The sequence below is a fragment of the Lampetra planeri genome, chromosome 16, assembly GCF_965212315.1.
Source record: "Lampetra planeri chromosome 16, kcLamPlan1.2.h2, whole genome shotgun sequence".
Lineage (NCBI taxonomy): Eukaryota > Metazoa > Chordata > Hyperoartia > Petromyzontiformes > Petromyzontidae > Lampetra > Lampetra planeri.
This window is the reverse complement of record NC_136122.1, coordinates 1,999,599-2,071,687: the sequence shown is the minus strand read 5'-3', so window position 1 is coordinate 2,071,687 and position 72,089 is coordinate 1,999,599. Positions and strand designations below refer to the sequence as shown.

The following is a 72,089-nucleotide window of genomic DNA, read 5'->3' as shown; positions in this document are numbered from 1 at the left end:
TTCGGTCACAACGCAAGCAGCCGTCCTCAGGTGAAGAACAGGTCTGTCGGGAAGACAGCGTCTGAATGAAACACCCCAGGCTTGGAGCGTATATTTAAGCTGGGTTGGAGGGGGAAGAGCGCCTTGTCAAAAGAATGTGCATATCAAGAGGAATTTAGCATATTTATGGGAAATGCAGATATGGGATTAGTACTACTTGTAAAATGCGTAGGAGGTGGGCGGGGGGTTTCAAAGTCATATTATGCCCGTGCATTATGCAGGATTAGCAGCATCAAAGGGAGGGGATAGGGGTAGCATTAATAAAGGGAAGGAATGTTAATATGGCTTGCCAAAGATACATACCCTACATTGCTGGGGTCACAAAAAAGATCTCAAAAATCCTGATTAAACACAAGATCCAGGTCCGATTCAACACAGTACATAAAATCTGTGATCTGGTCCCGTCTGTAAAAGACGTGGTTCCAGACATACACTACCCTGGCGTCTACAAACTAAGTTGCCTCTGTGGTAGCAGTTACATTGGAGAAACCAAACGACATGTCTCGGACCGCATCCGTGAACATAAAGCAGACCTGAAACACGGTAGGACAAACACCTCAGCCGTGGCTGAGGACGGCTGCTTGCGTTGTGGCCGAAACGTCGTGAGAATTATTTTATTATGTTTTATTTTTATTATTTTATTATTTCCCTTCTACATGACTTTACCGAAAGAACCAAGAAGATAGGTTTGTTTTCTCATTCATTCGTACCTGATGACGATTGCTTGTGTTGCAATCGAAACGTCGTATTCTATTATTATTTAATTTAATTTCTACGTGACTTAACGAAAGAACCAAAGAGTGATATGTAGGGAGTAGGCCAAGTACTGCCTTATACACAAATATGTACAAGTGTTTCAGCCTTCTGGTGTGAAGGGAATACCACTTCACCATGGTATATAACTCGCAATGGTGAGTGAGTAACCTTGCATTAGTAATGAACCTAAGTGCTCCATGGTATACTGTGTCCAGTATGTTAAGGGTACTGGCATATAAATAATGTCACCAATAGAGATAAAATATACTTTTCACAAGATCCTTCCTAATTGACTTCGAGAAGCAAGATTTGTTCCTAAAATAAAAACCCACTATCAACTTCAATTTCTTTGTCAATATTTCAATATGCTGTTTAAAATTTAGCATTTCATCTAACCAGATGCCTAGGTACTTGTACATAAAGAACCTTTCGATCAGTTTACCATCTAAAGTAAAAATCTGCAAATAACTACACCTGTCTGCTTTAGCGTTAGAAAACAACATGTACTGAGTCTTTTTGGCATTCAGCACAAGCCTCAATTGTGAGAGTTGTTTCTGAATGTCATCAAAGCCAGCTCTAAATCCTGAAATGCCTTCTCAATTTTCGAGGCACAGGAGTAGATAATTGTGTCGTCAGCATATAGATGGAGTTTTTAAGAATCCACATTTCTACCAACATTTATTTACAGTGTAAAAATGACAGGCCCCAAAAAGGACCCTTGAGGGACTCCCTTTGTAAGCTGTTGAAACTGTGATTTCATGCCCTATCGTGCTACACATTGGGTTCTGTCAGAGAGGTAGTTTCGGAACTAACAATGCTCCAGCACTAAAACCTATATTTTCTTTAATCTAAGCAACCGCAGAGGATGATCAACAGTGTCGAAAGCTTTCGACAGATCAATAAAAAGAGAAACAATGCTGTTTTTCCTGAAAACCCTGATCACCTTGGTTGCAGCTGATATAGTGCTGTTTTGCTCTACATCCAGACTGGTTTTAATATATAATACAATTATTATGAATACAATCTGTCAGCTGGGAATTCACCAAGTTTTCAAGAACTTTAGCAAGCACATACAATTTGGATATAAGGCGGTAGTTATCCAACTGATATTGGTCTCCGCCTTTATACAGTGGCGTAACAGAGTCCTTTATTACACATATTCCGTTTATGAATTAGACCAGACAATTCCTCCGTAAACCAAGGATTTTCTCTGCCTTTAACCCGGTATTTTTTGAACGGTGCATATCGATCACAGGATAGTTGAAAACTATTTCTGAAAATAAGAGTATGCCATTTCAATGTCTGAACTAAGCACAATCTTTTTCCAATCACATGCATGAAGCTGATGGATAGCTTGTTCACAAAATTGCTTAAAATTCCGTTAAATTACTACTATTCGAGGAGTCAATTTCGGGATGTTTGTATCCCGTACGCATGCAATAGCGTAATGCTCACTTAAATCGTTTGAGAAGATACCAATGGTCGAATACTTATGCGGATTATTTGTAAGAATATCAATCAGTGTTGATTTAGAGTTTTTTTAAAATTATTATTAGACCTTGTAGCTGCATTTATCAATTGAAAAAAGTTAAATGCATTACATACCCATTTTATGGAGTCAGAGTTTGAAGATAACCAATCCCAGTTTAAATCACCCATAAGAACCATTTAGTTTTCCCCCCAGCTGAGCAAGAGCTCAGTTAGGGAATCAAGAAACTCAACATTTGCAGATGGGGGTATGCAACATCCTATTACATCTAGGCATACTGTAGCTGATAATTTCAACTTCATTGCTAAGAACTGCTTTGGTTTAGATAAAGATATAATCTCTGTTGCAACATACCCGTTTTCAATGTACATGGCATTACCTCCCCATTTGCTGGATATATTACTCATGCACACATTAAAACCAGCAAGGCCAATATCTTGATATGAGACAGATTTAGAAATCCATGTCTCAGACAGAATTAAAACATCAGGATTTGCGGTTTGGAGCCACACTTTTACCATGTCCATTTTAGGAACCAAACTTCTTCCATTTATATGTAAGAATTCCAAGACCTGATCTAATTTCAAATTCGTTCGGAGTCGGAAATTCATCCATAGCTACGGGACCTGGGTTTGGTTGAATGTTTCTCGACTCCAAGAGCAGCAGAACAATACATAGCCTTGATCTACATTTTGAAATTAATTTACATCTAAAATACTGTAAATACCTTAAACAAAAATAATCTAACACCACAAACACACATTTAAGCCATACTGAGCCTTGTAAACGAGCCAGTTTACTAAGCATATCGCAGTATTGATCAAAATAGTGTACTACAGAGACCACTGGAAAAATAAAACCTCTGCACTATTAGTTAAGTAATCCTTGATAGCGAGAGATGTGTTCCATGGTCTTGGTTCTCAGGCCTATTAGAGCTATTGGAGGATGAGCCGTGGCCGTTCTTCCCATGTTTAAGTTTATTTTATTTTCTACACGTATGGTGCCGTTTAGACATTACTCTGGCGATTGTACAAGGGAGAACCATTGTGCATGAGCACAGAAACAAAAAAAAGCATCAGTTTGGCAAATAAATAGTACCGGGTACTTACGGAATATTGCCTAACGAGGTATTTTAACACAGTGCCCCCCCCCCCCCCTACACAATACATTTCCAATCTGCATTTGAACCTTATGGGGATACCCCGGGGTACCGTAGTACCCCGGCTCTCACACAATGTCCGTGATGCAGTCATTTTCAGTCTGTTGATATTCGACGATGCGGCAATCGACTCATCTCGACGAGCTGTACACGATGCACCACTACGGCGCATAGGAGCGTTCAGGGTTTCAGCGCAATCGTCCTCGCTGCGTTTTGACATCGCGGAGTGGCACTGATGTCGGATTGGTACCCCAGTCGCGGAGTGAAGTACACCCCTGGAAAAAAGTGTCCCAGAAATAAAATATTTAATTGCCTCGGCCAGTTTGTATTGTTTGGTGCCACAGGGTACCGCCATGAGGATCACTTGTGGAGCGGATGAGCTGGGAAATGTCGGGGTTCAGTGGGAAGACAAGGAGCAGAGAGATGGGTGGGGGGGGTCGATTCACTAAGAGGAGTGGGAGGAGAATGAAATCAGTGAAATAAGCGGAACGAGGGAGAGGAGCAAGGGAATGAAAGAGCAACAGCTGTAGGGAACGCTGCTGAAGCAGCAGCAACACAGCAGTAGTGGCAGTAGTAGTTAAATGTAGTACTCCGTACTGGTTGGAGTAACTGCCACAATGGTAATTAAAATAGTTGTAACCAAAACTGTTGCCAAATTAAGAGATGGAGCAGGTGCTGTAGCAGCAGAAGTTGCTGCAGCAGTTGCAGGCGTCGATGTAGCTGTTGCTTCAGCAGACAATTGTGAAGGTTGCCAAATGGCTAAGTTAGATGAGCCTCCAGTAAAGAATTGAGCACCCTCCTCGCGGTGCCCCGCCGACCCAGGTGAACCCAGCCGGGCAACGCTGGCAAGCTTCACACCCCGCGAGGCCTCTTCAGTGTTCCTGACTGGATGTGCTCAACCAGACAGGAGTCTCGTGCCAGGGGATCAAGTTGCTGGGTTCAACGGCATGGCTGCTGACAGGTTCATCCATCGAGGTCCGGTGTGTAAACATCGCCACGAGGGAGACAAAGACGGCCGGGTGTGGTGCTGCCCACTCGCCCCCTCGTGTTCCGTGCCGGACTTTAAAGGGGTTGCTCGCTAAAAGCACTTGCCCCAACAGTCTGTTGAGGCTATGCGGGGGATCTTTGTCTTTGTGCACGCTTGTCCAGTGTGTGTGCAATTGTGGCGACTCAATGCGCACCTTCAGACAATCAAGCCGGAATCAGTTATTTTCTCTTCATGGTACTTTATTTTGTTTTATTGACTGTTACGTATTTATTACATGCAAATGTACACTATTTTTTGTTATTCATGAGTTTAATAATGCTTCCATTTTTGTTGAACGGTAACAAATTGTATGACACTGACCGTATCGGAATTTTAATGCAGTGCATTATTTTGTTCAGACTTACGAACGGGTTTCAGGAACGAATCGTGTTCGTAAGTCGAGTGCTGGCCGCATACATTTAGAAGGCGATCGAGGCTGGGTTGGTTTGGGCGAGCTGTTCACAGTGGATATGCCTTGCTGTTGATAGCTGCTGGTGATTATTGTTTGCGCTGCCTTGCATAGGGTTTGTAATTGGTTCATCAGTCTGTGAGAGGAGGAGCACATTGGCAGCTGCTGTAAGAATAGCAGGGCTTTAGCGACTTACAATATGCCGCTCCGCTCTTAGCCTCATGATCTGCTCGATCGATGATTGTAGGATACTTTACTGCATAAAAGAACGCGTGTTTTAGCTATACGCGATTTACTTATTGAGGTACTAGTTACATAACTAGTTACCACTGTTCAAGACGAATTAGAGAATCTAATGAAATTGAGAGAAATACAAATTATTTAACCGTTCTGATAGCTACAGGCTTTGTGCTGCTTGGAAGCGTATTATATTATCAAGTAATAGACTGTTAATTGCATGTCTTTACCATACGTCGTGGTGATTAACTGTGAGCAGCCAATAATAGGTACTGTACTGCATACCATCTGTTATTAGATTAACATAATTATATTTACATGTCTGTACAACATGTGTATATTGATTAACTGTGAATAACCCAACTAATAATATATATTAATTGTAATTTATATGACTGCATTAACCCCCCTCTGGTCTCCACACGTGATTGTCTCACAGGGACGACATCACACTTACCCCCTCTATTTACAACCTAAACAGGAGGATTTCTACACAACTCTGGCTCTCGCCTGATGAGGCTTGTTATAAATACCGGCGAAACGTTGTACTTGGATTGTAAATGTTGTGGGCTTATTCTCCAACACACCAGTATGCTGAACTAGTAACTAATTGGCACATTGTGTTTACGTGAAAGACCTTACTGTGTCGGGTGGTCGCGGTTTTAACAACACATTTATATATTTTTCACTATCCAGAACACGGGGGTGATGTTTTGGCCATACGCGGTTTGACATTGATAATATTCTCATCTCCACGTCGACAGTGCAGTACAGTAGATGCTGCGGATGCCTGTGTGTTGAACTTTCTACGCACCGTATGTAGCCAACCGCGCTAATCGGATGAATATCTCGTCGCTAACAGTCCACACGGTACCCTGGAGAGGGCCCCTCACCCCTGTGAGCCCCCTCCAACAATACCCCCACCCACATCACCATTGTCATCATTCGTCGTAAGTCAAATAAACATTGTCAGTTTCACTTGCTTTGATTCTATGTATCTCGGCCTCGCTGTGCGTTGCGTTGCACCGCTAGTCGAGTAGATAACCTTGCGTTCAATAAACCCTCGGAGCCAGGATGAACGTCCAACTCCAGTCGTCATTTATTGATTGTAACAAGGTAAAACTGGTGAGAAAACACAGATACAGCATCTGTTATAATCCGGAAACACCAACACAATGAACACCACAGCATCAGAACATTGTCTTAGATAACAATAGATCCTGGACGGACCAGGCCCCCACATTGCCACTGAACAACTAGACAAGAGCACAAGCCGGTGCGTTGCATACAGGCACATCGTGTATTCATCCCACTGCACCCCAAAAGTACAGCATTACACATAACACTAAACTGTGGATGAGATACTTCGTCATCTTTATTCTCAGGATCGCAACATAGGCACAAGTCTGACTCGACCTACTAAATCACAAGTAACATCCACAATAAGGAAAGTCGCAGGCTTCGTTACTAACTAGGCCTCGTATTTACTACAACAACTTAACGGCACCATAAAGGCATTTACATCACTATAATGATCATTCCAACATTACAACAGCATTGCCAATATTATAGGAATATAAACAAACTTACAGACAATGCTTCTTAAGCTCCCACAATGGACAAGTGCGGCTGTGGTCTCATTGAGATGTGATGCGTGCCGCCATCTTGAATTATGAGTAAGATGGCCCATGCCCGCGTGGTTCACTGAAAATCTAAAATCGTCACTTCCTGGTCACGTGACCAAAATTAGCATAAAAAAACGGGAACTTCCTGTGAACGTACGCTCCACATCTGCCGTGAGGCAAGACACTCCCCGTCTGGTATCTAGGAGATACCACCATTTATTTCCTATCTCATAAACAAGTGTATAACAACTTCAACGGGTCGACTTATTTGTCCATATCTTTGCGAGAGAGAAGTAGTACTATCTCGACTATGGGCCTGATGAAAGTTCTTGCGACACCTTGCTTCGCAATCATAACCTCGACCTTTCGAACTTTTCCATCGGCACTTGGAATCGACTTGAGGATGCGGCCCGTTGGCCACTCATTCCGTTTGACTTAGTTGTCCTTCAGTAGGACGAGGTCGCCTTCTTGGATGTCTGGTCTGTTAGACTGCCACTTGTTGCGCACTTGGAGTGTCGCAAGGTACTCGTTTTTCCAGCAATGCCAGAACGTGTTTGCAAAGCTCTGCACTTGTCTCCATTGGCGTCTGTAGAGGTCTGCAGTGCTGGCCTCCTCGGTAGGTGCTGTGAGCACGTCTGTCTTCTGGGTAAGAAGTGTAGCAGGAGTCAAGATGAATGGTGACTCCGGGTCGGTTGAGACGGGGATCAGGGGTCTTGAATTAATTATGGCTGAGACCTCGGCCATGAGAGTGGTCAAGACCTCGTGAGAGAGCCGTGTGGACCCGACATCACATAGCATGGAGTCGAGAATGCGTCGAGCAATCCCGATCATGCGTTCCCAGGCTCCACCCATATGCGAAGAGTGGGGAGGATTGAAGATCCATGTGCAGCCTTGGTCACTAAGGTATTTCCTGACAGAATCATCTTCGACATTCTCCGTATTGATCTTAAGCTCTTTACATGCTCCTATGAAATTGGTTTCACAATCAGAACGGAGTTGCTTGGCTGGCCCTCTGATGGCGAAGAATCTCCGGAGTGCATTTATAAAGCTCGAAGAGTCCATGGACTCGATGACTTCGATGTGCACTGCTCGTGTACTCATACAGGTGAACAGCACTGCCCAACGTTTGCTGTTCGCGAGCCCTCCTCTGGTGCGGCGGGAGATGACTGTCCATAGTCCGAACATGTCGATCCCGACAGAGGTGAAGGGAGGTTCCACACTGAGTCGATCGGCTGGGAGGTCTGCCATTTTCTGTTCTTCCTGTTTTCCACGTAGCTTACGACACCGAATACACTTGTGGATTGTGCTGGCGATGCACCTCTTTGCTCCAACGATCCACAGCCCTGCAGATCGGATTGCTCCTTCTGTGAACTGCCGACCTTGGTGCTTGACCTTCTCGTGGTAGTGGCGCACAAGTAAGATTGCGATGTGGCTCTGGCTTGGGATTATGAGGGGGTTTCGTTCATTCTCATCTAATTTTGCATTCCCTAGCCGACCACCGATCCTGAGCAAGTGGTCTTTGTCCTTCCTGGGGTTTAGCTTCCTGAGGGTGCGGACCATAGGAAGATCTTCTCCCTTGTTGATGGCCTTGATCTCACTTGCATAAGCTGCCTGTTGCACACAGTGGAAGATTGATTTCCTTGCTCTGGAAAGCTCGTCTTCAGTGCGTGGCACTGTGCAGTGATGCCATCCATTGCAGCTACCAGTGGTGCCTCTCATCGGGCGGTGGAAGCAGTCTGCGGTATGCGTTAAATGTGCTATCGCTCGCACGAGCGTCGTCCATTTCAAGAAATGTTCAAAATGGTGTGGACTCAGTGGACTTCTTGGTCGCACATTTGTTACGAAAGTTGTCACTTGAGGACGAATCTCCTTGTCGGACTCGGGCTCTATGAGTCCAAAGGTCTCCTTGGTAGTACATGGGCCACCGTCACGTCGTAACAGGAACGCTGGACCCGTCAGCCAGATGGTTTGATTCAGCAGAGATGCAGGGACGGACCTAGTTGCGAGATCTGCTGGATTCTGGTCGGTTGGAACGTAATTCCATTGTTTATGTAGCCTAGTACGACCTTACTGTCCGTGTAGAACTTGACCGCGTCCAGTTTGATGTCCAATTCGTCTAAGATCAGTTCTGCCACTTCTGTAGCAAGAACGGCTCCACTCAGCTCAAGGCTTGGGATGGTATGTTCCGGTTGTGGGGCCTTGCCGTGGAACTCCTTCCAGGATTCCCACTCGGATGACAGCTCCGGGTCTAGGAACGAAGAGGCCACGGCCGCAGCAACCACCGCCACGACCACCAGCAGAGCGACGAGCAGCGGCTTCGTCTTTGGCTTCCTCTTGTCAGTGAGGACTGGATTGGAGAAACGTGGAGGAACAAAATCCAGCGAAGATGGTGGATGTACGTGCGAAGTTGTGGTCAGCATGGTGGTTTCTTTGTAAGTTTGCACGGTACAGCCTTCACTTCTGTCTCCGAGCTTCTCTTTCAGCGTGAAGTGGTTGGGGCACGGTTTGAAGAGCGACGTGCGTCCATTCACGAGCACACTCGTTCTGAATGTGCTAATGTGGTCTGGTTTGTGTGTTCCATCGAGACAAACATCACCTACGATGACCCATCCTAGGTCGAGTCTCTGGGCGTAGGGAGCGTCGTGAGGTCCATTGCGTTGGTCGCGAACCTTGTGGACTCTCAGCATGTCCCTGCCGAGCAGAAGTAAAATCTGTGCCACGTGATCCAATGGCGGGATGAACTCTGCTATGGGTTTCAGGTGTGGGTGGTGACGTGCAACTTCGGGCGTGGGAATCTCACTCCTGTCGTCCGGTATCTCATTGCACTCTGTCACCGATGGAAGGGCTAGCTTCATGGTGCTATCTATGGGTTCCACCATGAGGCCGCTCGCTCTTCTTCCCACTGTCTCCATCAGTCCTGAGCATGTTCTGAGCGTGTATGGAAAGGAATTCCCACCTACACTTAGCTGATCAAAGAACTTGACCTTGCCAAAGACCTGTTGCTCTGGTCGTCCATTATGGCATACATCCTTACTGCCCTTTCAGGATGTCCTTTGGGATAGACTCAGACGAGGCATATCTTTGAGCAAGATCTTCCTTTGAAGCCTTCTCCACAGACTTCTGTGCATTTGGTTGTGATTGACGAAGTGAGTGCGGCGGTCTCGCATTGCTCCCCGCCGTGCTCTGCTTCGGGATCGGAAGCCTTAGTGCCACTGGGTTTGGAGTAAAATGTGTGCAGAGCAGTTGCGTGTTTGTCGCTGCCACATTCCTCGCACTTGATATCTGCCTTGCAATTCCTTGCAATCTGGTTTGTAGAAGCACAGCATTTGAAGCACACTCCAAATTCTTTCAGCATGTTCTTCCGCTCTTCCAATGGCTTCCTCCTGAACTCACAGCATTTCTGGAGGGAGTGAGGTTTATCATGCAATGGGCATTGCTTCTCTAGATCCTCTATCTTTTTCTTTGTGGTGGTTGCCTGGACGGAGTTTGCGAATGTCGCAGGAGAGACCTCAGTCTTGTGTACGGAAATTGGCACTCTCGCTGTTCCTCGTTTCGCCATCGTTCTTTCCATTTTTGGGAGATCTGGACTGGAAATCCCCGTGGTGCCAAACATGAAACTCGGGTCATTTCTAGTCTTAGCCAGGTTGCGGATAAACATTGAGAAAAAAGAGAATGGGGGGAATGCAACCTGATGCTCTGACTTGTATCTTGAACCCGCTGTTCTACATTTTTCCTGCACGTCAAATGGCAATTTCTCTACGATGGGGTTCACGCCATGGTAGGTATTCAAGAAAATGAGACCTGGTAAGTAGGGGTCAGCCTGGGCTGATTCAAGCTCCATCAAAAGATCTCCAAGCTCCCGTAACCTTTTATTGTCTCGACCAGAGATTTTTTGAAAGTTCTGCAACTTCTTGAAGAGAGCCTTCTCAATGGTTTCTGGGCTACCATAGCACTCCTCGAGCCTCTCCCACACCGCATGCAGGCTTGAGGTGGGGTCGTCAATGTTTTCTGACCGGATCCTCTATGCGTACTCTGCAGACTCATTTCCTAACCATTTCACCAACAGGTCGAATTCTTCACTTGCAGAGATGTCTGCATTTCGGATTGCATTTCTGAAGGTAGATCTCCAGGCTCGATAGTTCTCAGAGTGGTCATCAAACTTAACGAGTCCTGTGTTGATTAGTTCGCGGTGAGCCAGGTACCTAGCAAAGTCCCCTAGTCCTGCTGATCCAGGGTGTGTCCATACTGGCGCTTGTGAGGTGGCATTATTGGCTGTATTGCCTTGCATGCCGTCATTCGCGATGGCGTTGGACTGTGAGCCCAAAGGGTTTCGATCACGTTGGTTGGATCCCCTTATGTGACTATCTGGAATGTGGGTCTGACTTGGTGCATCCACGTCTGACCCCACGTGCGCGACGCTGAGTCGGCGACTAACTCTCAGGGCAGGATATGCATTTCCACCATTCCCATAGACAGCATTCATGTTCATTCGGTGTGGAGATGGCGATGCCTGAACGTCCACCCTTTGTTCAGTATCGTTTGGTGGAGGAGCATTGAGGCATTGTTCAGACCAGTCCAAAATATTTTTTCTGGTGAGTTGATCACGGTCCTTGACAGGTATCTGAGTGCCAAACTCACTCCAATTCTCTTCCTTATCCAGGTTGGCTGCTGCCTCGAGCACCTCTGCCTGGGCCATTGCAGCAGCTGCTTCCCTTTTGAGTTGTAGGGTGCTTAACTTAGCATCCAGCTCAATTTTCTTCCGCGTGGCGGTAGCCACTAATATACTCTCTTGCTCTTCAAGCTCTGCTTTCTTCCGTGCGGCAGCAGCCGCTAATGTACTCTCTTGCTCTTCAAGCTCTGCTTTCCTCCGTGCGGCAGCAATTGCTATGGTTGCTTCTTCTTGTATGCGAGCCTTTTCAATTAGCATGGCTTCCTCTTCAGCCATGTAGGCGATACGGGCGTTTGCTGCTTCTGCTGCGGCGCGTGCCTGAGCTGCTGTCATACTAGTAGATGATATATGTGAGTGTGCTGAGGCTTTAGATATTGTGGTGGACCTGGATGAGACAGAGTGCTGAGATCGTGTCTCTCTTAAGCCCTCTACACGGTCCATTGCATCTTGTATCACTGCCTGCACATTATCATCGAGCAGTTCGAGGAAGTGCTCTTGTCTGCGCACTCCCTCAATGCCCTCATCTGTTTTCACCTTCATCAGGAGGGAGATGTATTTATTTGCCAGGAGCTTGTAGCTTGAGCTGCTCACCTTCACTCGCTGGATGGCCCGCTGAATTGAGGCCACTGTGTCTGAGGCGTTTGAAGCTTCAGATAAATCTGCTTCAACCCGGTCCCATGCCCGTTGTATCCTGGCATCAAGGTCCTGTTTCTAAGCATCATAGCTTTCCAAGGCCCTTTGTGTCAATCTGACCTCCCTCTGGGCCTTGAACTTCCTTGGTCCTCTTGAGGCAGGATGGGAGGTCCTGGATTGCTTGGTTCACCTTCAGCATCTCTCCCTGCTGAACTGTGGCTTTCCATGCTGCGATGCTTGCAGCACGATTTTAATGTAGACTCTTTGCCGAGCTGGTTGCTTGCTGCAGGCTGACTGCTTGAGAGCACCTTTGCTTGCTGCAGGCTGACTGCTTGAGAGCGCCTTTGCTTGCTGCAGGCTGACTGCTTGAGAGCTCCTTGCTTACTGCAGGCTGACTGCGTGAGAGCTCCTTGCTTGCTGCAGGTTGGGAGCTTCAAGAAGACTGTCTTTTTACTATCTCGGCCTCGCTGTGCATTGCGTTGCACCGCTAGTCGAGTAGATAACCTTGCGTTCAATAAACCCTCGGAGCCAGGATAAACGTCCAACTCCAATCGTCATTTATTGATTGTAACAAGGTAAAACTGGTGAGAAAACACAGATACAGCATCTGTTATAATCCGGAAACACCAACACAATGAACACCACAGCATCAGAACATTGTCTTAGATAACAAGAGATCCTGGACGGACCAGGCCCCCACATTACCACTGAACAACTAGACATGAGCACAAGCCGGTGCGTTGCATACAGGCACATCGTGTATTCATCGCACTGCACCCCAAAAGTACAGCATTACACATAACACTAAACTGTGGATGAGATACTTCGTCATCTTTACTCTCAGGATCGCAACATAGGCACAAGTCTGACTCGACCTACTAAATCACAAGTAACATCCACAATAAGGAAAGTCGCAGGCTTCGTTACTAACTAGGCCTCGTATTTACTACAACAACTTAACGGCACCATAAAGGCATTTACATCACTATAACGGTCATTCCAACATTACAACAGCATTGCCAATATTATAGGAATATAAACAAACTTACAGACAATGCTTCTTAAGCTCCCACAATGGACAAGTGCGGCTGTGGTCTCACTGAGATGCGATGCGTGCCGCCATCTTGAATTATGAGTAAGATGGCCCATGCCCGCGTGGTTCACTGAAAATCTAAAATCGTCACTTCCTGGTCACGTGACCAAAATTAGCATAAAAAAACAGGAACTTCATGTGAACGTACGCTCCATATCTGCCGTGAGGCAAGACACTATGTCTGAATATATTTCATTCCATTGTCTGTTTTAATGGGTTTTTTTAATAACGAGTGGGGGAAAATAATGTAGAATCAGTTATACAAAGAGGGGGTGGCAAATTCTGACCCAGGAATGCAACCCTTTATTTCCCATATGGGCTATTATTTGTCTGTAATGTGAGGATATATCCGGGTCGCTGACGGATCACAACTTGTCACGATGATTGGCTCTGCCGGTCCTGGTCCATAGCCAATGGGGGGAAGCCTAGGGGCGTGGCCCTGACGTAATGGGAAGGTGATAGCTGTAAGTAGAGGATTGGTTCTGCTGGCTTTAGCCACAGCCAATGGGGAGACGAGTCAGGGGCGTGGTCCCAGGAGCCTACGATGGAGTCTGGAAGATTCCATAGAGGCTAACCAGGATTGGTGGAAAGGTACCACGTGACCCGGGTATTAAATAGGAGTGGAGACGAACAACACGTGGTCAGAACTGGAACGAACGGAGGGAGAGGCCACGCGAGAGCGGGGGTCCAGGCTGCCACGTTGATGCGCGCGTCTCTCTCTCTCTATCCCTCTCACGCTGTCTGTCAGCAGCGTGAAAGGAGTGTTGTAAAGAAAGAAAAATAAAGACCGGACTCCAGAAGTCGCTTCCACGACCTTTATTACATGTCTAACATGGTTTTTGCCCAAACAAGGCATTTTCTAGGAACGTAACCCCCGCGTTCGGCGAGGTATTTCTGTAACTAGAATTTTTGCTTCTTCTAAGGTCCCCAATCTATTCACTCTTGCCAATAATTAACATTTCATCTGTTATTGCTTGCCAATTCTGGCCTTAACAGGGGAAGTATGAATTAAGTGATGCAACAAAAACACTCGTGGCTATGTTGTCAATATCGGTGACTGGATGTGCCGTGACAGAAAACGCCACGGGTTCTCACGCAGAGCTTCTTACAGACGGCCTGTCAAGAGATCAGCTTTCATTTCACTTCGTTCATTCCATCTACAATGGAGGCACTGTCTCGTGGCAAACACGAAAGAACACAATACAAATAAGTCGTATGTAAAAAAAAACTTTATCACAGGTCAATCTCATTCTAAATCACATGTGATCCTTTTTTATTATGATACTCGTTAGAAAATCTTTCGTTATTCCATGTGGGAGCTCATTTAAGTGATTGTCCAATGCATAGAGCAGCAGTATTTGCAGGCACTGTGTTTACTTATTGCCCTGTTGCTGAAACTAAACTCATCCATCCATCGGCAAGTATATCTATATTCGCAATATGGTCTCAAATACTCAACTCCGCTGCTCGGGAAACTCGCCCCTAACCAAGCCTGTCTCTCTCGAGTCCCGCGCCTATCTTTAACTCGACTCTAACCCCCATGGGACAACGAACGGCTTGTGTGAAGTTTGACGAGGGAGGGAGAGGTGAGGGGGTGCAGGGTGGCACTGAGGGGAGGGGAGGGACAGGGGGAGGCGGTATGGTGCTGGGTTGAGGGGGAGCGAAGGGGTGGTGGGAGGATGGGAGGGGGTGGCGCTGCGTGGTTGAGCAGCAGCAGGGGGAGGAGGAGGAGACGCGCGTGGGGGCAGGGCTGTAGTTAGGGCTGGGCTCTGCCTCACACGGCGCTCACGGGATCGCGACGCGAGCGGAAAAGTCGCTCGAGGAGGCGGCAGGGACTGGAGCGAGAAGGCGAGACGGCAGAGGAGAGAGAGACGAAGATCGGGACCCACGTCCCGCGTCGCTCGGGCCGCACCTGCGTCACCAGTTAAACTCACTTCACCTGCGTCACCAGTTCAACTCACTTCACCTGCGTCACCAGTTCAACTCACTTCACCTGCGGCTGCTACCGCTGCTGTCGGGCCCCTGGATCGCCCAGGTGAGGCTGTGGGGATCGTGGGGCGATCGGCGCCGCTGCGAGTGTTGAGTTTGTGCGGAGCGGTGGGGCAGTGGTTAGCGCGCTGCGACCCGAGTTGGATTCCAGCTTACGGACAACAGCAGTGGCGACCATCTAAAGCAGGTCCAGCTGAGCCGCCCTGGTGTAGACTCGGTCTCAAGTGAGTACCTGGAGCGGTGTGTAAACATCGCCACTGCGGAGACATGATGTGCCGTGCCGGCCGGCCTTCATAGACGCTTGCAAACAACGATCGCCAGCCTGTGAAAGGTGCTGTAGTGATGTACTGTATTCGGGGTGGTGTTTGAGTTGTGAGTGTGTTGATGAGTGAGTGGGAGCGGGTCCTCCTGTTGTCGCGACTAACAGCAGTGGCTGGTGCTGTCTCACCTGGTCTCCTTGGGCTGCCCGAGATCGATTCGAATGTAAACAGCAGCGGGACCGCCACCTTGGCGAGGGGATGTGAACTCCCTCGCCTGCTCTATACGAGCTCGTGTGTTCGAGCTCGACCCTGGTGATGCCTGCTATATATATTTGGAGTTTGCGTGTCTCTATTTCCCCGTGATCGCGTGGATTTTTCTCCGGGTCCTCCGTTTAGAGTCAACATGACGCGTTTAGAGTATTCGGCTGCTCTACATACCCACACGATAGGGCCACTTCGGTGAGCTATCATCTGTGGCCAGGTCGCTTCCGAAAAAGTGCTATATAGCTCAGTGGGCCTTACCTGGTCAAATAAAAATAGCAACAGCAGCACTTATCCGCAAAGTGACGAGGTATGTGTGTGCGTGAGAGAGATAAGAGTTGGTCATTCGGTGTGTGCGAGATGTGAGTGTGAGTGGGTGTGCGATGTGAGATGAATGTGATGTGAGTGTGATTGGGTGTGAGATGTGAGCGAGTGTGGGACGTGAGTGAATGGGTGTGCGTGTGAGATGTGTGTGGGTGTGCGTTTGAGATGAGTATGAGATGAGTGGGTGTGAGATGTGTGAGTGGGTGTGAGATGAGTGTGAGACGTGAGTGCGTGGGTGTCTAACTTGTGCCGAGGGTCGCGTGGGGGCCACCGCACAGCGCTGATGTCGTGCACCCCCCCGCCCCAAACGGAGGGCGAGGGAGCTGTGCGTGGAGGCGACGATGCGACCCCATCACATCCATCGTCGCCATCCTCCCCGCGATCATCATCACCACCAACAGGAGCGCCGTCGTGCATCGTTCATAGACGGCGTGTGGCACGCTCTGACAAAAGCACGCCGCTCGTATAAATACAACGCAGCTCCAGTGTTGAGTTGCACAGTGGAGTTCGCGCTTACAGTGCCTGGTTGTTGGTGTGTGTGTGTGATGGGGGAGCGACATCCGGAGTGAACTCATTCGCGGTCACTCATTCACCCACCCACTCACCCACACATTCACTCACTGACTCACTATTTACCTACCCATTCACCCACCCACCCATCCAATCACCCACCCACCAAATCACCGACCCACCAAATCACCGACCCATATACCCATTCACTCACCCGATCAACCATTTATCCACGAATCATTCCCTCATCATAAGTGTGGCGTAGCTACACCAAGTCACATCCACTCTGTAGGGAGAGACGATCTGGTGTTTGTAAAAACTTTGTCCTGAAGGGGTTGCTAGAAGGGCGAGTAAGTGGCCTTTGTGTTCGATTGTTGCACAGCGCCCGCTAGGGCGGTGTCGGTTCACGTAATTTAATCAGGGGGCGGTTTTAATTGATATGCTAACGAGAGCCAGTTAAACGTACTGAGTCATCACCCTCATCACATCCCTCCCCCATCATCCATATCACGGCCTCCCCCATCACAGCCTACCCTATCACGACCATCACTGCCAAGGACGCTCGAGTGAGCTGTGTGCCTATGTTGAGTGATATTTTTGTAATGTATGGTACAGCCATTTGTAAATCTACTGCTGGATGAGAGCCTTCCCAAGCCACGCCGGTCATGGGTGTTATTTTATCGTAATTCATCACACTGTTCAGTGAAGGAGTGGCCCACTACTGGTTGAGATGTTAGCCAAGGTCAGGAGTTGAACTACAGGTCGCCGTATGTATGTATATTGAACTTCTTTTGCACCGTACGTAGTCAATCGTGCTAATCGAAGATGCGGGGCTCAGTTAAATGATCTATCCCACTGCCACCGCTCCACACACGTGTCATTGTGGATTGCGTGTGTGAGTGAGGACTGCGCGATGTAACCTTCTTATAGCTGCAGATGTGCAGCATCCCAACCCCCACAATCATCACCATCATTCCTTCAGGGTCGGTAAAATATACACCACCTGTTGATAGCATCACGGACTGCACGTCAGCAGTGCTGGTTGCATTTAATAAGGAATTAACTATGGCTTGTCATGGGAACGTGGAATTGCTAATAGTGAGAAGTTGGCGCCTCTGTGCGTCTGGTGGGGTCACGGAGTAAAGAGTTGGATGTGAACCCATGGGTGGGTTTTAATCGTGGATTAACAGGCTCCAGTCACAAAATCATGGTATGTTCCTTGCTTGGTGGAAAGTCAATAGTGAGTGTGTTTAACTAATTCCTGGCATGGTAATGTGGAATTTCGATCGGTAGAAATGTAACAGATGTTGCTGTATTTAATGGGACTGGTACCTGCCATAGCAGTGTGGAACGTACACTTGGTGTGAATCAGTATTGGAAGGGCGTGCTTAATGGAAGGATTATCACCGGACATGGGAACGTGACATTTCCACCAATCGGTGGAAAGCCATCAGGAAACGCTTTGTTAAATATTCAGAGTCCTGCCATCATCATGTAGAATTACTCGATTGGCCAAAGGCCACGTGTGGATGAGCACTGCCCTTGGGTCGCTGGAGCTGGGCAAGCAGAGGGGTGGTGCTGTGGCGTGGGCGCCCTCTGATGGCCACTGCGTCGTGCCGTCCACACGGGCTTGGCTTGCGGTTCACGTCCACTCGAGAGTGGGAACCTTGACAGCGAACGTCACAGAAGTGGCCTCCTTGCAGGGCCCTGGAAAGCAACGCCTCAAAGTGTCTTGAGCCAACACGTGGGACCTACGGCTCGTGGCTTGGCCCATATACCGTCTTTTCCCGCATATAACCCGCGGGGCATACCACTTTTTACAAACAAAACAATGTTGAGGTGCGGGCTATCCCAAAAATATTTTACACGTGTGACATGTCATAACTCGTTTAATTTTTTCATGGTAGGACTATCCACTATGCAACACTTACCTTTGACTAAAACCACTCACGCTAATATTGCACATGTTATCACGTTTTAAATTATTCGAATTGTTTGTACAATGAAACGACAATGTTTGAGGTGCACTTTGTTTACCGTAATACTTTCAGTGGCTGTAGGGGGGTGCGAAAGTTTCAGCTGAGGCCTTGGATTACACAATGGGAAGGGCCTTAACAAGCATCTACCAGGCGCGGAATCATAATTGCTGATTCCCTTAGGCCGCTGCTATTGGCTGAGCCCTATACAGTCGCGACCATGAGCTTTGTTTCAAACTTCCAATGGCTTTGTTGCCAGGAGGCAATGGCGTTACCGTAGTGCCGCTATTGTCTGCGCAGTGTGCAATCTACCAGTGCTAAAACTGTACAGGGGTAACTACCGGTCCAGTAGCTGTAATGTGATGAGGTCGAATACTGGTAAGCCTAACAGTACGCTTACTTACTTATCCAGTTATGTGTTACTTATTTATTGGATATTTACTTTTGTTACTTATTTACTATTTTAAGTTCACTCGTTTCTGGTTAGTTTGTTTTCTTTGTGCATGTTATGATTGTAATGTTAACAATTGATAGCGTAATGTCTTACAAATGTAAACTTTGTATGAATATGATGGAATTAAGCTGCGTTAATGACGTTAAAGATATGAATGCATGCGAGATATATGGAGGTGCGGGCTATCTGAAATTTGTTTTGCACAAAACGCTATTTTTGTGGGGTATATGCGTCTGCAGGTTATATGCGTATGCGGGCTATATGCGGGAAAATACGGTATATTTCATTTCTACATAAAGTGGACGCGTGTTTAGGAACCAAATACGAAATAAATCGATGTGCTCACAAATATACTGATGGACATACTCTTTGGTTCTTTCGGTAAAGTCACGTAGATAGAAAATTAATAGATCACGACGTTTCAATCGCAACACAAGCGACCGTCTTCAGGTGTGAGAGAGAAAGCTACTGAAACAAGGTCTTATATAGGCCTGAGATGGGTGCAGCCTCAGGGTAAGAGGGCGGGGCTAGAGATGGTCTCCCTGAGGCTGTGGAAGTGGCTGTTGTATTGTGAGAGATTAGCATGTCAATGCACGAGCTTAGTATGTCGCAGCATCGGTGACTGAGCGAGAAGGACATCCAGCCCTTCAATACAAAGACATCCAACCTAATAATGCAACTCATAGAGTCCGTTAAAATCCCAGGAAGGATGGAAACATCACAGCAGGTTAAGACTTGACTTGGTTAATCAGCTCCTTCCAATGATTGCTCAATTTGTACCCATCTTCTTAGTTGAAGTTGTGTCTGTGTTTATATATCTGGATGGCTTCATGAACAAATCTCTGATGATGGCCAGTGGGTTTTCAGAGTACCTTCGTCTTGGAAAAATAAATTTCGTGTGTGCCCACAGCCTTTAAACAATGATCAGCAACGGCAGAGGTATTGGTCCTACCATGCTTCAGATCTGCCTTGTGTTCGCGAACACGGTCTGAGACATGTCGTTTCGTTTCCCCAATGTAACTGCTCACGCTGCCACAACTTAGTTTGTAGACACCAGAATATTGCATTTCAGGAATCACATAATTTACAGAGGATTAAATCAGCAAGGATGAGCGTTTTGAACTCGCTAAATTAAAAAAGAGAGATGATATGACGGTCGCTTGTGTTGCGATCGAAACGTCGTGATCTATTAATTTTCTATCTACGTGACTTTACCGAGAGAACCAAAGAGTATGGATTCCTGCAGTCACGAAATCTTCAAATCAATACTGATGAACGTTTGGCCCAATGGCCTTAAAGTAAGGCATGAGTAAGTCAGCATGGAAGAGGCAGACTCATACTTCTCACACCCGTGGACTCATGAGCATAACCTACCAGCTGCAGATGGCTGCGGAGAGCTCACTATATTAAAGGTCCACGGACGTTCACGGCAGCGAAAGACTGTTGCTATATTTAACTCCGGTAATAAGGAAATGCTCACCCTGTGTTGCAGCTGGACAGGCAGTTTTCTGTAAATGTGCTTGTATCTGCTCTGAAATGGCCCAGTCACTGCTCATTTCCACCGCTCGGTTGAAACGTGAATAATTTTCTACAACGCTGGAATTGAGCCCGGTTGAAATGAGGGAAACAATCTGGGTCAGTGTGTCACAATTAAGTGAAGTTGTAGAGTTGTGTCAAATGTATCTGTGCATATGTGCAGGATACATTCAGAGCGAAGGTGAAACTCACGTGGGCAGCCATGAGGTGACTCGGGGGTCCCTGGAGCGATGCATGCGCGGTGGTTGGCACACTCCGTGGGAAATGGCTGCGCACACGAATAACCACGCGTGCTTAATCAAAGTAGTGTCACCCAGTGAGAACGGAGATCCCAATGCGACGCGGTGCCCAATCTGCAGCAGATGCCATGAAGCTGGCTTGGTCAACTCTGGATAATCCGGGGCAACGGGGGGTCAGGGGTCACCAGCATAAAAGCACAATGCCACGTGGCTGTTCAATTGCACTCATTACGAAAAGGCATCGATGGTTTACCCGGTTTAGACGATGGTGCAGACACAGCCCGTGGTGCCTGACTTGTAAAGTCACCGGTTGCTTGCCGACGTGTGTGCGCGGCGGTCACGTGCTTCACCGCGTCACCGACCCCCCCGACGAGCGAGGTGCTCTTAATAATGCAGGCAGCGCTTGTAAAGGGATTTTATTTATTTTTCTGCGAACACCGTTTATTCATGACCTGGATATAACACAGTAAATACCTTTAGCAATTCCTGTCTTATGGAATTGTTAACTTTTTGTGATTTCAGCTTTAATGTGGCCACACAGTGATATAACGTCAAAGTAAGAGCCATTCATATATATCATATTTTTGTCATTTGCGTTGTAGCCCGTGCATGAAACAAGCAATCTCCCTCCCTTTAAAAATCTGAAGTAGCCGAAACGTTGTTACGAGGCCAGAGCTTCTGGAACGTCCTGGCTGGTGGCTTCTGTGGTGCAGACCGTGCAGCCACCCTACCCCCGAACAAACACTCGGGCTGTTCAATTAACGCACAGTAAACACAATTCGGAGAAACCTTGCGTGTTCACAAACCCAAACCCCAGGCAGACTCCGGTCAATATTTGTTCACCCTCCTGGGGAGATCCTGTGCTCCACGTGTATATTCTACAGAAGTAAAATCTTCTGTTGTGTCCAACGGGGAGTGGATGGGGTAGCGGTTAGCACGTTAGCACGCTGCACTACGACCCCCGGCAACGCGAGTTCGATTGCTGCTCACGTCCATCAACACTGGTGACGATGATCTGAACCGGTCCTGGGCCTCCCCTAGGTCGACTCAGCCTCAAAAGAGTACTTGGTATGGTGTGTAAGCATCGCTACGAGAGAAACAAAGGCGGTCGTTCTTGGTGCTGGCCACCCATTCCCCCATGTGCCGTGCCGGCCTCCATAGATGCTCCTCGTTAACAGCACTTGCTCCTTCAGTCTGTTAAGGCGATACGGCGGGGGATTTTTATATTGGAATGCACGTCTTGTTATCTGCAGGGAAACGGTGATTTTGAGTTGAAGAAGAAGACGCTGCCTGTGTACCCATATCACAGCCCACAGCCACGTGCTCGCTGTTCTTGGCAGGATCTGGTTTAATTGAAGCCATCGTGGTAAGATGTTGAAGCTACGATAGCAGATGTTAACTACCTCACCTGGTATACAGGAGGTCATGGTTTTGATCCCTACCCTGACGCCTGTATATTGAGTTTCTGTTTCCCTGTGGTTGCATGGATTTTTCTCCGGGTCCTCCGCTTTTTCCCTTCACATTTAGAAACATGTTTTTAGAGTATTTGGCTGATATAAAATTTCCACGTGATAAACCACTTCGTTGAGCTATCGTTTGTGGCCAGGTCTCTTCTGAAAAAGAGCCATATAGCTCAGTGGGCCTTCCCTGTTTAAAAAAAAAATCTAGCTTAAGTTCCGCAGGGATGCCAGATCGATTTTGGAGGTTGAGGGAGCGGTGTTGGGGAGGGGGTCACGTGTTGTGTAGCCATGATGGTTGCAGATTGGGTGAGGGGGGGGGCACGACGAAGCCTGTCCCTCCACTGTTCAATTGCCTGAAGGCAGAACCCCCTGCTGCCCTCCGCTGCCCCCCTCCATACCCATTCCTATTCTGTCCCACGATTGGGATTGTCACTCGGCAGCATCACTTCGCAGGGCTGTCCGAGCGAGCTGGTCTGGATCACCTATGCAGGGGTGGTCCTAGCCTATATCAGTTGTTCAACAGATGCAGTGTGAATAACTGGCTAGGTTCACGTGCAGTCAAGTTGTCATACATATATCACTGATAACGGCGGTAATATTTCACATTAATGAGTAAAACATCACTGTTTTACAATAGTCTTCTATTGGAATATTTGGCCAAGTTCATCAATGAATGTTTGGTATATGTGAGAAAACCAGGGTACCTATAGAAACCCACATATGAGGGAATATGTTCAATACTCCACACAGATTCATAAAATCATTGCTGTTCTGCCATCTCTGGCCCACATGAAATTAGGCAACATTTGAATACTGAACAAAGCTGTGCATTGATAAAGATGGCCAGATTCTCCATTTAGTTTTAGCTCGAGTGAAGAATAACCATCCTAGTGCATAGGGTTTGCCTCAAGCCCCCTCCAGTTTTCAGCCAAGGAAAAAAGCCCACTGACGTTTAAAACGGTGAGCGAGAATTAGGAGACTTTAAAGGGAAGGCTCCTATATTTGCAAAACCCGAGAGGAATTTCACTGGGAGCATTGTTTCAAAAATATCTCCCCCGACTCCTGCACTGCAGGGGGTGTGAGGGCCTCTTAATGAAAAGGAAAATCGGGTTAGGGCAGTCGCTTCTAAAAACAGAACAAAAAGTCAAAACACAAAGGTGGTCGTGCCTCCCACTGCTTTGCACCCCCCACTGCCACATGATTGAGAATCCGCCTCGACTCTTCTCACACGCAGACAAAGTGCAGATGCACTGGGCTGTGTCCTGCCCGGGCGTGTCCCATTATCAACAAGCCGAGCTCCATTAAGATTATGGCTCCAACAGCTCGAGATAACGCAGGGTCTCAGTGCGCGTCGGTGGGTACGCCACAACGCTGTTTGTCCATCTGTGGGTCGCTTTGGATCGTAGCGCAGCGATGTGCCCGCGGCCTGTTGCAGGGACCGCTCTGGTGGTGCTGAAGAACCACATTGAAAATGCATTCACTAAACCCTGCCTCGCCGCTGACAGGGACCGCTCGTGTGCGTGCAATGAGTTTCCAACAGCCACTCTTCTCTTGACAAAATGAGCGCCACCTTTCATTGTTGACCATAAGACGCGGGTGGTTATTGATGATGGTGGCTGTCAACGCATGATGCTGGGTGTCCACCGGGCTGGCAAGGACGAGCAGTTCTAGATTTGAAGCTTTCGTGACTGCAATGATTCATATTCTTAGGTTTTTTCGGTAAAGTCACGTAGGTAAAACATTAAAATTAATGAAAGTAAAATAAAATAAAAATCACGACGTTTCGGAGGCAACACAAGTCTCCGTCATCAGGTGGGACTGTCACAGCCAGATTTGCTGCATCAAGTGAGGCAATGATTCAAGATGTAATCCCTTAAAAGCAAGTTGAGGGGGGAGGAGAGGGGGGCGGAGCTCATCAGAATGTGGTAGCCAATGAATGGAACGTATCGGGAGGGAGGGGGGCGGGGCCAAAAGAATGCACAACGTGGTACACGTCGACGGCGTGGACGTGGTTGTGCGCAAGCAACTGCTGCTGCACACGCCAACGCATTGGACAGAGAGGGGGAGGGGAGGCCAAACGAGAGTGTGGTGCAAGTGTACGTGGACATGTGTGTGTACAAGCACCTGTTGATACACATGATAGAAAAGAACGAAAATGCCCATGTTTATACCAGTGTTGATTTTCAACCGTGATGATGGGTACAAACTTAGTAATCATTGGAAAGATGTTATCAACCACGCAAAAAATACTTAATTACACATTTTTGGACCATCTTATCTGACAGGCACTATTTTACTTTACTTTACCGAGTGTTAACATCTCCAGTGTTTAACAGTACTCTCTTCATTGTTCAGCCAACACTGGTATAAACATGGGCATTTTCGTTCTTTTCTATCATGTGTATCAACAGGTCCTTGTACACACACATGTCCACGTACACTTGCACCACACTCTCGTTTGGCCTCCCCTCCCCCTCTCTGTCCAATGCGTTGGCGTGTGCAGCAGTAGTTGCTTGCGCACAACCACGTCCACGCCGTCGACGTGTACCACGTCGTTCATTCTTTTGGCCCCGCCCCCCCTCCCCCTCCTCCCCCCCTCCCCCTCCTCCCCCTCCTCCCCCTCCTCCCCCCTCCTCCCCCTCCCGAGGCGTTCTACGTGACACGTCGTGCCGTCTTTGAGCCCCGCCCCCCCTCCCTCCCGATACGTTCCATTCATTGGCTACCACATTCTGATGAGCTTCGCCCCCCTCTCCTCCCCCCTCAACTTGCTTTTAAGGGATTACATCTTGAATCATTGCCTCACTTGATGCAGCAAATCTGGCTGTGACGGTCCCACCTGATGACGGAGACTTGTGTTGCCTCCGAAACGTCGTGATTTTTATTTAATTTTACATTCATTAATTTTAATGTTTTACCTACGTGACTTTACCGAAAAAACCTAAGAATAAGGACGAGCAGGGCAAGAGGAAGGTCCTCAACAGACGAGGACTTCTGTCTGCAGAGGCGTTAGCACTGCGTGCAGGTCTTGGCTTTGTTGTGCGAAAATAGGGTTGCTTTCTAGAATTTAACCCACCCATTGCACATGTGAAACCGTTGCGTTTTACGCATCAACATTCAGTCAACTATATCCTGTACCATTCATCGCATGCTGAACCTGGCAGTTCTAGAGCACTTAGCACCCGTTTATCGAAAGTTGGTCATGTACTCACATTCGTCTCGCTGCGCTGTTCTATTGCCCCCTTATCAAAGTGTCCTCTGATGAAACCTGCGTGAAGGTTACACTGCCCACATAACATTTCCGTGGCTGCTTGTGAAACAGACAGGTGTGGCCAGGCGGTGGCAGCCATGATGAAGCGTGGGGGTTTGACGAGGGGCTTGTGCGTTGAACACCGCTGTACGGGCTGCACACGTCTGCTCGCTGTGGTTCCAGTCACTCGCAGTGTCGACATTCTCAGGGGCTTTCTACTTTGTCTTAAATAGATAATCACCTTGTGCATCGCCAGCGCCAATCACACGTTACAGTTCTCTTGTGTCGCTGGGAACTGTCAGGTGACGGATATTTACTGGCAGAGATGAGACGCTGCATTGGTGGCGCGCCCCCCTGTCTGCACAAAGGAGGCAACCTCTACCTGTGCATGAGACTTCTCCGGTTTGTCGCTCACTGCCCTTGCGTTCGCCGAGCGGCCAGGACAGACGGATGGAATGCTCATGGTGATCTTGGAATTAAGAGGCCTGCATTTTTGTACACTATTTGATGGGTTTAAGACAACAACACTCAGTGTACACAAGGAACCTTTTCCTTAACTCCAGGATACCAATTCCCATGTTGACTCTGACTCGGAGCTCATGAGGGAGTCAGCCCAGAGCTAGAGCACAGCAGCTCGAACTTGTGGGCCCAGTGCCACGCGTGTCTCACCCCCCTGGCCCCTCGGTGACTTGGGCTCTGATGCCCGAATCCATATTTCATTGATACCAGCGCAGCACCACGGTGCGGGCCTTCGGCCACAGAGCCAATCCTGGTGACACCAACGACCGCCTCCACCCAGCATCGATCGCGTTCGGTTATTGCCGAAGCAGACGGGAAGCAAAGTATCTGTGCCGCACGCTCTGCGACGCGCGCAGCGTTCGCCGCAGGACCCGGCACGCAAGCGCGAGGCGACCTCAGTGGGATCGGCCCAAGCTTGTCCTGACGCACGCACTGCTTGCTGCCACACATGTGTGACAGCACTGGGCTAATGGCTTTCAAGCTGAAAGCCATCCAGAACAGACCGTACAGCATATTACGATGCAATTCCAGATCCACAAATACGAAGGAGACATCACAGCGATACACTCCGCTGCTCCTAACGCAGTTATCAGGCTTGACCACCTGAATGTGAAATTTTGTAGATGTTGCTCAGCCATATGAAAGAAGTAGCATATTCTTTGGGTCTTTCGGTAAATTCACATAGATAGGTTCAAAGAAAATATTTTCTTAAAGTCACGTAGATAGGTTCAAAGTTTTGACACAAGTTTTGGCAGACCTAAGGTCATGTTTCTAGCACTGGCACTTTATGGGGATAGTAATGTAAACAGAAAGCTACTGCTTTGGCTGCATGGGGCTTGCAGGCCCAGTATTGCCAATATGGTAACTATCTCGCCAGGTATACAGGAGGTTGTGGGTTTGATCCCGACCCTGACGCCTGTATATTTGGAGTTTGCATATTCTGTCTCCCCGTGGTCACATGGATTTTTCTCCGGGTCCTCAGGTTTTCCCCTCCATTTTTGGAATCAACATCATGCGTTTTGAGTATTTGGCTGCTATACATTTCCACACGTGATAAGCAACTTCGTTTGAACTATCATTTGTGGCCAGGTCACTTCTGAAAAAGAGCAATATAGCTCAGTGGGCCTTATCTGGTAAAATAAATAAAAAAGAGTTTAGTTTGTTATGGTGCGTCGCCGAGCATCGTGCCACAGAATTTCGTGCCATGGAACGTCATCACAGCTCGTGCATTGCATCCTGACTGCGCGTCCACCGGTCCGCTTCTGCAAAACTATGTTTTTGACGTCATACACCGCCTATACTTTGCTTGAGGTTTTGATAATATTATTTTGTCCGAAGCGCCATTGTGGTGAGCGTGGAAGGTGACATCTTTCCAGAACTTGTATTGATGGTAATCCATTGTCCAGTATAGGCCTTTGTCAACCCATTGCTGGATGACGTCCACCCCCACCCTTTGTCGTACATGGGGGTTGTTTGACCGTGTAAAGCCACACGCACACATGGGACAGGTTCTGATAGCATTAACCACCTGACGTTGGCCCACGGTCAGGAATAGGTCCCTGGTTGCAAGGTTCAAAGTGAAGCACACTCACCATTGCACCACCGCTCCAATTATTTGCAATAAGGTGGTACTGTTAATGTGTTCACTGTGTAGACAAACCTCAGTCAGTCTGGACCAGAAACCAAAATAACAAAAAGAGCCATTTTATTCAAATACGAGACTTTCTTTGATAAATAATGCCATGAAGCAGTCCTTGATGAGCCGCATGCGGCTCCGGAGGCATGGGTTGCCTACCCCTGACCTAAGCTGATTGAGTAATGTCGTCCGGGGCTTGGTCGATGGTATTTGTGGTGGGGTCTCGGCACTTCAGGTGCTCGTGAGCAGATGCACGCTGTTGTCAACATCTCTGGTAAATGTGTATTTTCACAATCGCGCCTCTTTATTGCTGAAACCCATAGATGTATGAAGGTTGTTGGGTTCATTGGCAATGACAAATGCTATTTGTGGAACAGCAAGGTGTTGCAGGCTTGGGGCGCCAGCCCGGTCTAATTACGCACAGGTAAATGATTCACCGAGCTTCACACATCTCCTAAGAGACTGCAAGGACACACACAGCCTACTCGGAAATAACACCAGACTTGAGAACAGACACTCTGCTTTGGGACAGATACCAACCTTGCTGCCTCTAGACACGGCAGGGCCGGCTGTCGGCTGGGCTAGAGACGTAAGGAAATGTACCCTTGACACTGTAAGATTCCACGACATCACTATCTCAGCAGTGCTTATCTGCGGCCATGTTAGTTTTAACCACTCAGCCAAACTGCAAGTAAGCGACACAGGAGGTTCCAAGGCACCTACAGGCCAAGTATTTATAATGTTGAACGTGTTTAAACGATGGCCATCATTAAAGCGTGGTGTTCACGGTAATGATTAACATGGAGAGCTTGAACATTAGCTTTTCCCCACATGCTGGAATGCACACCCTTAACCCATCAACCGACCACCTCCGTCACGAGCGTGTGTCCTCTTCCCAGCCTGGACAGCCAGACTCACGGGGGGCAGGGTTAGAAGCGTCTGGGGCCCAGCCAGACCAGCGGCACCCACGGGAGGTTGTGCTGCGAGGAGAAGAGCAAGACACAACGAGACCAATGGAAACATGTGTGGAGTAGAAACGTAGAGATGCAGCAGGAGGGAGGAGGGCCGCGCAAGGCAAAAGGAGGTGGATAGTGAGAGGATCGTGCGATCGAGTGAGTGACAGCAGAGATGGGTGAGGTGCAGTGAGAGTCGGTGGGAGAGATCAGTGCGCCATGGTGGTGAGATTTTTAACTACCTCGCCTGGAATACAGGAGGTCGTGGGTTCAATCCCAACCCTGACACCTGTATATTAGGGGTTTGCATGTTCTCCCTATGGTCGCATGGATTTTTTTCCAGGTTCTCCGGTTTTACCCTCCACAGTTTTAAACATGCATTGACAGTATTCGGCTGTTATATATGTCCACGTGATAAGCCACACTGTCGAGCTATCATTTGTGATAGATGGTCACTTCTGAGAAAGGGCTACATAACTCAGTGGGCCTTGCCTTGTAAATATAAAAATAATAATTTGAATTAAATAAAGAGATGGGGGAATGCCGATATGCTTCCCTCCGACTGGAGGGCCCCACCCTCCCCACCCTCCCCACAGTCGGCCGCCACCACGGTGGCTCTGTGACGACCATTCCTGCGCTCGAGCGCTCGTCACGCCGTGTCCGTACAGCAGTGGCGAGCCAGCGCGGCCTGAATCGGAAAACTTGTCAATTGCCCGAGTTTAATGCGGCTTCTTCTCAGCCTTGTCGCCAATGAATGCATGAATGAACTAAAAAAGAAACGATCTTACAGGAACATCCTGTATATTATTTCCACCTGTTCCAGCTCCGAGGATGAACAGTGCAGTCAAACTATGATGCGGAGTGCGCGACCAACCGCTCATGGCAATTTCACTGCAAGCCGTGGTTCCCGATCACTTTCGCAGACCACCCTGTGGGCAGTAACGCATTGTTTATAAACAGAACGCTCCTGAAGGTAAACGGTAAACTATTGAAAGAAAAGCCTCGGCAACACCATTAACTTGCGTTGGTGTTTGCTCGCCTGAGTGAGGTGTCTGCTGCGAATTGTACAGTGGGCAGGAAAATAAATCTGGTATTTTGCGAAAGAAATCTGTTGCTAGAACAGCTCAGAGGACCCCTTCTCACAGCCTTATGGAGCGCCGGGGAGCGCCGGGGTGCGGAGCAACAAGAAGGCTCAAGACCCCGGACGCTGGGCTCCGTTCACGGGGATTCCGAGAGGACAGTTATTCCCCCGCGATGACTGACAGCTGTGAGTAGAGCTGTCAGATTTTTAGACTCCAAAATTTATAAGGGTGAACGTTTGATTATCACAGAGTTTCACCAAATTTGAAAACGATATGTAACTCTGAAAGCTGGTTGTGCGGTTAGCCATTGGTGAAGGTTCAATCCTCGGAAACATTAATACTAGGATGGGTAAACGTGGGTTTGAAGCTGTTGGATTGTGGATAAACCAGGTATCACGCAAGGGCTCTGAGCATTGGGTTATGGGTCCGGGTACGCGACTGGGAACTGCAAAACAAAGAATCCCCGTATAACCGTAACAGACTTTTGGGGCAAGTGCTGTTAGCGAGCACCTATGAAGGCCTGGAACGGTACATAAAGAGGTGGGTGGCCAGCACCACGCTCGGCCGCCTTTGTCTCCCTAGTGGCGATGTTTATTCACCACGCCAGGTATTCAGTTCACCTAGAGGAGGCCCAGGGCCGTTTCAGATAATCGTCATCGGCATTGGCAGTGAGCAGGGTTCGCAGCGCAGCGTGCCAACCTGCTGCACCACCACCACTGTACCCCACTGGGAACTGCACGAGGGTACAGACCGGTTGTACAAACAGATGTTTACATTCGTGGGAGCTGACATGGTGGGAAGCAGGGTGGAGGCAGGTTGAGGAATTTAATTAACTTTGTAGCTCATTTTGTTTGTGATGGAGGAGGCGGGCAGGGTGACGGAGGCAGCGTTAATGACGATGTCAGGGCTGGCACTCCCTCTGGGCACACACGTGCTTGCGTAAACACTCAACACACACGTCGGCTTGACAGACATGTACATACACACACACTCGCACTGCGTTTCTGAGCTTATCGTACCGAGCACACGGAGTATTATCACAGCCCACACTGCAATATGATTCGTAATCGATGTTTGGGTTGGACCGCTGCACGGTCTGACACTGTTGTTGAGATACGCCCCCGCCCGACACAGCAACCCACATGCAGTTGTCACGCGCTGTGCGAGCGTTTAACGCGCACCACGTGTTCATGTTGCAGCCCACGCCGGTGAGTCGAAGAGCGATGCTCACAACCAAAGGTAGCGGTCAGATGAGCGACGTGTCACTTGAAACTGCGTCAAACGCCGTCAGGACGCGATCCAGGAAGTCAAAATCACAACACTTGGTGGGGGAGCAGCAGGGAGTCACCCCCCCACCCACAGTGTCGCCATGGACACAGGGCGCATACACACACGAGGTCACACACACACGGTAACACTCACACGGGGTCACACACACACACACGGGGTCACACACACACGGTAACACTCACACGGGGCTCACACACACACGGCGTCACACACACACGACGTCACACACACACGGCGTCACACACACACACACGGTGTCACACGGCGTCACACGCACACGGGGCCACACACAGGGGACACGCACACGGCGTCCCACACACACACGGGGTCACACACACACACACGGGGTCTCACACACACGGCGTCACACACACACGGGGTCTCACACACACACACGGGGTCCCACACACACGGCGTCTCACACACACGGCGTCTCACACACACACACGGGGCGCACATGTACACACACGGATGGCACACACACGAGTGACACACACGGGGCTCACACACACACGGGGCGCACATACATATACGGTTGGCACACAGTCTCACATGCACCTCCTAAGTCACACACACGGTGCACATGTACACACACACGGGGGATATACACACAAACGGGAAGCACACAGGGCACACACACACGGGACACACACACGGGACACACACACACGGGACACACACACACGGGACACACACATGGGGGGGCACACACACACGGGTCACAAACACATGGGTCACACACGCACCCACTGCTGGTGTTGAGGAATGCTGTTAGTGAGCATCTATTTTGGCCGGCAGGATATGGGGCCGATGGCGGTTGAGCACCACACACACACGGCGTCACACACACACGACGTCACACACACACGACGTCACACACAATAACAACAATAACCGCCATTCGCCACTAAGTGGCGGTGACGTCACCACGACGCTTGTGCCAGGCCAAGTGCACCTTGAGGCCACATGAAGTGTCGAACGCCCGCTGGCAGGAGGTCACGGGGCAGACCCAGCAGGTGCCACGGGTCTTGACCGAGATGACCGAGATGACTGGCTGATGCACCACCTGTGCCCCCTACTGTACCAACTTGCTGTGCTTTAGCCACCCGGCGCTCCGCTCGTTGTTGTGAGCGTCGCTCCTCCGCCCTCCGTTGTTGTTGTCGGGCGACTGCCTCCAACTGCCCAGTAGCGTCCTTCACGAGCCTCCTCCACTGAGGCCGATCTTGACACCGCTGGTACCAGTCATCGGCAAGTCCACTCAGCTCCACGTCCTCCTGTACCACATCACTCCATCTCTTCTCTAGCCCGTGCCGCGCCCGTTTAGCCCCCTCGATCCGGCCAAACAAAAGCTGTTTAGGCATGCGGTGGCTGGGCATGCGGGCTACATGACCCAGCCAACGCAGCCTTGCCTGCCGGAGGAGCTCACCGATGGGACTTTGCCCAGATCTTTCAAGGATTTGTGAGCTCCTCACACAATCCAGCCTGGTTAAACCCAGGATGGATCGTAGGCAGGCCAGCCTAAATGTTTCCAACCGGCGAAGATGCTCCATTAGGGGGGTCCACGTTTCGCAAGCGTAGAGAAGGGAGGGAATGACCGTGGCCGAGAAGACCTGAAGCTTCGTGCGGAGCGACAGACCAGGTAGCTTCCACACAGCGTTACGCAACCGATGAAAAGATATTGCCGCTCGACTGATTCGGAGTGAGACTTCTGCTGTTAAACTGGAGCCGGTCATAAGCACACTGCCCAGGTATGGGAAACTCTCCACTCTCTCCACAACTTCCCCATCACCGATTGGGAGTTGTGGGGGTGGAGTGTCCGATGGTACAAAATACCCAGGCAGGTGCTTAGTTTTGGTGGGGCTGATGGTAAGGCCCCATCTCTTAGTGGCACGCTCCAGTCTCAGCAGCAGCGTCTCCAACTCCTCTTCTGAATGAGCAGCTATTACCAAATCATCGGCATACATAACGTGGTTGACCAATAGGGAACCATCCCTTGATCGCACCCCGGTGTCGATCAGCCTCCCATTATATCTGTACCAAATTGAAATTCCCCCGGTACAGCTATTGAAGGCTTCACGAACTACGCAGTCGAAATAGATGTTAAATAATGTGGGAGCCAGAGGACATCCCTGTCGCACCCCAAGGTGTACAGGGAAAGGCTCCGACTCCCGGCCACGTAGTTTTACCCGGGCCCGCTCACCATCATGAAGGTCCTTAATGATCGTGAGCAGAGGGTCAGGGACTCCGAAAGCACGAAGAACAACCCAGAGCCCAGGCCTATTGATGGTATCATAGGCCTTGACCAGGTCAATAAAGCAGAGATGTAGGTCTTGTTGGAATTCCCTACACCTCTGCTGTAGCAGACGGACAGAAAATATGGCATCTGTGCAGGACCGCCCTTTCCTGAAACCGCATTGGGGTTCCGCAAGCCTCTCCTCAGCGTGCCTAGCAAGGCGATGTTGAATAATCCTTGCCAGGACCTTTTCCGGCACACTGAGGAGTGAGATGCCCCTGTAGTTGTTACAGTCTGTGCGGTCCCCCTTCTTAAAGAGGGGAACCACCAGGGCATCCTTCCAATCCTGCGGTACCCGTCCAGCGGTCCAGACTGTTGTTATGATGTCTTATAGGGCAGTCTGTGCACAAATGCCACCCTCCCTCAGCATTTCGCTTGGGAGATCATCTCTGCCCGGTGCCTTTCCTGGTCTCAGACTCCGACGTCACACACACACACACGGCGTCACACACACACACGGCGTCACACACACACGGCATCACACACACACACACACGGTGTCCCACGGCGTCACATGGTGAGGGCACCGCAATCACAGAGAGTTCAACTCCACTCCGCCACACAGGCGCGCCTCCCAACAGAATTGCACTCCTCCATCGCCCTACACGTCACTGGTACACCATAAATGCACAACTCATTCATGTGCGCACAACCGTCTATCCATGTCTATGCAAACACACACGGCAAGTTCCCATGTGAGCTGTCCCATGTTGTTACTGGTTCATGAATTACGTCCATATTGGGAGCATTCGTCTGTAGCTGAAAAGTGCGTGAAGGAGATGTGCATGTCTGAAAAGGCACCGAAGCCGGAAGAGGAACGTGACTCAGGACAAATGCAAATGAGAGACGTTTTAAAGATTTTATATAGACATTCTAAAGATGTCTCAGGGAAGTGAGAGGGCGCGGGTAGAACGCGTCACTTACACAAGGGGTGACGCGCGACACTCGACGCTGACGGCAAAACGGCCAAAGGTTGGGGAATGCACAATCAGAATCAGAATATATATTTGTACTGGAGGAATCCGATGAGCTTTAAAACTCTTTTCATACATGTCCAGTAGGGGTGCATCAGAACGTTACAACACCAAACGATACAAAAACACGATAGGAGTGCAAAGTATAGGAAAGGTAAACAAATCATTTCAAAAATACATTCAAAGAAAATATTTTTTTTACTTGGCAGGTACGGCCCACTGAGCTATTAGCTTCTTTTTCAGCGACCTGGCCACAATTGATAACTCAACAAAGTGGCTTATCATGTTTAAATTTCTAGCAGCAAAATAATCTAAATTATATAGATACATGTTGATTATAAATGTGGAGGGAACAACCGGAAGACCCAGAGGAAAAAATCTAGGCGACCACAGGGAGAGAGATAGGGACGCCACCGTGGAGGTGGAGCGATGAGATTGGCTCGCGTACAGGAGACAGATGGATTGTTTACCACACGTGTATTGATAGTTCAATGTTCACGTGCAATTTTATTGCGGGAATGTGTGCTGTCTTGGTGTGCTCTGGGAATGTTATTGTTGTTTTTCTTCCTTGCCAAAGCTTGAATTTAGTGTTAAAATATCGGCAGGAATTTGTCTTTATGCCATTTGTACTTATATACTTGTTTTTTTATTGACTTGCTTACATTTCCTATACTTTGCACTCCTTTCGTGTTGTTGTATTGTTTGTTGTTTTAACTTCATGATCCGTCCCTACTGGACGTCTGTGAAAAAGAGCTTTAGAGCTCATTGGATTTCTCTGGTATAAATACAGTTTCTGATTCTGTTCCATCACTAGGCAATGAGAAATGCCAACAACTTGTAGAGCTTTTCATCCAGCAGTAGCTGGAGTATTCCTGCCAGTGATTGTAAAGGGTTTCATTATTTGAGAATTGGAAACTACTTTTAGATTCGGAGTGAGGAGACTGCAATTTTTTGTGCCGCTTTAGGAGGGGGCGTGTGTGGACCTTGCATCGAGATGTAAGCCCTGAAGCTGATCCCAACCTGTGCCTGTGCGATTGGGAATTATGGATATTTTTCACTGAATACGAAACTACCTGATGTTGGGAACCTTTGGCCAAAACACAAATGATGTTTGAACGGCTGAATGGAGGGGGGGCAACTATTTTAGTACTATTTTTATTTAACCAGGTAAGGCCCACTTAGCTACTCTTTTTCAGAAGCGACCTGGCCACAAATGATAGCTCAACGAAGTGGCTTATCATGTGGAAATTATAGCAACCAAATACTCTAAACGCATGTTTTTAAATGTGGAGGGAAAAACCGGAAGACCCGGAGAAAAATCCGCACGACCAAGGGAAGAGAGACATGCAAACTTAAAATATACAGGCGTCAGGGTCAGGATCAACCCACGACCTCCTGCAAAGCAGACGAGGGGAGTTAACATCTAACGTTCTTCTGTAATACTGAGCATTTACCACCGGGACTTTAATTACCCGGTGGCTCTCCCTCGACCAATGGGGGCCTCCCCTTGCTAGGCTTGGGCTTTGTTTGCTGCCAAGAGGTCGCCAGGCGCCGTACGGGGACATCTGTGCTGTTGCTATGGCGGCAAGAGCGGTCGCCCACGGTCGCCACTCGTCTCTGAGCCCCAGGGCACCGGGAGAGGTCCGGTCCTCGCCACTGTTGGCAACATCCACGAGGTCTGCAGAGGTCACCGGAGCTTAGTGGCTCGGTGGCAGCGGTAGCAGCAGACTGTCAGCTAAGCTTTCAGCTGTGAACCTTGATCATGAGTTGGAGTCCCCAACTGGGGGAAAAATGGAACACCGCCCAGTGGGGCCGCTCTGCTACGTGCAAAGTTGGCACAGGCTGTCGCAAAATAAAACCTAATAACGTGGGATTTATCGCATAATCTCAATCACAGGTTTACTTTTGACATTATTTAAAACATGAAAAAGCAGCCGAAATTTGGTGGATTATAACACCCAGGTCTTGCCGTGCGGTTGACTGAATGATACAGGAGCTGTGATCTGCGAGTGTCTGTGTGCTACCGTAGATCAAAGAGGCACCGCACGTAGACGATGGAGACAGAGCGAGTAAATGCCTTGAATTGAACGACTCCCCAGCCCCCACATTCCTCGTTACTAATTAACTTTCAAAGTGAAGGAACCCTGACGGTGATCGGCAGGAGCAACTTAGAGCAAGGAGAGGACACTACCACCCAGTGTGGTGTCCAGGGGGGCAGGAGAGGGGTGTTTATGGCTTGTGTAGTAGAGATCGGCGAAAATATTCCAGGGGGAGCCTGAACAGGGAGAGAGAGAGAACTTTTCAACGGCCACGTGAGCAACATTCGGATTGCACGCAGTTTGCAGCGGCGTGCAATGTTCCAGTCTAAATGAAGGCACTCGGTTACAGGAGTTGGCGAACGGAGGTCGGATGGAACCAGATGTGTGGCTGTGCACGCCCGGCCAGGGCCAGCCTCACTCTGCACTGAAGGAAACTGATTCCTGGTTCAAACAAGTCCCCAGCGAGCATCTGTCTCCAACGGCGCACAGTGCGCTCGTGGCTTGGTCTCCAGTTTGGAGTTTGTGGTCAAGTTCGCAATCATTTTGAGAAATGAATCGTATCTCTTTCTCTACAGCGCATCGCATAAACCGACTTGCCTATGATTGGTTATGGAGAGGTGATTTGTAAATCCACAGGCACAGTGGTAAATAGTCTCGACCCAATCTTCTCTTGGCTTAGTGTTGTTAGGAATGAGTCTCTGTTCATCATCAGCACAACTATTCCAACAATGTCTGCCTTCCACCATCAATACAGAGGGACACGCAGTGGTCAGAGTTTGACTGCAAAGCGCTTACTTGTTCTGGCGTTCATTTTATCCACTTTGCTCGCACTATATTTAAACCCTCACAGCTTACAACACCACAGCATTTGCATTGTTGCACTCGGAGTCAACAATAGATTTGGAAACTGTTCCTTGACCTAAAATGGAACACACTTTGAGATTTATTTTAGAGTTAACCTCCATTACCTCTCAATAATTTAATTAATTTCTTGCAAATGTTGAGTGCCAATGCCCTTGATAATTTTTGTACCTCATCCAGTTCGTATCTTTTTTATTATCTGTTCATTCGTTTGGTTTGTGTTTAAAGATTTACAATATTTCAATTCTCTTTTTGCAAATGTGTTTGTCTTGTATTGACCTGTAAACCAGGTCTCCCTCGAAATAGGGACTTGCAGTCTCTGGGTCTCATCTGGTGGACATAGAGGATATGACTGACAGATGCCTGCAGTCACCACACCCTAGCTGTGTGATAAACACAAACTCGTCTCCTAGATTACCCATACTTTTGCACAGCAGCGTTGCTTGTTGGTGCTGAACAGGCCCAACGGTGTTGGGGGTGCGCAGCTGTCTACAGGCTTGGGTCCCCAAGGCCCACAGGCTGATGGACCTAAAAATAATTTAACCATTAACGTTAATGCCGAGAGGCAGCTATTGTCTGCATCTCTGCCCATGTGTGTGCTCCCCACTGCTCGCTACCACTTTGTTCCTGAGCCCCGTTGCGTGGAATGGAATTTTGTGAATGAAGCCTCTAATGCGGGATCTGTGCATTGCGTGCGTACGTTGTGTGTGCACGTGTGTGTGTGTGTCGCTCCACCTCACGTCTTTCCAGACGAGACCCAGGAGAGCGGTGACGGTGACTCTTGGGCTTACCAGCGATCGCCGTGCCGCTACCCGGCCCCTTGTCCCACAAGCTTTCTCTGTGTCCCGCTCGCCTGCCCCTGCTCTTCCGCCACCCTTGGGCCGTCGACAACCAGACGAACGAGGGGGTGGCTTTCTGCAAAGTTCTCGTAGCCAGCGCGGGTCGCCGGGTACCATTCGGACTGAGGGCCCCGTGAACGCAGGGAGAGAGAGCAAGAGAGCGAGAGAGCGAGTCACGCGTGAGGGAGGCAAGGCCGCCCGATGGAGCTGAAGGTGTGGGTGGAGGGGATACCGCGGGTGGTGTGCGGTGTCACAGACGCGACCACCTGCCACGATGTCGTCATTGCCCTCGCTCAAGCGCTCGGTAAGACAACGCGAGTGTGTGCATTGAGATCTCGAGTGCGTGTAGTACCTGTGGATTCGGTCCGAGTGATGAGGGGGGGACGAGTCCAACCATTGTGTACAGTTGGAACTCGGTGTGAGCGGCCCCCTGGCCTCGTAACTTAGCACCGCCCAGTGTTGGCTCGCGCACCTAAAAAGTACAGTGGCGTTATAAAATAGAAAAATAAGTTCCAGCCATTCTCAAATCACCAATAAAGGCCTTCCAAGACCGTGGTGTTCTTTTTGACAATACAATATCCATGCTGGTCAGTGCGGGCTAGCAAAGGAGTGAGAGGGCAGGTCTGGTTCAGATATCACTCGCTACTAATTCAGGTGTGTTCCAGAATTTGCCAGGGTCCTAGCGCAGCACGCTAACCACTGCACCTCCACTCCATCATTGTTCTTTCACCTAATAACATCGTGATTGTCGTCATCGTCACAGTCATCACTATGGCCACCGTGAGTGACGTCATCATCTCTAGCCGCAGCTGTAACCCGTAGCTTGTGCCCCTGGCTGTCGCAGGCCGCACGGGGCGTTACACGCTCATCGAGCGATGGCGCGACACGGAACGCCACCTGTGCCCGGGCGAGAGCTTGGCAGCGGCGCTGGCCGCGTGGGGGCAGCACTCGGCCGACGTGCAGCTGCTACTGCGCCGCACGGGGCCCGGCCGTGAGCAGGACCCAGGGCCTAGCCGCGCCTTCCCGCACCAAAGCCTGCCCCATCAGGGAAGGCAGCGTCCCGCCGAAGCTGGTGCCGGGGCCACTGTTGTCGCACCGGAGCCTGACTCGGATTCGCTTCGGCGTCGGGAGGTGATGCGCAAGTCGCTCACATTCACGCCAGGCATCCGCAAGCTGCTGGAGAAGGCGAGCGGTGGGCGAGGCCATGGGGAGCCGGCGGGCGGCCCCCGGGCATCCGTGCCGCCGGCGCGGCCTGACGAGTTGAAGCGGCTCGTGCGGCTGCAGAACGAGCGCCTGCGTGATGTCGAGATACGCGTCGACGCGTCGGACGCGGAGCTGCGGCGCTGGGAGGAGCGTGACTCACGGAGCGGCGGCGCTGACGATGAAGACGACGACGAAGACGACGACGATGACGATGATAGGGGAGAGGACGGCGGCGCCGTGGCGGCGGTAGCCAAGGAGGCGGCGCAGTTGGAGGCAGAGATTGCTCGCAACGAGCGGGAGGAGGCGGCACTGGAGGCAGAGTGGCGGCGGGAGGCGGAGCGCGAGGCGGAGCTGGCCCAGCGACTGAGCGATGCGAGGGAGCGCGCGCGGACCGCCGGCGAGGCCGCACGGCGACGCACCGAGGAGGCACGCCGCCTCGAAGCCGAGGTGGCGGCCGTGCAGCAGCGCGGGGCCGAGCGCGGAGCTGCGGACCTGAGGGCGCGCCTGGCGGAGGTGGAGCGCGAGGCCCGCTCACTCGAGGGAAGCCTCGTGGTGGTGCACTGCTCGCTTGAGGAGGCTGCACGAAGCCTGCGTGTGAGTACGATGTTCCCGTGCACTACCAGCACTGATGTCTGGGATCTCATCTGCCTCTCGGCCAGTGCCGTACTTTTTTAAATTTCAGTGTGGTCGTAGCCCATAACTAACAACACCGTTCACGTAATTGATGCCGGGCCGGCTGCGAGGTCATCCACATGTTACTGTCTGGCACGCTGAGAGCCTCTCTGTCGAGAACACGCACAGCTGCCTGCTGCTGGCAAGAGCGATGATGTCAGTGGTTCCCTGGCATCATCAGGCTGCCAGGGCTGATGATGTCACCTGCTCTTTCTTTATTGCACAGCGTGGTACACATCTGTAAACATGGGTACTGGGTTACAACGCTTTAATAACAATGCGATTGCTCCAAGAATTGACCTGCATTCGTGCCCCCAAGTAGCTGGGCCATAGCCGAGTTGGTTTGGGCGCCGTGCTGGCAGCAGGGAGGGGCATGGGTCGCTCGCAGCCATTCTGAGGAGCGTGGCAATGGAGAGAGGCACCTCCTCGCTGTTAGGGCGCCCCCTGCTGGCCCTCGGACTCTTGCAGGGGACGGGGCGCTTCGGTCGCCATCGCCGTCGTTAAAAGTCCACCACGCGGATCCTGCAATTTCCTGGCAGGATCCGTGTGGGAATCCCGCGGTCCCTGGTTGGTCCTGTGCCCTGTGCTTGGTATAAATTGTTTTAGCGTGTTCACGGCCCACCTACAGAATTCCCTTTGGGTACCATTGGCCAATGTTACCCAAAGGGATGACGATCGCTTGTGTTGTGATCGAAACGTCGAAGTTTTATTTTATTTTATTACTAGCGGGAAGTACCCGGCGTTGCCCGGGTCTTAAAAATATTTAAAAACTACTCTTAAAAATCTAACAGCAGTGCGTGCTGACTGTGGTGGTACCTGCTATGATTACAGCATTGTATACTGTGGTGGTACCTGCTATGATTACAGCAATGCATACTGTGTTGGTACCTGGTTTCACTGCAGCAATGCATACTGTGGTGGTACCTGCTATGATTACAGCAGTGCATACCGACTGTGGTGGTACCTGCTATGATTACAGCAGTGCATACTGACTGTGGTGGTACCTGCTATCACTACAGTAGTAGATGCTGACTCTATATCAGTATATATCGACTCTATAGCACAAAGTACTCACCAGAGTGGCGTGGTGAGGCGTGGTCCCGTGCAGAGCCTCCGGCCTCACCTAGATTATCCAGCCGGCCGAGGTGGCACCTTGGCAGGCTGGAGCTGGGCTGCTACCCCTGACCCCCCCCCCCCCAGCCACGATCTCCCCGTCCGCTCTCCAGTAATATATACGGCCTATAGTGGTAGCATCTAGCGAATGTATAGTAGTAATAACTGCACGCATCGGGATGGGGGGGACATCACACAGGGAAGAATTTACCTGAGAGTTTAGTGTATTTTTATAGCATTTTTTTACGCGAAAGAAAATGTCCCCCTCACTTCCACCGAAGGCGTGCGAGTTGGTATGGTCGTGCACGCGTCATAAATAAATAAATAACAAGTTTACTGCCTATAGTGCTAGCATCTAGCGACTGTATATATTAGTAACTGCACGCATCGGGGTGGGGGGGACATCACACAGTGAAGAATTTACGTCAGCGTTTTGTATTTTTTTTATAGCATTTTTAACACGAAAGAAAACGTCCCCCTCACTCCCACCGAAGGCGTGCGACTTCGCATTTGGGCCTTTCCCCCCCACCAAAGGCACATGAGCTGGTATGGTCGTGCACGCATAATAAATAAATAAAATGGAAGTGCACAAAAATCGCACTAAATCGCTAATTAAACTCATTTAAAGTTGACGGATGTGAAAAAGGAATAGCGCTTGCTCACCGCGGGGCTTACGGCGTGGTACCTTGTTAATTTTTTTTACATAAACCCCACCGTTGGAGAGCCAAGCGCGCGGCCACACACAAACCCACACACAATTTTAGACTTTTTTTTATATAGATTTTGAACCTATCTACGTGACTTAACCGAAAGACCCAAAGAACATTGGCCAACGTTTAAGCATTTCACTGCTGCTATACAAACATGTACAGCAGCACGTATAGCAGAGCATCCCACTGCGGGCTGTATGATGGATAGAGGGAGGTGGCCTCTGCTCCTTGCCAGGGTAGGAGTCGCCACCTGGGACGCTGCCCCCGTCTCCGTGATGACGAGTATGAGTTTGATACAGCCGCCCTTTTGCACGTGCCGCGGCGCTTTGCGTCGCGTCTCATCTCGGCGCATATGAGAGAGGACCCCCGGTGGCATCAGCTGGCCCTGTGATGTTGCAAGGTGACCGGCCACCTCCCCTGTGCGGCGGTGGTGGCAGTGGCGTTGTTGGTGTTGAGAGCGCTGTGTTTGTGCCGCTGCTGCTCTCGTTGCCAGGATAAGGAGGGCGAGGCGGAGCGCCTGGGCCGCGAGCTGCGCCAGCTGCACTTACAGCAGTTCATTGCGCAGACGGGCAGCCGTGTCACCGTGCTCTCCGAGCCACCTGATGACGCGACGGTGGTGGCGATCGATGCCGGTGAGTAGCGGGAGGGTGGGGGCTCGGGTCCTCGGATGTTTGGGTTAAAGTTCCCGTGTGCCGGAGGGAACTGGGGGTTCCCGGAGAAAAGATGAGCATATAGGAGGGGAATTCAAAACACTGCATAGATGTAAACCTACTTCCTATACTGCCTTCCACGGGCATCTTGCCTGCAGGTTGCTGTTCCACGTATGAATCTAATTTTTGTGAGTTTCATCAACCCCCACCCCCGCGTGATCACAGGTGTGCAGAATTAGAGGTACGCTGTGTAACAAGCGCTCGGCGTTACAGGCTCGTGGCGTGATAGGTGCAGTATTACCGTCAAATGCCAAATGTTGTTCAGGGCACTGAGTGGAGAGGGACAGGTGCCTCTCAAGGGGCTCGTAATGTGTCCATCAGAGCACTGAGCAGACACTGTGAGATTCTGCATTCAACGTCAGGTTTGAGTCACTCGTGGCTGATCTCCACGTCCAAGCGAAGTGAGGTGGTGCACAAGTCCACTGGGTGGCCAACGGGTCCGTGTGTGCCATGAGTCTCCATCCCCACGTGCTGCCCTTGTGCGGTCCACATTGGTGTATGTATGTTGAACTTCTTTCGCGCCATACATAGCCAACCGTGATAATCTTTTATCCGAGTGGTCTGTCCTCGTGTCGTATATCCTCATGCAGGTATCCTCGTGACCTCGTGGCCTCGTGGCCTCGTCCCACGTCCTCGTGTCCTCGTGCCCCCACGTGCCTCGCTCCGTTGCACGTTTTGTGACCTTCCGTGCCGCGCGATTTTCAACATTCCATGCGATCGTGCCATTTCCTTTCTGCAGGCTCGGTGTCCCGCGAGCCCCGGCTCGTCCCGACCGCCCCCCACGTGCTCCACACTTCACTGCTCTCCAGCTTCAACCCCGAGAGCATCTACGTGTGAACCCTGCTGAGCTTCGGCGTCTGCGCGCGGCACGGTCTCGTCCCCCACCACTGCTGAGGTGGCGCGGCATCGTCGCTTCACCGTGACCGCGTTCATGCTGATCAGGCCGGCCGAGCACCTTCCGAGATACTGCTTAGAGAATGGTCCCAGCAACTTAGCGTCTGCTTACATTTTGTGAAATCTATCCCAGGTGCTGGTACACGAGGGTCTACTGCTATGGAGAACGGCGCCAGATCGTTGGCATCCGCACGAATGTGCAGACGAGGGAAGACCAGTGAACTCTGAACTCGGAGACAAGCTTGCTGACCACTTGGCCTTGCAGTCATTTGTAATCATGACTTAATTTGACGCGAACTGCAGGCAAGCTGTGTTGTTGCTGCCTGTAGGGCCATGCAGCGTTGTTACAGAGCCGGAACCTCGGCGCAGAAGACAGGAAGACGTGAACGCTGCCGTAGGTGGAGCCGCCGCTGCTGTGATGTCGCTGCTGCTGCTGCGACGTCGCTGCTGCTGCTGCGACGTCGCCGCTGCTGCTGCGACGCTGCCGCTTCTGCTGCGACGACACTGCTGCTGCGCTGCCGTTGCTACGACGACGCAGCTGCTGCCGCGACAATGATGCCGCTGCTGCTGCTGTGACGATGATGCCGCTGCTGCGGCGCCACTGCTGCGCCGCCACTGCTGCGATGACAATGCTGCTGCGACGCCGCCACTACTGCGACGATGCCGTGGTGTGGAAGCACTGTCGCTGCCGGGCCTGACCGTCGCCCCCCTCAGTGAAGTCCGTGCGCCGCGTCGCCGAGTTCGCAGGATGCACGGCGACCACCTGAGGACGTCGTTTTTGTTATTTTATTCCTGTTTGTAAAGGACTTGCAGTGGCCGTTTCACCTGCAGCGTGTTATTATGTCGAGTCGTTTTGTACCTTGGTAGCGCCCCGAGATGGCGCTGGGAATGTGTGGGATCGGTGTGTGAAGGGCTCGGAAGACTGGGCCACCCATCCGCTCAGCGCCACTGTCTTCATCTGTTTACAGTTGCCACATGGCTGCATTCCTGCCATCAAATGTTATTTTAAATGCCACACATTAAATAAATAAAACTTACCGATTTTTTTTTTTGCCAGGTAAGGCCCACTGAGCTTTACAGCTCTTTTTGAGAATCGACCTGCCCATAAATGATTGCTCGACGAAGTGTCTTATCATCAACGAAGTGGCTTAAATGATAGCAACTAAATACTCTAAATGCATGTTTATAAATATGGAGGGAAAATACGGAGGACCTGGAGAAAAATCCATGCAACCACGGGTAGAGAGAGGCATACAAACTCCAAATATACAGGCGTCTGGGTCTGGATCGAACCCACAACCTCCTGTATACCAACTTTCCAAGGCTTCCTGTTTAGAATCCGCTCCGCACACGCGAACATACAGAGGCTCTGGAAGCGGTGGTGGGAGTCTCCTCCTGTTGCTTCTTTGGGGTCTTAACAATGCGTTCAGTGTTTGTGGGTTTTTAATGAAACGTTAGGATGTGAATCGGGGAGAGTTTATGAATAAAAAACATTTACATTCCACTGACAATAGATTATATGACTCCTTCAGGATAATAAGCAACTCATTACACATCCGGCTGTGGCTCATCTGTTTATGATTGCTCAATGTATTGGAAAGTAGGTAATGTGCTACTGGCCATTCACTACACTGGATGTAAAACTATTTCATGACTGGGTGTAGGTAACACTGATTTGATGTGCAGGAAGCTTGTGTCTGGGGTAGGTAACACTGGCTATGAAGGGAGCTTGTACCGTATTTTCCCGCATATAGCCCGCATACGCATATAACTCACAGACACATATACCCCGCAAAAATAGCGTTTTGTGTAAAACAAATTTCAGATAGCCCGCACCTCCATATACCCCGCATGCATTCATATCTTTAACGTCGTTACCGCAGCTTAATTCCATAATATTAATACAAAGTTTCTATTTGTAATACATTCCACTATCAATTGTTAACATTAAAATCATACCGTGCACAAAGAAAAGAAACTAACCAGAAACGAGTGAACTTAAAATAGTAAATAAGTAAAGTAAATATCCAATAAATAAGTAACACATAACTGATAGATAAGTAAGTAAGCGTACTGTTAGGTTTACCAGCATTCGACCTCATCATATTACAGCTACTGGGCCGGTAGTTACCCCTGTACAGTTTTAGCACTGGTAGATTGCGCACTTCGCAGACAATAGCGGCACTACGGTAACGCCATTGCCTCCTGGCAACAAAGCCATTGGAAGTTTGAAACAAAGCTCATGGTCGCGACTGTGTAGTGCTCAGCTAATAGCAGCGTCCTAAGGGACTTGGCAATTATGATTCCGCATCTGGTAGACGCTTGTTAGGGCCCTTCCCATTGTGCAATCCATAGCCTCAGCTGAAACTTTCGCACCACCCTACAGCCACTGAAAGTATTATGGTAAACAAAGTGACCCACTTAAAACATTGTCGTTTCATTGTACAAACAATTCGAATCATTGAAAACGTGATAACATGTGCAATTTTAGTGTGAGTGGTTTATTCAGCAGTGCTTTAGTCAAAGGTAAGTGTTACATAGTAGATAGTCCTACCATGAAAACATTAAACGAGTTATGACATCTTGGTGCTTTTGGTAAAGTCACATAGAAGGGAAATAATAAAATAATACAAATCAAACATAATAAAATACAATTCTCAGGACGTTTCGGCCACAACGCAAGCAGCCGTCCTGCTTGCGTTGAACCAAGAAGATGAATCCCTGCAGTCACGAAAGCTTTAAATCGAGAGTTATGACATGTCACACATGTAAAATATTTTTGGGATAGTCCGCACCTCCATATACCCAGGGGGGTCTTGTTTTGTTTGTAAAAAATTTACCCGTAAAAACAAAGTTTTTCACTATAAATCCTTTATATGCGTGGCGGCTAGAGTCCTCTCGTCCTCTGGCTTGAGATGGCTGCCACCTATGGGTCAGATGATTGCCTGCCTACATTAAGCAACTGGTAATTAAAAATAAAATAAATGTTCCTAAAAAGTGTAAAGTTATGGAAAAAAAATTTCACGAAAATAAATTGTCACGCACAACGAGTCTGTGTGCAAAATGTCAGCTCGATTGGATCATGAGAAGTGGGTTAAAAAACGACCGAAAGATTTGCACGGTCGCAAGCGCGCAAGCAAGTGAACTTAATATAAAGGATTTAAAAATGGTATACCCCGCGGGTTATATGCGGGAAAATACGGTAACTGGGGTGGGTGACACTGGTTATGCAGGGAGTCGTAATGTGGAGGAGAGCAGTTCTCGTGCGGCGGGCAGCCGAGTGCTGCTGTGTGTGGGCGCCGCTCAGTGTGCAAGGCGCAAGCAGCAGCAGCAGCGATGTGCAGTGTGGCGATCGTTATTCAGGTTACATTTAAATAGCATTTTTTTTATGACACCGGGAGGAACGGATTATCTCAACGTTTTTAGTCGACTAGCCTTCAGGAAATAATTTAACCCACTAATGTGTTTATTCAAGTGGTGTAGTAGAAACGATGTTCGTTGTGATCGTGCAGGTTTCTTGTTTTCCCGACCTGTCACCATTGTCCACCGGCTGCTGGCGAGTATCTGAAGCAAATTTGAAATGCCACTGGGAAGAATCTGCGCAGTGTGTTGTGATGTGACGGTGACATAACAGTCGCATCACAGTGACATCACAATACATCACAGTGGCATAACAGTGACATAACAGTGGCATTGCCGCCCCATCGCGGTGCTGCCAGGACGATGGCGCCGTCGCTCCCTTGTGTCGAGGGCAACGGTGCAACTCGCAACAGTCGGGCTCGGTCTGTAATTATCAATCGCGGTCTTTTTCATAGTAAATTCTTATTTTTATGCATTTTACTCTATAAGCTGTTATCTTATTTTGTAGAATTTATTAGAATTTTAATGACTGGGTTTTTTATTCAGGTAATCGGCATTTACCACTTCCGCCCACTAAGAGCCCTGACTAAAGCGGTGCCAAGCCTCTTGGCTTTTCACAGGAGAATTATATTTTCCGTCGTGAAACCACATTCCACATTCAGTCTGTACCTCACCCCACTGGCCATGCACTCCCATGACCAGGGATCGGCAACCGCATGCGGCTCTTTAAGGACTGTCTCGTGACCATATTCACATGCATTGCGGCTCTTCAAATATATATATATATTTTTACCAAATTAAAAAAAAACGGCTCTTGTTATTTTAATTGCCAGCCCCTGCCCATACAGATGTGAACAGACAGACACAGTGGTCCCTGTACATGGTGCTCTGTGCCGGCAGAGTGTGGCACCAAGGCCTTGAGGCCGACGATCGCTGGGACCGAAGTAAGCCAGCTCCTCTCGTCATGCCCCGTAGCCCCAGAGAAGCGTTGCACTCCGCTGGAGGAGCCCGCTCCTCCTCCCCCTCTCCACGCCGCTCACCTTGCCCAGCGCGCGTCCGAGCCGGCATTGAGATGCCGCGGTAACTCTGTCGAGTTGGAGCCAGCAGCCTATAATGAGGCGATACTCCATGCCCGAGCAATCGACGGTTGCACTGCTTGGTTGTGCAACTGATCGACACGTGTGCCCAGTTGGGATCTGTTAGTTTCACAGGAGATGGACTCGGCTTGTCGGCGTCAGACTGCTCGGCCGTTGGGAGCAACAGAGTTCATCATTGCGTGTTGCACATGACGGTCGCTACCACCCTGCCGTGGGGAGGCGCTAACCGGGGAAGAGTGCAGGGATATGCTGTGAGGGCCGAGGCTAGATGCTTCAGCCACGCCCAAGCATGGCCTTTTTGCTCAACCGCTTGCTCATTTGTGGGCAAAGCAGTTGCAGGCGATTAAGTTGCGTGCGTTTGGGCGTAAGAGCCCGAACTCTGAGGAGAGCAGGTGAGAGCTATACGAGCGATTGCTGGTTTTGATCTATTGAGATATTTTTAGAAGTAATTTTCGCCGTTTCGTATTTAAATGCATTTAAATTTGATTTGAGGACACGTATGATTTAACGCATCATTTTCTATCCACTGCTGGATGAAGACCTCAGTAATATATACCCGGTTGCTTTAATTTGTATTTATTTATCCAGGAGGGCTACAGCATTATAATACTTCAGGAGGGTCCTGAACTAGATTTTTATTTTAAAATGTATGCAGGCAATGAATGAGTGTTTATACAAGTGGAGTGAGTCAAACTGAGTCGTAGGACGAAGAGCTTCAGCTTGAGACGTAGAGCTTCCCGCTTCCAGATGTTGAGCTTCCAGCTTGTAGCATGCAGCGACCCCGGTCCCTCTCAGGGACCCGCCTTATATCCCCCTACGGTCGGGGCGCTCCACCCTCGGCCCCACCCACCTCGAGCATTCTCGTTCTCTCTTGATCCTTCTCGAGAGCTCTCCCCGGACACGTGATCACCCACTAGCCCCCCCACCTGGGGCCCCTTGTGTGGACTCTCCGGATCACGTGTCTACAGGGTCAACTCGAGTGCCATGGCCCGGGGCAACTCTGCTCCTGGGCTGATGCTCACCTACTCCCCTCGTGGGAGCCCCCACCACACGCTGTGCGTGGTGTCCGCACTATCCCAGTGCCCTTCAAGCCCCACAAGGGCTGGTATTACACACAGCCACCCACACGGTGGTGCCCACGATGTAGGAACATCAAACGGCACGGCTCTTCCGGGCCGGCACCATACAGTGACATTCCCGATGTCACTACATCACACCCCCTCCCCCTCCTTTCGTAGCATCCAGCCGTCCCGGCTGTCAACTCCCCCTTTAAACGAACAATACGTGAAATGCAACGCGGAAAAAAAACACTGTGTGCCTCAACAATAACAAGAACAGAAATAAATACTCCAACACTATATACAAATGTACAAACCAACATGGAGAAGTGTGGCAACCAACAAACCAATAATAACCACACCATCTCAACAACAATATTAAAGAACCGCGTAACCCACGGGATCCCCCATTACATCACACCTCCCACCTTCATCGTATAACGATTGACGCGAGCTCAATGACGACGAGGATCAACCAATAACCGCCGCGACTCGGCGAGCGCGACAAGCAACCGACAGCGTGGGAGCGTGTGTGCAAGGGAATCACGAAAACAACACCATTCCAACAATAATATAAAAAAACGCGTAACCCATGGGATCCCCCATGCCATGTCACCCCACACCTTCACCGTGTAACAACACTCGCGAGAATTAATGGCTGCCAGGTTCAGCCAATGACCGCCTCGACTCAGCGAGCACGACAGGCAAGCGACAGCGTGGGAGTGTATGTGCAAGAGGATCACGAAAACGAGTCTTAGAGCGAGTCCGTGATGCCGCCCACCCACCCCAGGGGAGGTGGGCTCACTCACTCTGGAGGACCCGTAGGGAATGTGCTAATGTCCTGCCGAACCCGGCTCCTCATGAAGAGCAGCAGGCCGGGCCGACGAATCCACCGCTCTCGAAGCCCGCGAAACCAGCATGCGCGGCTGGTTAGGGGATGCCAGGTGCACAGCGGCCGGGGGCGGAACAGAATCGCCTCCACCAGGAGCAACCGTAGCAGCCACCCGCCCCAGGTCGCTGGACGCACTCAACACTCGGCCCCAGCGATATGGAGATGAGTTGAATTCGCACGGCGCGATAACCGGTTCAAGGCGAGAGGGGCGGACAGCACAGCAATTAACCACATCCCGGGATCATCGCGTGCAAGGTTCAGCACCTGCATTCTCGACAACGCTTCCTACTGGACGTGCCAGAGCCGCATGATACCACCTGCACCGTAGCATTAGCCGCACACAACCGGGTAGGGGAAGGCAAAAATGCCACACGGCGTCCGGATGGCAATTACAAACAGCCACGGTCAATACAGATTTCCAATGGCATCCTACCAAGGGAATCGGTTCCAAGTAAACATGGAACAGTCAGGGATGTGGAGACAAAAATGCGTCCCGAAAAGCTAACATCAGCGATGCGTACCTCGGACGTGATCCGACCGATGATACCCAATGAGCCGCTGTCAGCAGCGACACATGGCGCATCGACAAGGTCGAGAACCCGACACTTAGGGGGCAGAATGTAAAAAATCAGGACTGAAATGGTAGTTGCTGATGCGCCCGTGTCAATCAGCATCCTTATTCCACACCCTCGATAGACCCAAGCACTGTAGACGAACCCTCGGTCGCAGCCACTACTCGATGGGCCAGCTCCGACCACTGCCCCGGTCGGAACTGACGCACCTCGTGATTACGCGTAGGACTTTCCCGTACCGACGCGCGATTGGGCCGTGAACCAAATTGCTGAGATGGGTGAAGTGAGGCCAGGGGTCGAGTTTAGAGTGTGTTGCGACTTGCCTCAAGGCGTAGAGAAGAGCAGGGTGGCGGTGATGCCAGAAGGCGCCGACGTCGGACGCGGCAGCCCGAAGCCACGTGGCCCAATAGACCGCATTGGTAGCAGGTAACACGGCCGCCTCTGGAACGATAAGATGATGTCAACCACCCCCGCTTGTCCGTCCGCCACATGCCACCACCACCCCGGTCGCCACCACTCCGAGTCGACGCGCCTTCCGTAAGGGGCCCCGCTCTATGCGGTGGCCCTGGCTCCAAGTCACCAGCGCCCTGTCCCGATGCAAAAGTTGCTGGGCTCCGACGCACTTGGCAACTTTGTGGTGCGCGACCAACGGAGGCTCGTAGATGGACACCAGCTGGTCGAAGGCCTGCATAAGGCTGGATCTCTCCAGCGGCAGGATGGAGAGAAACGCTGCAAGGGTGCCTTCGTCTAGGGCGGCAGGTAGCGCCCGCAGCGCCTCCTTCTCGGACCACCCTGCCAAGCCGGCAGAGTCGCCATTCATGAGCGGTATCGCTGCTCCTTCTGGAACTTCCCTGAAGATTCTGAGCCATACACCACGTGTCCCTTCTGTCACCTTTGTCTCACATCCTTAACCTGTCTTGTCACGTGCCCTTGCCAGCCAACCGGGCTACTACATCCTCAGATGCCCCCTCTCTGCCAGCCACCAGGACCATGCCCCCTAGCGACCTCTTCCATGACATCGTGTCTGCTGCTGGCAGAGAGGGCTACTACACACGCCATTCCTCTCTTTGTCGGTAGATGGCGCTAGGCGCCGTAGTGACCCATTATATGTCACTACACAAGTGGTAAGAAACCGGAGCACCCGGAGAAAACCCACTCGCGCAAGGGGGCAACACTATCCCCGTACAGATGGAAATGGATGACGATTCGTCACTTGCTGTACCATCTTCTGGCACGTCGACTCATGGGAAGGAAATATCGCAGTGCTGGTTTACAGGCCATGTGCATTGCCACTACCGCCTAGATTTAGCTGCAGGATGAGAGGAGCACTGCAGGATGACACCCCTGCAGAATGAGGGACGCCTTGCAGGATGATGAGAGTCCTGCAGGATGATTCGAGCCCTGCAGGATGGGGTAGCACTGCAGAATGAGGAGGGCCCTGCATGCTGAGGAGGGCCCTGCCGGATGAGGAGGGGCCGTGCCGGATGAGGTATGGGCCTGCTGTTTTTCAGTTTCATTTATTAGGTAAAACACTGTGAGCCATGCGGCTCTTGACTCGGGTGCAACCGCAACAAAACAAAAACAAGAAACATCTTAAAGTGACTACACGCAACAGAAAAATCCAGGAAAAAACAGCAAAGTCTTCCAGAAAAAAAACACCGTATTTCAACGCTGTGTGCAAAAATCCCAGTGGGATGCAAGTCAAACAATAACAACCATAAGACAATGTAGATTAAAGTTATCAGGCTAACTCTGCACTACAACAAACAAACATGGCTAAATCAAAACGTTTTCAAAATAAGGCTATGAAAACAATGTAACAGTGATCATAGGAACTGTGATGAGGAGGGCCCTACAGTATGAGGAGAGCCCTGCAGCATGAGGAGGGCCCTGCAGTATGAGGAGGGCCCTGCAGTATGAGGAGGGCCCTGCAGTATGAGGAGGGCCCTGCAGTATGAGGAGGGCCCTGCAGTATGAGGAGGGCCCTGCAGTATGAGGAGGGCCCTGCAGTATGAGGAGGGCCCTGCAGTATGAGGAGGGCCCTGCAGTATGAGGAGGGCCCTGCAGTATGAGGAGGGCCCTGCAGTATGAGGAGGGCCCTGCAGTATGAGGAGGGCCCTGCAGTATGAGGAGGGCCCTGCAGTATGAGGAGGGCCCTGCAGTATGAGGAGGGCCCTGCAGTATGAGGAGGGCCCTGCAGTATGAGGAGGGCCCTGCAGTATGAGGAGGGCCCTGCAGTATGAGGAGGGCCCTGCAGTATGAGGAGGGCCCTGCAGTATGAGGAGGGCCCTGCAGTATGAGGAGGGCCCTGCAGTATGAGGAGGGCCCTGCAGTATGAGGAGGGCCCTGCAGTATGAGGAGGGCCCTGCAGTATGAGGAGGGCCCTGCAGTATGAGGAGGGCCCTGCAGTATGAGGAGGGCCCTGCAGTATGAGGAGGGCCCTGCAGTATGAGGAGGGCCCTGCAGTATGAGGAGGGCCCTGCAGTATGAGGAGGGCCCTGCAGTATGAGGAGGGCCCTGCAGTATGAGGAGGGCCCTGCAGTATGAGGAGGGCCCTGCAGTATGAGGAGGGCCCTGCAGTATGAGGAGGGCCCTGCAGTATGAGGAGGGCCCTGCAGTATGAGGAGGGCCCTGCAGTATGAGGAGGGCCCTGCAGTATGAGGAGGGCCCTGCAGTATGAGGAGGGCCCTGCAGTATGAGGAGGGCCCTGCAGTATGAGGAGGGCCCTGCAGTATGAGGAGGGCCCTGCAGTATGAGGAGGGCCCTGCAGTATGAGGAGGGCCCTGCAGTATGAGGAGGGCCCTGCAGTATGAGGAGGGCCCTGCAGTATGAGGAGGGCCCTGCAGTATGAGGAGGGCCCTGCAGTATGAGGAGGGCCCTGCAGTATGAGGAGGGCCCTGCAGTATGAGGAGGGCCCTGCAGTATGAGGAGGGCCCTGCAGTATGAGGAGGGCCCTGCAGTATGAGGAGGGCCCTGCAGTATGAGGAGGGCCCTGCAGTATGAGGAGGGCCCTGCAGTATGAGGAGGGCCCTGCAGTATGAGGAGGGCCCTGCAGTATGAGGAGGGCCCTGCAGTATGAGGAGGGCCCTGCAGTATGAGGAGGGCCCTGCAGTATGAGGAGGGCCCTGCAGTATGAGGAGGGCCCTGCAGTATGAGGAGGGCCCTGCAGTATGAGGAGGGCCCTGCAGTATGAGGAGGGCCCTGCAGTATGAGGAGGGCCCTGCAGTATGAGGAGGGCCCTGCAGTATGAGGAGGGCCCTGCAGTATGAGGAGGGCCCTGCAGTATGAGGAGGGCCCTGCAGTATGAGGAGGGCCCTGCAGTATGAGGAGGGCCCTGCAGTATGAGGAGGGCCCTGCAGTATGAGGAGGGCCCTGCAGTATGAGGAGGGCCCTGCAGTATGAGGAGGGCCCTGCAGTATGAGGAGGGCCCTGCAGTATGAGGAGGGCCCTGCAGTATGAGGAGGGCCCTGCAGTATGAGGAGGGCCCTGCAGTATGAGGAGGGCCCTGCAGTATGAGGAGGGCCCTGCAGTATGAGGAGGGCCCTGCAGTATGAGGAGGGCCCTGCAGTATGAGGAGGGCCCTGCAGTATGAGGAGGGCCCTGCAGTATGAGGAGGGCCCTGCAGTATGAGGAGGGCCCTGCAGTATGAGGAGGGCCCTGCAGTATGAGGAGGGCCCTGCAGTATGAGGAGGGCCCTGCAGTATGAGGAGGGCCCTGCAGTATGAGGAGGGCCCTGCAGTATGAGGAGGGCCCTGCAGTATGAGGAGGGCCCTGCAGTATGAGGAGGGCCCTGCAGTATGAGGAGGGCCCTGCAGTATGAGGAGGGCCCTGCAGTATGAGGAGGGCCCTGCAGTATGAGGAGGGCCCTGCAGTATGAGGAGGGCCCTGCAGTATGAGGAGGGCCCTGCAGTATGAGGAGGGCCCTGCAGTATGAGGAGGGCCCTGCAGTATGAGGAGGGCCCTGCAGTATGAGGAGGGCCCTGCAGTATGAGGAGGGCCCTGCAGTATGAGGAGGGCCCTGCAGTATGAGGAGGGCCCTGCAGTATGAGGAGGGCCCTGCAGTATGAGGAGGGCCCTGCAGTATGAGGAGGGCCCTGCAGTATGAGGAGGGCCCTGCAGTATGAGGAGGGCCCTGCAGTATGAGGAGGGCCCTGCAGTATGAGGAGGGCCCTGCAGTATGAGGAGGGCCCTGCAGTATGAGGAGGGCCCTGCAGTATGAGGAGGGCCCTGCAGTATGAGGAGGGCCCTGCAGTATGAGGAGGGCCCTGCAGTATGAGGAGGGCCCTGCAGTATGAGGAGGGCCCTGCAGTATGAGGAGGGCCCTGCAGTATGAGGAGGGCCCTGCAGTATGAGGAGGGCCCTGCAGTATGAGGAGGGCCCTGCAGTATGAGGAGGGCCCTGCAGTATGAGGAGGGCCCTGCAGTATGAGGAGGGCCCTGCAGTATGAGGAGGGCCCTGCAGTATGAGGAGGGCCCTGCAGTATGAGGAGGGCCCTGCAGTATGAGGAGGGCCCTGCAGTATGAGGAGGGCCCTGCAGTATGAGGAGGGCCCTGCAGTATGAGGAGGGCCCTGCAGTATGAGGAGGGCCCTGCAGTATGAGGAGGGCCCTGCAGTATGAGGAGGGCCCTGCAGTATGAGGAGGGCCCTGCAGTATGAGGAGGGCCCTGCAGTATGAGGAGGGCCCTGCAGTATGAGGAGGGCCCTGCAGTATGAGGAGGGCCCTGCAGTATGAGGAGGGCCCTGCAGTATGAGGAGGGCCCTGCAGTATGAGGAGGGCCCTGCAGTATGAGGAGGGCCCTGCAGTATGAGGAGGGCCCTGCAGTATGAGGAGGGCCCTGCAGTATGAGGAGGGCCCTGCAGTATGAGGAGGGCCCTGCAGTATGAGGAGGGCCCTGCAGTATGAGGAGGGCCCTGCAGTATGAGGAGGGCCCTGCAGTATGAGGAGGGCCCTGCAGTATGAGGAGGGCCCTGCAGTATGAGGAGGGCCCTGCAGTATGAGGAGGGCCCTGCAGTATGAGGAGGGCCCTGCAGTATGAGGAGGGCCCTGCAGTATGAGGAGGGCCCTGCAGTATGAGGAGGGCCCTGCAGTATGAGGAGGGCCCTGCAGTATGAGGAGGGCCCTGCAGTATGAGGAGGGCCCTGCAGTATGAGGAGGGCCCTGCAGTATGAGGAGGGCCCTGCAGTATGAGGAGGGCCCTGCAGTATGAGGAGGGCCCTGCAGTATGAGGAGGGCCCTGCAGTATGAGGAGGGCCCTGCAGTATGAGGAGGGCCCTGCAGTATGAGGAGGGCCCTGCAGTATGAGGAGGGCCCTGCAGTATGAGGAGGGCCCTGCAGTATGAGGAGGGCCCTGCAGTATGAGGAGGGCCCTGCTGTGCACTGGCTGCTTCCGCTGCTCTCGCATTCTCCCACGCCCCCGATGTCCTAATTTCATCATTTTACTCTTGGATACTTTTCCAACTTCCATGTGAATGAAAGTGCTGTAATGCTAACACGTTAACAAACTGGTACGTGGTCGATCATGGCGGTAGGGTGGCGCGCTATGAGTGAAGTGAGAGTGTCCGGTGATGGTCCATGTCTCTCGCTGCGCCCCGTGCACACGGGCACCGGGCATGTTGGAAAATTAGCGTTAGCTGCTTTTCCTGATGTTCCATTCGGGAGCTCCTCTCTCCTCAACCGCACCTCGTGCTCCTCTCTGATGTTGCTGCTCCTGCTACTGCTGCGAAGTAGCGAGAGCCGCGGTGGTGTCTCGCTCGCCCTGCACAGACGAACCCCCGGAACAGAGGCTGGCAAATGAAACCCCAGAGGTGGCGCCACACCATCGTCGACTGCACACAGCAACTAAACTGCGAGCGGAGTGTCGCTTTCGTGCAGCTGATGGCCGGGGAAGCATGCGGCGGGCGCTGGGTCCGTGATGGGGGGAGGGGATGCGAGGCGAGGTTGTTAGAGACCCCCTGCTCCGAGTAAAGACGAACGCTCCTCAAACACGATGAGATACATCGAGGACACGTGCTCTCGGACTGTGTAGCTACCCGAGCCCGACCTGGCTCATGTGTGTTGGTTACATCTCAATGTTGACCCTCCCCCTCAACATATCTTACTGGCAACAGTCGTGAGCCCGTGGCGGCAACTCCACGTTCCAAGGCGTGAACCACGGCTATCACCACGATTCATTTGGACCATAGAGGGGGCGACCTCGATCTCTAGCTGACCTCTCGCCGCCTCAAGAGGTCATCACCAGCTCCTGCCCGTGGCGCTGGCGGGGCACGGTGAGACGCTGCGCTCCCACGTTCCTATGTCGAGCCCTGTGCGTGTGACGGTGCAGCAAGAGCAGCGGTTGGCAAACAAAACAACAGCCATTTTTTTTTATTCAGTAACCCCCCTCCCCCCAATGTCTCAAGAGCCTTAACATCACGAAGCAGTCCTTAATGAGTCGCATGCAGCTCCAGATCCGCAGGTTGCTAACCCCTGCCCGTGGTGAGCTGGTCTTCTATGGTCAGGGATCGGCAACCAAAATAACAAGGAGACTTTTTTTTCGAATTTTAAGAGCCGCACTGCAGTCCTTTAAAATCCGCATGCGGCTCTGGAGCCGCAAGTTGCCGATCGCTAAGCATGAAGAAGCCGCTTTGTCAATCCCTGCACTGTTGTGAAACAGCTACCGCTGTACAGAGGGGAGGGAGGAGTTTGCGGGCCAGCAAGCAGCATTATCCATCACTCGGCGAGAAACCACCGAGACCATTAGCCTTTTGCATGGGAGACCCGAGGTGTTGACCGACTCCGGCTCCCGGGTTAAACTCGAGGCGTTCGCTCAGCGCAGACGCTCACGCATTCAAGGCTACGGTGCAGGTATTACGGTGATGGTAATATTCCAGAAATGTTAAATACAGTAAAACATTTGCGACCGATTCAACTCTATTAGTTTCTTGTATTAGTAGATTGCGCCCACATTTTGAGGACCATTCACTAGGGCCAGAAGTGGAAATTCCATATTACTGTCAAGGACAAATTAATTTAAACAGCAATTGGAGCCTCGTGGTGCCGTCGTTCCAGAGGGGTGACGGTGATGGATTTACGGTCGGCTTGCACGGGATGGTGGCCCTTGCACCCTTACTATCGCAGCTGCGCTTCTTTGTTGAGCTCTTTGCCGACAATAATAGGCGTCTATTCATTGTTCTGCATCACAACAACACACTCGGGATCGCTTTACGAGAGTGAACAGTGTTCGGCCAAAGGGCACATTACAGCAAAAAAAAACCTTCCCAGGAATACAATGTGTGCGCGTGTGTGTAAGTGAAGGGGGTGTACTCTATCGCGACAAACACAGAGGCGGTATTGCGAGTTGTAAAGGGAAAGGCAATCGATCGCGCTTGGACGCGGCGGTAACGTGGAGTGACCGGCAGAGCGACGCCCCCGTGTGGCCACGCGGCGCCGTTGAGATTTCCTTCCGTTCCAGCACCATCGGAGCCTCTTTTTATTTGTTCTTAATTTTAACCCAGGAAAGCATCGCGGAGTCTCAGGACTCGTATAAATAAACGCGGTATTGCTTGTGGACGTGCACGGAAAGCTCCCTGCCTCAACACGGAGGTGGCTCGGGTGGCGAGACGCGGAGCGTGCGGAGGTCCGGGCAGGCGACTCGAGGCGCCCCCCACGTGCTGGGCCACGCGGTGGCCACGAGATGGCAGGCGCAGCCAAGTAGTGGATAATGCTGCCCCACACCCCGCCCCATGCAGTGTTTTAAAACTAAAAAAAAGAAAACGATTTTAGATTCTTACCAGGTAAGACCCACCACTGAGTTATGTAGCTGTTTTTCAGAAGCGACCTGATCACAAATGACAGCTCAAGGAAGTGGCTTAGGGGCCGTCCATAAATGACGTCACGCACCTAGGGGGGTGGGGGTCAAACATTTGTGACGATGTGTGACGAGGGGGAGGGTAACGTCACATCAAATGCGCAACTTTAAATAAATATAGACAACACGTTCTACTGAATTAAATAGACTTTTTAATAAATGTTTTCTCCTACAACATCAGAGTGCAGCGCCACATTAAATACGCACTACAAGGACAATAGTTTAAAGCGATTTGAAGCATGTTTTAATTTTGTTAGGGGGGAGGCAGAGCTTTGTGACGTCATATTTCAGGGGGGGTCTGACCTTTTGTGACGCCGTGTGACGATGGGGGGGGGGCAAAAATCGTCCAAAATCGCGTGACGTCATTTATGGACGGCCCCTTATCACGTGCAAATGTATTGAAGCCATATACTCTGCAACGCGTGTTTCTAAATGTTGAAGGTAAAAATCTGGAGGACCCGGAGAAAAATTCACAGAGATATGACGTTTCGTTTCTCCAATGTAGCAATCACCACAACTGCAACTCAGTTTGTAGACTCCAGGGTATTGTAAGTCAGGAATGACATCTTTCACAGATGGAATTATATCACGGATTTCAGCAGCACCACCTCTACATAACAATGGGCTCAGTCAACCATTCTACACAACAAATACTCATTTCCTGGCAGCAATTTCAGCCGCACCACCTCTACATAACAATAGGCTCAGTCAACCATTCTACACAACAAAGACTCATTTCCTGGCAGCGATTTCAGCCGCATCACCTCTACATAACAAAAAGGCTCAGTCCCTTTTACACGCACCTAGCTTACACAACAAAGGCTCATTCCTAACAGCGTGCTTCAGCCGCACCGAACCTCACAAAAATAATATTCAGGGACTAACTTGGCTCCTCCCACCCTCAACCAGTATATATACAAGGACTATTTTCTTGGAATTTCTCTCACTTGATACAGCTATCGTGCTGTGACGGTTCCACCTGAAGACGGAAGCTTGTGTTGCCTCCGAAACGTCGTGAATTTTATTTTTTATTTTACTTTTATAAATTTTATTTTTTTACCTACGTGACTTTACCGAAAAAACCTAAGAATATGAATCCTTGCAGTCACGAAAGCTTCAAATCTAGAAAAGATGTATGCATGTTCTGTATAACATTGCACAGGATGGATTAAAGAAAGAGACTCCACGTAATGAACGGCTGTGCGTTGCCTCTGTATTATTATTGTTGCTGCAGGGTTCACATTGAGGGGGGATTGACAATATCAACAACACAACTTGCAATACACACGTCTGAGTTTGTCAGCATTTGCTTCTGAGACGAGGACAGCATCTCGGTTGCTGCTGCTGCTCTGCATTTAAACGGAGTGGTGGTGTAAAAAGAGCAAATATACCACATTAATTATTTATTTTCTCGCGATTCCCAACTCCGTTTACATCAGTTCTCGTGGTGTCGATGCAGTCGGTAACGAATGTTATGAGCGGCTGAACACGAAGCTTCACGGTCTGTTGCCGTATAGCAGCACCCAGCCTGATGGCGATTGGCTGCTCCCTGTTCCAAAGGCAGATTTGACTCCTCGTGCTCTGAGACTTGGTCGGACGGTTCCTCGATTCATTTCCGGAATCATTTCTTGACGGACGGTGGCAGCAAAAGACGGTGACTCGTGTCACCGCACGTTCGAATGGGAAAGCAGCTGCTGAATCGAAGGCAACTTCTGATGGAGATCATACTCTTAGGTTTTTTCGGTAAAGTCACATAGGGGGAAATAAATAAATAATAAAAATTTCTTATGGAAATAAATAATAATCATAATAGAAATAATAATAGAAATAAAATAATAAATCACGACGTTTCGGATGCAACACAAGTCTCTGTCATCAGGTGGGACCGTCACAGCTAGATTTAGTGTATTATTTATTTCTATTATTTTTATTTTTTATTTTTTTATTTTTACCTACGTGACTTTACCGAAAAAACCTAAGAGTATGAATCCTTGCAGTCACGAAAGCTTCAAATCTAGAATTCTGATGGAGATTCTGCGGCTCACTCAAGGGCAGCAGCGACATTTTATTATGTTTTATTTTTATTATTTTATTACTTCCCTTCTACGTGACTTTACCGAAAGAACCAAGAAGATGAATCCCTGCAGTCACGAAAGCTTTAAATCGAAGTATCTTCTTGGTTCTTTCGGTAAAGTCACGTAGAAAGGAAATAAGATGAATCACTGCAGTCACGAAAGCTTTAAATCGAAATTTAAGGCAACAGTACCCTCAATCAGACCGAGTCACCAGAAACAACAGCGATACGCACCATTACCTGCATTGCTTGCACACTACTCTGGCGCTACATTGCTACTGGCTTCACAATGATTAGTGATCCCTCGCAGTGTAGCAATTACACGCTATGCGACTGCGGCTACGAACCACAAACCCTACGGAACGTAGAACGTCGCGTAGCCATAAATAATAACCTGAAGGCGGTGTGGACGGATAATTCTGCAGTCCAACAACTCTCAGACAAAGCAATGGAGTGGATCAACCACTCACAAACGATTTTAGTAGCAGCTGTTTACCCGTGGCACACCACGGGGAAGCGAGTAGAATCGCATCTATAATGCATGCCAATATGAACGGGATACGAAAGAGAATGGAAAATAAGGGGAAATGAAACTGAAAAACGGGAGCAAAGGGTCAGGAGAGGTGATGTCAGGGACGAGGAGGTGACACGAGGGCCTTGACGCTACTGCACGGAGCAGCGTGTCCTCACGGGGGGCGGGGAGACCGGAGGGATCTTCGAGCGAGGGTGGCGCCACAAGCACGTGATTTACGGGAGTCTTGAGCTCATTGATGTTGACGGTGGTGCTGCGTTGGCAATGGTGCACACAAAACACCGCGAGGATTGTCTTTTGAATCTAATAAAGTTGCTGTACACTGGCTATACGAGAGATTACGATGCAATGCTTTGATTGTCGGGCACCACATAGATAATGGGCTCGTTCGACGAGCAACCACCGAGTGAACGATACCCGTCACGTCCCCTCACACTCACCTCGGACCACAGAAACGGTTAAAGATCGAGAGAGTATCCACGCAGTGTCCCAATAAACGGCCCGCTAAAGAAACCCGGATTGCATTGCGCCCGCAAGGAAGGTTACCGCGTCACGCACTTTTAGATGCGCTTCAGCAGCCGTCTGGAACGCTCTTCCTTCCAATATTAGGAAGCCACTGGAGCTATGCACTTTTAAATTTAGATTGAATAACTAATTTTAGCACTGTTTTTTGTTTTTAGTTTGTCCTTACCCCACACATTCGATTACCACGGTTGGCTACATATGGTGCGAAAGAAGTTCAACATACATACAATGTTCGTGTTAGAACTCAGGGCTCTCCAGCCTCTACAAGTTTTTCACTACGAAGAGTTTTTTTTTTCTCGCCGTTTACAGATTTGATCAAAGTCAGTAGCAGGGGACAGGCTCGCAGCGGAGGGCCAGCCCCTGCAGGCGTTCGAGGGCTGCCCCGCGCAATCACGGACTCCTTTACCCGGGAAGCTCCCCCGAGGCTCAATGTGGTGTCACGGATTCACACGCCGCCATCAAACCCAACCTAAGTGGCTGAAGAGCGAGCTAGTGCATCATTACTACGCCTGGTCTACATTACACAATTGCGGATGTCTTTTAAGAATCACGTACTCTGCAAATTAGGCAACGTATCGTTTCCAGCGATGTTATGACAGAAACGCGCATTCCAGCAACGAGGTATTACTATCATCGCCATCACCACCATCAACACCGTCATTATCATCAACACCACAGTGGCCATTCGCCACTAAGTGGTGACGTCACCACGGCGCCTGTGCCAGGCCAGGTGCACTTTGAGGCCACGTAAAGTATCAAAAGCTCGACGACAGGTCACAGACCCAGGCGCCATGAGTTGACTTTGATGATTGGCAGATACACCACCTGTGCCCCCCAATGTGCCAACTTGCTTCGTTTTAACCGTCCGGTGCTCCGCTCGTTGTGAGCGTCGCTTCTCCATCCTCCGTTGTTGCTGGATGACTGTCTCCAACTGGCCAAAAGCGCCCTTCACGAGCCTCCTCCACAGATGCCGATCTTGACACCGTTACCAATCATTGGAAAATCCACTCAGCTCCATATCCTCCTGTACCACATTAGACCATCCCCTCTATCCAGCCAAGCAGATGCTGCTTGGACATGCGGGCCCCACGTGACCTAGCCAACCTTTCAAGGATCTGAGATCCTCACAATTCAGCCTGGTAAACCCAAGGATGGATCGTAAGCAGGCCAGCCTAAATATTTGAAACCGGCGCAGATGTTTCTTAAAAGTGCTACACGTTCCACATGCATACAGCAGTCGGGGCATGACTGTGGCCGAGAAGACCCGCAGTTTCGTTAGGAGCGACAGGCCAGAGAGCTTCCACACAGCGTTATGTAGCTGATTAAAATATAATGCTGCTCGACCAATTCTGTGACCTCTGTTGCCACGCCGGAGGCGGTAATAAGCACGCTGCCTAGCTACGAAAACTACCACAATATCTCCACAACCATCACCACTACCACTACCACCACCACCTCCAGCATCACCATCTCCATCACCACCACAAAGCGATCCTCCACACAACGCGGCCGCTTTATTCAACAGCTCCACATCAACTTTCTCTCTCCTCCCACTCGGCCACGCAGGCCGGAGTCGAGCGCGCTCCACGTGCGACAACGCGGACGGCTCCGCTCCCGTGCGAGGTCACTCCACGCAGCGACTGCTCCACAGCCCCAGCGGTGTTCGCAGCGTCACGATACCGCGAACTTCCTCTAGTCACCCCTCACTGTAGTCACCCCTCACTGTAGTCACCCCTCACTGTAGTCACCCCTCACTGTAGTCACCCCTCACTGTAGTCACCCCTCCCCATTGCCTCCATTCACCCCTCCTCACTGCCCCTATTCACCCATCCCAACTGCCCCTATTCACCCCTCCCCACTGCCTCTATTCACCCCTCCTCACTGCCCCTATTCACCCCTCCCCACTGCCCCTATTCACCCCTCCTCACTGCCCCTATTCACCCCTCCCCACGGCCCCTATTCACCCCTCCTCACTGCTTCTATTCACCCCTCCTCACTGCCCCCATTCACCCCTCCCCACTGCCTCTATTCACCCCTCCTCACTGCCCCTATTCACCCCTCCTCACTGCCCCTATTCACCCCTCCCCACTGCCCCTATTCACCCCTCCTCACTGCCTCCATTCACCCCTCCCCACTGCCCCTATTCACCCCTCCTCACTGCCTCTATTCACCCCTCCTCACTGCCCCTATTCACCCCTCCCCACTGCCCCTATTCACCCCTCCCCACTGCCCCTATTCACCCCTCCTCACTGCCCCTATTCACCCCTCCTCACTGCCTCTATTCACCCCTCCTCACTGCCCCTATTCACCCCTCCTCACTGCCCCTATTCACCCCTCCTCACTGCCCCTATTCACCCTCCCCACTGCCTCTATTCACCCTCCCCACTGCTTCTATTCACCCCTCCTCACTGCCTCCATTCACCCCTCCTCACTGCCTCCATTCACCCCTCCTCACTGCCCCTATTCACCCCTCCTCACTGCCCCTATTCACCCCTCCTCACTGCCTCCATTTACCCATCCTCACTGCCTCCATTTACCCCTCCTCACTGCCTCCATTTACCCCTCCTCACTGCTCCTATTCACCCCTCCTCACTGCCCCTATTCACCCCTCCTCATTGCCCCTATTCGCCCCTCCTCATTGCCCCTATTCACCCCTCACTGCCCCTATTCACCCCTCCCCACTGCCCCTATTCACTCCTCACTTGAGAAGTGGGGAGCCGAGGAGCGCGATCATTATGCCCTGGGCCTCACTGTGGTGATGATGGTGCTGGTGGTGGAGGAAATCATGGTGCTGGTGGTGGATGTGGTGGTGATGGAGGTGGTGGTGATTCTGGTGGAGGTGGTGATGCTTCTGGAGGTGGTGATGCTGGTGGAGGTGGAGAAAGTGGTGGAGCAGGTGGTCATGCTGCTGGTGATGGAGGTGGTGTCGATGCTGGTGATGTTTGTAGAGTGGTTCTATTCTCTTGCCTCGATGACTCCAAAACGCCCATGTGCCAAACTCGAATCGCCTCATCGGTCGTGCACATTGCATCAAGTCCCCATCGCGACTGCAGCCACAGCAGGGGACCGACCCAACGTCCCGGAGCTTCCCCCTAGCCCTCACCATGCCCCTGTAGATCGTGCTCGTTTATTTCTTTACGACGGCTTCGTCTTCCCTGATATGGGTCCAGCCCAGGACAACGTAAACGCGTCTCCTCGTTTATGGCACAGATTGGTCCTTTGTCCACGATCGAAGATCCGTTTCGTCTTCTGACATTGACGTCCTCATGGTTCGTGGTATTCGGAGCGCTGGTCTACCCGTTGGATTTGAGGCCACCACCGACGCCCTACATGTTGACGATACCTCCCCTCTGAGCTTGGATGAGACTTCGTTTTGCACCGTTTCTGGCGCCTCGACCGACGGATGGTCTCCGCTTCGTTCCTGGCTGGTTGAACTTGAAAGTCGAGGAGATTCGTGCGATGTCCGGGCTCGAGGCGACCTCCCTCCTGGGCTGCAGGGACCGCGCTGCTGCTGCTTCTGCCGGAGACGATGCGCGTGGTCATGGAGGTGCAGCGAGACGCTGGCAGGGCGCGCAGCCGACAGCCGCTGTCACACGCACACTGAGACAGGCGGACAATATGCGAGCGACAGGAGCTGCCGGACACGGCCTGGGGCCACCTCCCTCCTCCACCAAAGCACGAGCGCACGGCCCCGGCGCAGAGCGCTCCAAACTTGCGCGAGTCCCCATGGACTGCGTCTGTGCACCCATGAGTAGAGAGGCAGCCCCTGCACGCAGGGGCTGTCTCCTCCAGCGTGATGCGCGGAGCCCGCTACAATACACACACCTACACGCGGAGGCCGCTACAGTCCACAGCTACACGCAGAGCCCCCCTACAGTCCACACCTACACGCGGAACACGCGACAGTCCACAGCTACACGCGGAGCCACCTACAATCCACACCTAGACGCAGTGGACGCAGTGGACGCTGCAATCTACAGCTCGGCGCGACACTGCGCGACTCCACTCCATCACAGCGTGCCTGGGGCTCTGGTGGGGGCGCTGCGCCCGGCGCTTTAATAGCGGGCGGGCCCCGCCCCGCCCCTCGTCCCCCCCCCCCCCCAGGCCCCACCCCCCGCCCCCCAGGCCCCACCACCGCGCGCCGCACGTTCACGGCCGCACGTCCCCACTGCCGACGAGACCATCATGAGCCCGGCGCGGGGGGGGGGGTTGAAAACCCTTCCCGGGAAGTCGCTCCACCCGTGGTGGCGCCATTTTGTGCGTAGAAAAGAAAGAAATGCAAACACATTTGTGTTGAACCTGCAAGTTAAATTTGTTGCAATTCGATAACTCCACCACAGCGCCCTGCCGCCTGTGGGTGACGGTGACACCCCCGTGGACACCGCGGTGCCCACACCCCCCCCCAACACTCTCCAGGCTCTCGGGCTCATTTCTCCCCTTGCAGCTGCGGCCCGAATGGTCGGGCCCAGGGTCGTGACGTCACGGCAGCCGCTCCATTGACAGCCTCGCGCCTGGCACGTAGGCCGGGGCGGGGCACGGCTCCACGTGGCCACTGTGCACCTAGCCTGGCACGTAGGCCGGGGCGGGGCTCGGTGGTCCACGTGGGCGCGCGCACGGCTCGCATGGCCTCTGTGAACCTAGCCTGCCACCAGCGCCGTCAGTGGTGAATGACGGCTGCTGTGTACATGGTGTGTGTGCACGTAGTATGTGTGCGCGTAGTATGTATTTACGTGTGTACACGTAGTATGTGTACGTGGGGTGTGTGCAGGAGGGGTGTGTTACGTGGGGGCGTGTATACACAAGTGCGGTGTGTGTACACGTGCGGTGTGTGTACACGTGTGTGTATGTACGTGCGGTGTGTACAAGTGTGTGGGGGGGGGGGTATATGCGGGGTGTGTGTTGACATGGGGTGTGTTGTGTACACGTGGGGTGTGGTCATCGCAGAGACGCCCGATAATTTCCCGTGAAGCATCTGTAGCAGTAGAGTGAGCAAGACCCTGGGCGGTCGTCGCATGGAGACGCCTTGAGAAGAACTCCCAGCCATCGTTGGGCGCTGTCTTAAGTCCTCGATCAATCCCAGCCCTGTCGCGGGTGCGTGGACGATGGTGGCGTGAATGGGAGACGCGGCACCGTGACTGCGTGGTGTGTGATGTTGCAGTTCATTAACGATGTTCGGAGAGCGCGTGATGCCAACCACTGTCAGGGTCGTTTTGCACGATGCCTACAATGCAACATTCTGTGATAATACAACGCACACAGTCTCGGTGGGATATAAACTGACGTCTTGACGAGTCTGTGGCACTGGACGGACGCTGGGACGTTCCGATTGGAGTGAGATTCACTGCAGCACGAGAGGGGTGTGTGCGTGCAGTTTGCTGTGCCGGGTTAGGTGCACACTCGAGTGGTTTGCACTGTGCAGTCCACTGTCATTCACGAGACCAGAAAAAGCCCCGAAAAGTCGGACCATGCCCCCTCCACCCACTGCTGGTCCATCCTACGGATCTTGCTGCAAGATGGACCAGCCGTTTGCTTGCGGTCTACCACTATCAGACCAACTGCGTACAGACGAGCAGCGGACACTTAAAATCATTAACGCATTGACAGTTGAACTAAGTCACGTTATTACAATCTATGCTATGTCACTGGTGTTGGCCAAACATCGCACTGCTGAACAATTACCTGCACATGACTCAATTGGGATTACACGCAGCAACGTGGCCCCCTGCTGCGAAATATTGGCAGTGCGCATCCTGAAAAGGGGGTCTTGAGGCTTTCCCGGGTCAACAGGCGCAGCCATAGAAGAGTAAAATGGAGAATTATTTATTTCTAGATTTGTTCTATTATTTAGCGAGGAGAGCCACACTGAATCCGAGGACGTTTTCAGGAGGATCTTGCATTGGTTTTTTAAAATATAATTTTAAGATCCTTTCATCCAAGTTACGAGCGTTTATACAAGTGGGAGGAAACCGGAACACCCGGAGAAAACCCACGCACGCAAGGGGGGCAACACAATTCCTGTACAGATGGAAACAGATGGCGATTCGTCCACGGGCTGTGCTGCCTTCTGGCGAGCCGGGCATGGCACCTCCCACGGGAAGGGAGTTGGACAGCCCTCGTCTCCACATCTGGGAACCCTCGCCTACACAATGCTGCATTACCACCTAGAAATGTCACGCGTATCCGGTAGAGATATCATGCATATCCCATAGAGATGTCATGTGCACCCCCTAAAAATGTCACGCGTATCCCGTAGAGATGACACATGTATCCCCTAGAGATGTCGTGCGTATCCCTAAAGATGTCATGCATATCCCCTAGAGATGCCACGTACACCCTCTAGAGATGTCACGTGTATCCCATAGAGATATCACGCGCACCACCTGGGGATGTCACGTTTAACAGTGAATGTGTCTTGCAACGCGTGTTAACTCGACGCGTCTTCCAACATGCCTCGGTCTAATTGCAGAAATGCACCTCCATGCTCTTTTTGTGCACATTTCAGGCTTTTGTTCAATTTTTTAGTCAACGACCATGTTTATGATCCGCACGCGACATCATGCCTGCCAACGGATTGTATATCCAGTAAGCAGCCTTGAGTCGTTGAGGAATTTAAGCAAGGCCATATAAATGCATTATAATTTTATATTTAGTCCTGATGAAAAACCTTTTTTCAGACACATTGATATGTAGAATTGCATTATTAAGTGCATGTTCCAATTGCATTCTCATCTGCTCTCATTCAGCACGAGGTTATCACCCCCTGCTGCGTTTTCCACTTGAGTCTCTGCGACGTATTTTCAAATGTCGAGTGGCCCTATTGTACAGAACTTTTGCTTTGCTCATATTTCGAGCCCCAAGTTTGCAGCCTTATTTTCTTACGTCCTGCCATCGTTTCTTTACATTTCCATTTGTTGTTATGACGACTGTGTCATCAACAAATCTGACGCGGTCAATATTGCAGTATTTATATTAGTGTCTGTTTTCTACTCCAGTTTTCAGAAAAAAATATCCTCGTGTAACTGTGAATATTTTTTTGGGCGAATGTGTCTCGTTGTCTGATTCTCCTTCTCATGTGGACATAATGTTGGTACTTTCTTGATGTAATCTGTGTAGTTCAACTTTTACTTTTTACATTTCTATATTTTTATTTAGACCTCGGGTTTTGGAAGATGGGAACACTGCGTTAATTTCCTCCGAGTCAAATGCATTTTCATAGCATATAAAGGCTTGACATTGGTATGATATTAGAGCTGGATTGATCAATTAAAATTTGCACTAATTTGGTGCCTTTCGAGATGTCTCAAGGCACTGCGCGTGAAAAGGACGAATACAAAAAAGACCCGGGTGGCAAAATTAGAGCCAGAGAGGGATAAAACCTATAAGAAGAAGGCTGTTTTTAAAGTGCTGTGTTTTTAATCATAACTTATCAAAACTGTCCGACAGCCTGATCTCCAATGGTATTGAGTTCCACAACCGGGAAGGGGGGGGGTCATCAGTAGGGAGTTCCACAACCAGGGGGCTACATACCAGATATGTGTGTGTATGTCTGTTGAACTTCTTTAGCACTGTACGTAGCCAACCGTGCTAATCGGAGGTGGAGGGGAAGGACAACAAACAAAACACAAATAGCAGTTCTAAAGAAATTAGTTTTAGATCTAGATTTAAAAGTTCATAACTCCAGTGGCTTCCAAATATCGGAAGGAAGAGCGTTCCAGACATCTGCAGAAGCGCATCTGAAAGCACGCGATGCGGTGATCGTCTCTGTTCGATGTTCCAGGCAAAAGCCGCTGCGAGCAAAATGCCCAATCACCCCAAGAACTCAGCAAATGAAAGAGCTTTCAAGGGGCATAATATTGAATTAGCTACTGAATATAAAGTGGAGCCAGCCCTTGTAAGGCTTTAAATGCAAGCAGAGTTATCTTAAATCCCACGCACGTTGAGACAGGAAGCCAATGCAACGATGCAAGAGCAGGAAAAATGTTTTACAATGGGGTACGAGTGAGCACCCTGGCTGCTGCATCCTGCAGTCTGCAGCCTGACAAGGACTTGACTTAGGACCCCAAACAACGAGGGATTGCAAGTCAACCTATGAAAATACAAATGCATGGACCAGCCTCTCTGCGTCGACAGATGCAAGAATATGACGAAGTCGAACAATATTTCTCAGATGGATAACTAGGTTTTTACGACCTCACGAACACGTGCCTCGAAGGAAAGAGTGATCAATTAGCAGCCCGAGATTTCTAATCTCATGCATTGGGCAGGTGTTCTGGCTATCGATCACCAGGTGAAATAATCCGTTGTTGGTTAACTGGTGGGGAGAATCAACAATAATTACTTCGGTCTCGTCGCTGTTCAGCAAGAAGAAAATGCGGCTGCATCCAAAATTTTAAGAATGACGGTGACGATAAAAGCACAGATGTGACGGATGCAGAGTGGGGTCTCAGCTGAACATACATTTGGGTGTCATCTGCAAAGCAGTGGTAGCAAAACTCCAGAAAACGAAGCAAAGCTCCGAGTGGGGCCATGTATACATCGAACAAAATTGTTCCGAGCACAGATTATTTTGAAGCCTCGAAATATGCTGGGCTGATTGGACGTACAGCCACCCAAGGTGACGTACCGCACGTGCCTGTTAAGTTTAGGCCCAAATCAATGCAAAGCAATGCCTGTTACCCCCATTGCATGTCCCAGCCGTTATATAAGAATGACGTGATCGATTGTGTCAGATGCAATACCATGGTCAAGAAGAACAAGAGCTTCTAAAGGCAAACTTTATAAACCATTATAATCAGTTTGCCTTTAGAAGCTAACCCCTTTTTCCTGATGGCGACCGCTTGTGTTGCGATCGAAACGTCGTAGTTTTTTAAAATATTCTTTTAACCTATCTACGTGACTTTACCGAAATAATCAAAGAATATGAATTCCTTCAGTCACGGAAACTTTAAGTAAAGATTTAAGAACAATAGCGTTTGGTAAACCCTGACCATAGCAGCCTACGTGCTATGCCGTGATCTGAATCCCGATTGAAAGGTGTTAAGCAGATCAGGCAAGGCCAGAGCCGATTAGCCATAGCACGCTCCAGAGGAAAGGAAGATTAGAAATATCATGGACGTGGGCAAATAAGTCTGGATCAAGTTAATTAAGTCGATGCATTTGATTAAGTCGATGTAAAACCCAACTCGGACAAGCTCTAGTACGCAGAGTAAAACCCTGTATTCACTAGTATTGTAAATGGATACAGCGAAATCCAACAAATCTGACTACCACATCTCCAGATACCCTGCAGCAGTCCTTCGAGTCCACCGAAAGATGCAATAACATGATGATGATGATGACAACCAACAATGCTATGCCTGTAGTCATGATGATGATGACATACTCATCATGATGATGGACATCATCATTATGGCATGTCAGGATCGCCGAACTAGCAGGTGATGCCCGACTTGAGTTAAGTAGCTGGAAACCTCTATGCTCCAGTTGGTTCAATCACACTTGACTAGTATATCGCGCATGAAAACGATATGGATTCGTGGTCAGATTTTGTGTATTGTTTCAAACGACCCTAAAACGGCATGTTGAGCATTCTCGAAAATTGGGAACTGATGAAGACCCGAGTTCAGGGGAAACAGGAGATCACAAAGATATATTTCCATGATTAAGACCAGCGATTCTAGGAGCTTCAATTGGAGTTCACGGACGTGATGAAACAACTGGCGATTGGGCTGTGGTCCCATGAGCTGAGTTCGCACCTAATGGCGATGACCTGCTTGATAACTTCCGTGCGTTTGAAGAGGTGAGCAGAGGGGAGTGCCGACCGTATCATCGAGGGGTCAATCAAAACAGCAGGAAGCCAGACGATACCACCCAAGGGTAACAAATATGACCCAAAGGGGGCACTGGTTTCAGCTTTTACCATGCCCGTGAGTGCTTTAGCACCAAATCGGTCGACGAATGCAAGGTCTGCTGAGTCCTCAGACAGCCAACAATGTATACCTGTAGTCAGTTGGGGCACATCGTTGTGGACTGCCCATTGTTCAAAAAACCTCGCATGTGTGGCATGTGTAAGTAGGAGGGATATGGTTCCACGGCCTTCCTAAAGTGGTCACGTCAGAGGGGACGTCCCAAATACATGTTGCAAGTGAGTCAATCCGTTCCACCTGTGGTGAAGTTTCTCAAACCAGCTCTGGTCAATCTGAAATCAATGGATTGACCCAGGAAGTGGGGCGTACACAATGCGAGCAACTTCCGCGGTATGCTCAGTCTTCCATGACCGGGGCATGTACGACGACCGAGTTCATTATATTGCTTGCAGCATAATTATTTTCTCCACGATGAGTGTGAGGCGCTTGACCTATGGCCCAGCAGAGTTCCAGCGCTTCACTCGTTATGTAATCGGGTGGCTATGTGCTACTTAGATGATCTAATCCTGGTTAAGGCCTTTTGACACAAAATGCCAAGTTAAACTGCAACAGACAACTATTCTAGATGCCAGAAAGTTCTAGATGCCAGTAAGTTGAAGCCAGGATCACGTAAAGTACGGGTGATCACCTGGTTTTCGAAGCTTACTAATATGCACGAAGTTCAGCGTTTCTTTGGACTTATAAGATTATTTAATTGCTTCGTGCAGCATGATGCTCACTGCGTAGAAACACTGAGCAAGGCCCATACGGAAAAATGTTGACTTTAAGTAGACGGATGAGTAAGAGGCAGCATTCGGGAACCTTCGAGCCAGGCTCATTTAGGAACTAGTTCTCCAGCTGTACAAGCCCAAGGCGTACACAGAGTTGTATACAATGCGCATCAAGGATTGCAATAATGTTGCTGCAGAGAGGCTCAGTGGACCGCATGCACCTTGTCTACTGTGTGAGCAAGTAGACCACCACAAGAGAACACAACTACCACTCCCACAAGTTAGAATTGATGGTAATCATTCAAGTGCATTGATC

General features: G+C 50.7%; 1 protein-coding gene across 1 annotated transcript; it reads left to right on the top strand.

The window, feature by feature from the left end:
- Positions 1-14,353: 14,353 nt before the first annotated feature.
- Positions 14,354-47,020, top strand: LOC144722915 (ras association domain-containing protein 8-like). Its single transcript, XM_078601332.1, has 5 exons — positions 14,354-15,171; positions 37,790-38,182; positions 38,723-39,675; positions 42,070-42,208; positions 43,026-47,020. Exons 2-5 carry the CDS (start codon positions 38,080-38,082, stop codon positions 43,121-43,123), a joined length of 1,293 nt encoding a protein of 430 aa, XP_078457458.1. The 5' UTR covers positions 14,354-15,171; positions 37,790-38,079; the 3' UTR covers positions 43,124-47,020.
- Positions 47,021-72,089: the final 25,069 nt, after the last annotated feature.

Bases quoted from the DNA above. Each gene is read 5' to 3' on its own strand.
- LOC144722915 (XM_078601332.1), top strand. From the start codon at position 38,080: ATGGAGCTGAAGGTGTGGGTGGAGGGGATACCGCGGGTGGTGTGCGGT. The intron at 39,676-42,069 runs GTGAGTACGATG...TCTCGTTGCCAG, and splicing joins AGGCTGCACGAAGCCTGCGT to GATAAGGAGGGCGAGGCGGA. The intron at 42,209-43,025 runs GTGAGTAGCGGG...TCCTTTCTGCAG, and splicing joins GGTGGTGGCGATCGATGCCG to GCTCGGTGTCCCGCGAGCCC.